Raw genomic sequence first — 71447 nt, forward strand, 5'->3', positions numbered from 1 at the left:
TTGCAAGATGAAACTAGGATGGACAATAGAATAATAAAATGTATATATATCTGATGGTGTAGAGTATGTAGATTGTTATGATGAACATGTAAAAAAAAAACGAAAGCCACGTACGTTGCCAAGCACAAGAGCAGATAGACAGTCTATAGAAGAGAGGATAGGTAATAAATGATGTGGTTTGGATTGGTTTGCAAGTTAGAAAGAAAAAAACAAATGAAATAGAGAAAAAATACCTCTTTGTCTCATGTGTAGTTGTCTCTTTAAATGGGATTTATTGAATCTCTCACAAACAAAATACAGTCTTTGGAGTTTAGGTTTGGAATGAGATTGAGAGTGAAAGTGCAATGAGATGGGACTAGTGCGGGTATTTCTAGGAGCCTCATCACTTTTGGTAACTCGGAATCTTAGGATTTTGTCCTTCTCTCTCACAAATTTGCTAACTGTTTTCTTGACCATTTTACCCAAAGTCCTCCTATCACTCTCTCTTTCTCTCTCTCAAACCATTCTCAAGTTTCAGTGCTCTCTCTCTTCATGTTGTTTCCACTGTCCCTCTCCTTTATTGCTCTCTGACGTACTCTCATCTCCTATGCTGTCTTCCTATGGAGTAAAACACATGTAATATATACTCTATTTTCTAGTCATTTAAACACATTTCAATTAGTGGGCAGACCCAAGCGACCCATTTCATCGGCCCAAATCCAGACACCACAAGTTTGTACAACCCTATTGATTACCAAGACAAAAATCAACAATGTTTACCACTTTGTCGCGAGTAGAAGAGAAAATTGAAAACTTTTGAGGACGTGAGTACTCGTTAGTCTTCAAGTTAAAAGACTAGAGAGTTAAACATGTCATCGCTTCTTCTATTTCACTTCTTTTATCGTATTTTCTATCAAACGCTTACTCCACAGCTTACGTAAAAGAAAACTCTTGGAATAAATTCCACAAGTTGAAGAAAAGGAGTTTATATCTAAGAATCTCTAGCCGATATTAGCAAACAAGTGATCAGATTCAGCGCAAAAGCAATATTAAGTCATTGGTGGTGGAAATATGATATTATTGGAGTCTAAATGTTTACATACCAACAACAAAATTCAACCCAGAAAAAGAATCCATTTAGGCTACAAAACTAAAGCATAATATTTATTCAGCTAAACAACCTATTGTTACGTTCACAAGTAACTAATATTCCAAGTTACTAGCAAAATGACTTCAACTTCAAGCAACTACTGAATAAACACAAAACCTTGCAACAAGTTTAAACCTCAATAGAACAGAACTAATATTCCGATGCCAATACGATAATTCAATTAAAAACGACAGGCAAGAAAGAAAAAAACAGAACACCTAATCACTCTTCACCAGGCTTCTTGAAGACATAAGTGGTTCCACACTTGCCACAGTAATGCCTATCGAAATGACTCGCCATGAAAGTTCCCGGACCACAACTGACCGAAGGACACTCTTTCCTCAGCCTCTGAACCTTGCCTGACCCATCGACCTTGTAAAACTGCAGAACCGCGAGCTTCACTTTCTTGTGCTTGTGCTTGATCTTCTTGGGCTTCGTGTACGTCTTCTTCTTCCTCTTCTTCGCTCCTCCTCTCAGCCGGAGCACCAAGTGAAGCGTCGACTCCTTCTGGATGTTGTAGTCCGCGAGCGTCCTCCCGTCTTCCAGCTGCTTCCCGGCAAAGATCAGACGCTGCTGGTCCGGTGGGATCCCTTCCTTGTCCTGAATCTTGGCCTTCACATTGTCGATCGTGTCGGATGATTCAACCTCTAGTGTTATCGTCTTCCCCGTTAGGGTTTTCACAAAGATCTGCATTTTTCGTCTGAGAACGACGCTGTAGAGCTTGGCAAGAGGTTTTTATACCAAGGATACTAGGGTTACGAGCCCATGGGTTTGCACTATTCTTGGGCTTTAGGCCCACACTTAGTTGTAAAGCCCGTAATTTTCAAAATGCTGTCGTTCCGAAAGATTTAGATTGTCCTTCCGGGTTTATTTTTGTTTGTTAAATTCAGATTATCATAGTTTATCTGTCATAATGTTATTTTAACGTAATTAATATACTACTTTGTTATAAAAGTAATGGAAAAGTCTATCTTTATTCATAACATTGAGGTTCCTTATATAGCAGATTACACCGTCATAGATAAATGGAAAGATAACAAATCATAATCTCTTGGTTATGAGCCATCCACAATCTGGTTCATAACCCTTTCCCTTGGATGCCATAACCATTTAGAGCTTGTAATGTGCTTTAATGTTGCCTCATTAAAACCTTACCAGAAAAACTCAATTGAGACAAAACCATGGTGAAGTAAAAAGAGTACAACACACATTACTCCTCCTGATTTAAACATTACTGAAGGTCCCTTGGACCTCTCCAATTTTCTGCAATCCGTAGGTAATGAAGATCTTGGGCAGAATATGCTTCGTCCTCGAACATGATAGTTGGTTATTCTTTACCATCGGCCATGCCACAATCTGATCGAACATATTGAGTCATCGACCTCAAATACACACACACGAAATCTTGGATGATGTTGTTGTGATATGTGTGTACCACCATATGTAAAACATAACCTGTCTGAAAACAAATCAACAAAACCAAATAACCATTCTTTGGGCTGGTTAGTATAAAATAAACCAAAATCAAAGGCTTCTTCATCGTCCTTCTTATGGACCAATCAGGTCAGTGTCTAAAACAAGACTTATGCATCGTCCATCTCAGGACTAAATGGACTTTTTTATCGTCCACCTTTGGACTGAATGGATCAGTGTCCAAAATAAGTGATCTCACGCCCATGTACTAGATAATGGGTGAGATTGGTCCATATTAAATCTCTTGAGTACCCTTTTCTGTATATACTATTTGATGCACAAGGATTTCATTGTTAATGTACTCAAGCCGTAATCCCAAACAAAACTTTGTTTTCCAAGATCTTTCATCTCAAACTCTTTCTTGAGATATTCAACTGTTTGGAAAATTGTATCCAGAGGTTCCTAGGATATTCAGATCATATACTTTGATGATTATCAATATTGTTCTCGAGAACTTGCTGTACTTTCAGCTTAATACCCTCTAGTACTTTCATTATCTAGTGGACCATATAAATATGCAGTCACTACATCAATTTGCTGCAAGTCTAATTTTCTCTCTTATATAGCCAGACTTATGAGAAATCTAAAAGTAGTTCCATCCACCACATGGGAGTATGTCTCCTCATAATCTATTACTGGTCTTTGTGAGAATCCTTCTGCAACATCAGCTTTATATCTCACGATTTCTATTCCTCACAAGACCCATTTATATCCACTGGTTTTAACATCATATGGCGTCTTAATCATATGGCCAAATACGCATTTCTTCTTTAAACTATTTAACCCCACGTTTCTATTCAATCCAATGTGTTCTACGAGTGCGCACTCTTATATTGACGTGGGTTCATGATCCTCGCTTATATTCATAAATTCAAGTGCTACCTTGTATGCAAATAAATCATCTTATGTCGACATTCCTTATTGGTTCCATTATGTTCTAGACATGATATAATCGATTGAGATTCATTATTATCAGGACCTTTAATACTTTGCAGCTTGGCGTCCCAAGCTACATTGTTTGGTACCTGTACCTTAGAGCCGGCCGGCCTTATCTCCATGTCTGGGATGGTTTCCTTAGTAACCTCGGATTTGGATTTTGATTATCATTCTATGCACCTTTCTTTTGTTTCCGAGGATTCTTATCTTTTGGAACCTATTGGTCTACCACATTTCATACGTTGTCTAGACTCTGTAGCAACTTGACTGTGTCTCTTCTTGGAAATCAAATTCGTTGGTGCTTTACAAACTGGTTTATATATGACTTAGTCATTCTTTTTCGGGTCAGCAAATGTGTCTGGCATTTGATTAGCTAGCTTTGTAAATGTATAATCTTTGGATGTCTATTTCACATTTTTTAGTCCGAGGATCTTGCCAAGACATTGATGGTTGATTCCATTCTATTTTTTTTACCATTCTTTTACCAGCTTTATTATTTTTTTCTCCTCCTGGTCTTAAAATAATCCGTGTACCTGGCCTCAAATATAATCACTCATAGTTGGCTCAAAGTACTTTTTTATTGTGGGAGAATCATATCCAACATATATCCTCATCCTCCTTTTGAGGTCTCATCTTAGTTCTCTGTGGTGGAGCAATTAGTACATAGACAACACATCCAAATGTCTTATGATGGGGTATGTCTGGCTCTTGACCCGTTAATAATTGTGATAGGGGATATCTATGCTCACTAAATGGTCTGATGCGTATTAACTTAGGTGCATGTAAATTTCGTGTGGCCCAAGCTATGAATGGGAGTTTTGACCTCATAAGTTATGGTCTATCAATCAGCTATTTGCGTTTTAAAAGATTTCGGCCAAACCGTTCTTGGTATGGACATGTATCACAGAATTGTCCACACTTACCCCCATGGACATACCATAATCATTTAAATGCTTGAGACATGTATTCACCAGTATTATCTAGACATATAGTCTTTATTAATGAAAAAGGGGCTCGTAGCCGTTTTACTGGTGATGGCCTAATGAGTTTCCCTTGTGTACATGCTACACACGTGAGATTCTTTGGGATAACTCTTCTTATCTTTTAATGTGTGCCTTTTGAATATCAATTTTCGCATCATGTTTGGACCAGGATGGCCAATCCGGCCGTGCCATAAAGTGTATATTTTCGCAGGCTTTTAGCCTCTATCATACTGATCTATGCATAGTCTAGGCCAGTAGAGAATGCATGTATAGTCTTTAGGACTTATTATGGCCTTGGGCGATTTTATACATATATCTGAAGGAACTCTTTGTTTCCTTCGCCCATTGTTTCAATATGGAAACCATTCATTCTTATATCTTTAAAACTCAATAGACTACTCTTGCTCTTAGAGCTAGGTAAATATAAGGCAACACTGATTTCTAGATGCATACCCTTACGCAATAATATATTAGTCTAGCCATAGTCTTCTTTCAGACTGGCGATACCTGCTTTAGTACTTATATTGGCGTTTTTCAGTGTACTCATATAGAAAAATCATTCATTCATTTAATCTAAGCACACTATGTAATAAAAATAAATTCAAGAAGATAAAAATCAGAGAAAACAAACAAGCAAAGTAATCACACAAGTTTGATGTCGAAATCAGATTATCAACTTGATTCTTTTAGGCAATCATAAGTCTCATATTCCATAAGATCATCTTGATCATGTTCAAAATTATTTTCACCATCTTTATAGAGCAAGTGGGTTTCAAGATTCTTCCCTTTCAGACTCTCTTTGATAGAGGTCACAAAAATGTTTGGGAGTCCTTCATATCTTAGCCCAATGGTTCCCCATTCCACATCTATGGCAAACTGATTTGGTCGAGCTTTGTGGCTCAAAGGATATACCACGGCCACTGCCTTGACCATGGCTCAAATTGGGTTGATACCCACGGCCTCTGCCATAGTGATTCCCATGGCCAAATGTGTTATAGTGGTCATGGCCACGTCCTTTCCACCCTCCACGACCATGACCGTGATCTATCATTCTGGACGTGGTTACCTCTTTTTTTTTTCTTCTGCGGTCTTATTGGTATCAGGTAATGGGGTTAATCCAGGAGGTCTCAATTCACTGTTTCTCATCAGTAATCCATTATTTTTTGCCCAGCTAGCAATAGACTCATCCACGGACTTATAGTTCTGGATTATGGGATTCCTCCAATCAAATAGGGCATTTGGTAATAACACCGTTCTTTGGTGATCATATCTCAATTTTTAACTCTGTCCAAAGGTCTAGAGGATTCTCTATAGTCAGATACTGATCTTTGAGACTCTTAATAAGATGATGACTAATAATTAATATTGCCATGTATCAATCTTTCTCATTGGCATTATTGCCTTTTATGATACATTCACCAAGTCTTTTTGACTTTAGGATAATATTTGTATCCAATGCCCACCGTAAATAATTATCTCCAGAGAGATTTAGGGCAGTAAAATCCAGGTTGATTTTCGACATCTCAAATCATATATCACTCAATATTTAGGTATAATTTTCACGCGGCCTTACTCTTAAAAACAATCAATTCAGATTTCAATCTTGTGAGGACAAGGAGACTATCAATCTTAAAGACATTTAATCAATCAGTCAATTTCTAGCAAGTCTCAGCAATACTATTTATATGTGCTCATAATATTATGGTTTATCAAGACTAGCAAAAACGGATTCAATTAATCATGCAATTAGGATTTAACAATCTATGGAATTTAGCAAGACTAGTAAAAAGATTTATTAATCACCCAATCAGTTTCAAGGCTGATTTTAGCAATACTAGAATATAGATTTCAAACATGAATTTCAATGAATCAGTTTCAAGGCTGATTTTAGCAATACTAGAATATAGATTTCAAGCATGCATTTCAATGAATCAGTTTCAAGGCTGATTGGTATTTAGCATAAACCATGTGTAAATAATTTATCTAGTATCCGAATTTATCAAACCTCAAAAACATATAACCAGATCAATCAATTTAATCGAACTTAGCATACAATCTTAAACCTCAAAACATTAGATTTTATCATGAATCTATCAACCTAGCATACAAATTCTCAATTCTCAAAGACATCCAAATCAGATCAATATAACCTATCATACGGATTATTTAGGGTTTCTATTTAAAACAGATCAGATTACAAAACTATCAATCCTAGCAGATGATATTAAACCTCAAGAATCATGCAATCAGATCATTCGAATTTTAAACAAGTAAACCTCAATCAATCTATTAACCTATCAGATTATATAAGCAAAGCAAGGTAGCAACCTATCGGATTCAATCAATGTTTTAACAGGCTGGTCGGTTTAAACAATTTTAAATCAGATGAACAATTAACTAAGCAGGATGAGAAAATAAATCTATCAATTTAACGGTCAAACAATTCTAGCAACATAGCATCAGATTCAATCAGATTTAAAACCTCAATGATCAAAACCGAAAACAGTTTCGATTTCAAAATATTCGATTAGGGTTTTAATATGTGATTTGATAATTATAGTATAATTAATTATGATACTTATATTATTTAGGGTTTATAGATATAAGGTTAGGGTTTATCGGATTTTAACTTGTAAAAACCGATTTGGGGTTTTAATCATGTAGGAACATGATTTAGGGTTTGGGGTATCGAACTTTTAGAGCTTCGATTTACTCAATTAGGATTTTTGATCTATTACCCTATGGTTTTGATTCATAAAGATTAGGGTTTTAGGGTTTCATTCTTTATCAATCAATCCATGTTTGATTATGGGTTCTTAGGTTTTGAATTACCTTTTACCTTAGATGATTGTTGAATCGGACCACCAAAGGAGTTGAGCCGCGAGCTGGACACGAACGGGACGCGAGCTGGACACAAACGGGACGCGAGCTGGACACAAACGGGACGCAAGCTGGAATGGATCGAGTCGCTTCTATCGGGTCGCGAACGTCCTTTGTTGCTTGATCGGGAACGCCTTGATCGTCGGACGCGAGCTGTCTGATGCTGTTGCGAACGAGGAAGAGATCGCGTGCTGGAGCTGCTCTCGGGTCGCAAACATCTGAGTTAGGATCAGGAACGCTTTGGGCTGAAGCTGGTCGGGAACGCGAGCTGGAACAGATGCGGGAACAAGAGACGCGATCGGGGTTTAGGGTTCGTCGGATCGCCGGCTAGGGTTAGGGTTTTAGGGTTTTTCGATTTGGGTATTACCTTAGGGATTTAGAGTTTCGTGTTGATAACATATTATAAAAGTAATGGAAAAGTCTATCTTTATTCATAACATAGAGGTTCCTTATATAAGAGATTACGCCGTCGTAGATAAATGGAAAGATTACAAATCATAATCTCTTGGTTATGAGTCATCCACACAGGTTCATAACAACTTTTATGATAAAGATATATGAGAGTTATTAGTCAATGTATATTAACTATCACATTTATACATTAGCTTAAATGCACTGGTTAAAGACGTACGATACAAGCGTAAGTAATACTTACATAGAACGCGACTTTGCCGGAAAGATTAGTACAACCAAACTGTTTTTGTATGAGAACATATATGAATAGAAAAATAACAGTCATTGAAATAACTAAACTAATAAAAATGGAGTTTCATTATGTGTGTATATAAATACACTCTTTCTAATATGTTTCCTCTTCTTCTTCACCTCAATCCAAATGATAGATTCTATTATTCTTCTGAGGCATTTTAATGTTGAAGTTATAAATAAGCTTGGAGGTAACAAAAAAAAAACTAATGTTCACTTGTAGAGAGAAAGAAGATTGAATCGGAGTTCTATTTCTTACTTTCAATTTCACTTTTACTGTCAAATTTAGAATTTACCTAAAAACTTTGTTATGGTGCAATTTATGGAAGGTAATTTGTTATAAACATCTTCATCATTTACAACTAACTAATCAAGCTTATAATGTTTAAACTATAATTATATTATATGTTTACTCATTAGGGACCTAATTATGTGCATCATGTGAAATTTAAGCATTTGTTGGAAATGAGAGATTCATAAATGATGTATGTGGGAGTAGAAAGGCTGACGTATGTTTGGAGTATATCTACGCGATAATCCAACTGGTGTGTTTAAGTTTATGTATAAATGGGATATTAACAAACTTTGACGAATATTTTTTTTATCGTAATTTGTTATTAACTTTTTTTGTTAATTATGTTTAAGATTATAACAAAAAGTTAAGTATTTTTAGGGGTTAAGTATATATATAGGCTGATAATACTGTACATGTAACTGAAACTCAACTCAGTTTCACAGAAAATTTCTATATATGTTAAAACAAATCTTTATATTCCCCCCCTAAATAGAACAACAAAACAATAACCATTATCTTACCTAACTAACAAGCATACCAAAATAGATATCTTCCAGTGGAAGTTCACTCAAATCATTTCTTCAAAAACTTACTAAATATAACAAAACATTTTGCATGCGCATATATAAACTCACCTCATTCTTCAAAAATCTATCACCTGGTGTTCAATCACAAACACCACAACGTATAAATATACACACACAATATATATATATATATATATATATATATTAAACACGATGCCAATCAATCTCAATATTACCGTCAGGACGATCTTCCTCCTCCTCGCCGCCTCATGCCAAAGCGCGGCAGGGTTGAGGCCTTCTCTCAGTGAACCCTGCATGGTGACAGATTTTCCGGCATTATGCAGAGGCACCATTAATGGTCAAACGAATGTAAACGCAGCCACGGATGTGGCAATAAGAGAGCTAATGAAGCGGACGAGGCATGCCAGAGATATCGCCAAGAAAGAGCTGAAAGTGCTTGACGGAGGAGTCGCGACTTGTTTGTCCAACTTCAATAGCGCGTTTGATAATTTGGACAAGGCAATTAAGAACGTTAAGGAAAATGATGGTTTTAGCCTCAACATTAACCTTAGCGCTGCGTTAACTGGCTACGATACACTACAAGAAAACACAGTTTTAGCAAGGAAATTTAACGAGGAAAACTATTCCTCGTGAAATTACGATGACTTAACGATGAAATTGCGAGGAAATAAAGTTTCGTCGTAATGGCCTTGTAAAATACCGAGTAAAGCTTTTCCTCGTAAAATCGTCGTAAGTTAACGTGGTTTTTCCGAGAAAAATGTGTTTCGTCGCAAATTCGTCGTAATTTTAGCATGATTTTTACGAGGAAATAACTTACGAGGAAAGAACGAGAAATCCACCAACTTAACACGTTTTTTTTGCCACCAACCTAATTTTTCGTCGTAAATTCCTAGCAAAATTCAACTACCAGATTCGAAAATTTTCTATATATATGGAGGTTTGAACATAATTTTAAGCACACCAACAAGAAAAAAAAAGTGAAAAAAATGTCGGGCTTGGGAAATATTTTCGAGTTGCGGAGGTGGATGTATATGCATAGAGATGCTAACGGGAGAGTGACGAAAGAATATCTTGCTGGGTTGGAGCGTTTTATGCATCAAGCAGATTCTACACCGCTCGCCCAAGAAAGCGGTAAAATATTCTGTCCTTGTAGGAAATGTAACAATTCAAAGTTGGCAAATCGTGAAAATGTTTGGAAGCATTTAGTAAATAGAGGTTTCACGCCAAATTATTATATCTGGTTTCAACATGGAGAAGGTTATAGTTATGATCAGAATGAAGCTAGTAGTAGTAATAACAACTTTCAAGAAGAACCGGTTGATCATCAATTGCATAATGCACATAGTTACCATCAGGAGGATCAGCCGATGGTAGATTATGATAGGGTTCATGATATGGTAACTGATGCATTCGTAGCTCATGATGATGAAGATGAAGAACCTAACATAGATTCAAAAAAGTTTTATGAAATGTTAGATGCGGCAAATCAACCACTTTACAGTGGTTGTAGAGAAGGTCTCTCTAAATTGTCATTGGCTGCTAGAATGATGAATATTAAAACTGATCACAATCTACCTGAAAGTTGCATGAACGAATGGGCAGATTTATTTAAAGAGTATTTGCCGGAAGACAATGAGTCTGCTGATTCTTATTATGAGATTCAGAAACTGGTTTATAGTCTTGGGTTGCCTTCGGAGATGATAGATGTTTGCATCGACAACTGCATGATCTACTGGGGAGATGATGAGAAGTTGGAAGAATGTCGATTCTGCAAGAAACCACGATTCAAGCCGCAAGGAAGGGGACGTAATAGGGTACCGTACCAAAGGATGTGGTACCTACCAATTACAGATAGATTGAAAAGATTGTACCAATCGGAGCAGACTGCTGGAAAGATGAGGTGGCATGCCGAGCATACTCAGACGGATGGTGAGATGACTCATCCATCAGATGCAAGAGCCTGGAAACATTTTAACAAAGTACATCCGAATTTCGCTAGCAATAGCCGGAATGTGTACCTCGGATTATGCACAGATGGATTTAGTCCATTTGGAATGTCAGGGAGACAATATTCATTGTGGCCTGTCTTTCTTACGCCATACAACCTGCCACCGGAGATGTGCATGCAACGGGAGTTTTTATTCTTGACCATATTAATACCCGGTCCGAAGCATCCAAAAAGGTCACTTGATGTTTTCCTACAACCACTGATAAAAGAGTTGAAGGATTTGTGGTCAACAGGGGTGAGGACGTATGACTGCTCAACGAAGAAGAATTTTACGATGCGAGCTATGCTTTTGTGGACCATAAGTGACTTTCCTGCCTATGGGATGTTGTCTGGATGGACTACACATGGGAGATTAGCTTGTCCATATTGTAATGGAACGACAGATGCATTTCAACTGAAGAATGGTAGAAAGACAAGTTGGTTCGATTGTCACCGTCGATTTCTTCCAGTTGGCCATCCGTACCGAAGAAACAAGAATTTGTTTAGGCACAAAAAGGTTGTGAGAGACACTCCTCCTCCATATCTAACTGGAGAACAAATTGAAGCGCAAATCGACTACTACGGAGCTAACGAAACAGTTCGCTGGGGTGGTAATTGGCATGTCCCTCGTAATATGCCTGATTCTTACGGTGTTCATCACAACTGGCACAAGAAGAGTATATTTTGGGAGTTACCATATTGGAAGGATCTCCTTCTGCGCCACAACCTTGATGTGATGCATATAGAGAAGAATTTCTTTGAGAACATCATGAATACAATATTGAATGTCCCAGGGAAGACAAAAGACAACATAAAATCGAGGTTGGACTTGCCGGATATTTGCTCAAGAAGTGAGTTACATATAAAAAGCAATGGCCAAGTTCCCGTTCCAATTTTTAGATTGTCTTCAGAAAAAAAGTCGGTTTTGTTCAATTGGGTGGCATCAGAAGTGAAGTTCCCTGATGGGTATGTTTCAAATCTTTCAAGATGTGTTGAAAAGGGTCAAAAGTTCTCCGGGATGAAGAGTCATGATTGTCATGTCTTTATGCAACGACTTCTGCCATTTGCATTTGCGGAGCTACTTCCAACAAACGTACATGAAGCACTTGCAGGTAGTTTACAATAGGACAATAATATTAAATTGGTTTAGTTTACAATAATAGTATTTGACTAACAATGTGTTTAATTGTTTTTGGAATAGGCATTGGAGCATTTTTCAGGGATTTGAGCACACGCACTCTTAAAGAAGAAGTCGTAGAACAGCTTCAGGAGAACATTCCTATCTTATTGTGCAACTTGGAGAAGATATTTCCTCCAGGCTTTTTTGACGTGATGGAGCATCTAGCTATCCACCTCCCATATGAGGCATTGCTTCGTGGACCGGTACATTACGGATGGATGTATCAGTACGAGCGAGCCATGAAATATTTGAAGGGAAAAGCAAAGAACCTCGCCAAAGTTGAAGGTTCTATAATTGCTGGAAGTTTGACAGAAGAAGTTTCTCACTTCACATCGTACTACTTTGCGTCAAAAGTACGTACACGAAGAAGAGCTCCAAGAAGATATGATGATGGTGGCGTTGCGCCCACATATGCAGTTGTTGGTGTTCCAGAAATCTTTAGCCAGATTGGACGACTTGGTGGGAAATCAAAACAGGTTTGGTGGTCGAGTGAAGAAGACGCTCATAGTGCACACACCTATATTCTACTCAATTGCGAGGATCCATTGATGCGTTATTTTGAAAGGTAACTTAAATTGAGTATACATTATATAATTGAGAGAGATTAATTCATGTAAAATGTGAATTTACAGCATGTTTGTTTCACAAGTCGAAGAAACATTTCCTGGTATATCCACAAGTGACGTAGACAAAAGAAAAGATCAACACTTTGTTAAGTGGTTGAAGAATCAGGTATTAATCAAATACTTTTAAAATTTTCATACATGAATGATTTGTATTTCAACGTTCTTTTTATTTTTAAATAGGTTGATTATGACGACGATGCAGATTATCCTAAGTGGTTACACGAAGTAATTCAATCTCCACTTGTAAAGGTCACCACATCACAGATGTATTTCACACGAGGCTATACTTTTCACACATATGAGTATGGTAAACAGCGGGCAACCAGTAACTATGGAATTTGTGTGAAAGGAGAAACAGATTTCTACGGAATCTTGACGGAGATTATTGAAGTCGAATTCCCAGGGATATTGAAGCTAAAATGCGTCCTCTTCAAGTGTGAATGGTTCGACCCCGTCGTCAATAGAGGTGTTCGGTTGAACAAATTCGGTGTAGTAGATGTCAACGGTGGCCGGAGGTACAACAAATTCGAGCCCTTCATCTTAGCTTCACAAGCAGACCAAGTTAGCTTCCTTCCATACCCACGGATGAGAGAGTCGGGTATAAATTGGTTAGCCGTGATCAAAGTTACACCTCGAGGACGAATCATCGTAGGAGAAGAACCACCATTGCAAGAAGAACAAATAAATGAAGTTCATGAACCTGAACAAGAAATTGATGACATCCTTCTCATTGATCCGCATAATCACGAGTATGAAGATCTTACCGAAGATCCCACGGAGGAAGCTGTTGAAGACGAGTTTCATGTAAATGATGATGTTTCAAGTGATGACGAGAATGTCGATGAATCCGATTAATGTATTTCATATTTGTATGAGTTTGATTTATTATATATAATTAAAGATAATGGGAGTTTATTTATAAATAAGATATCGACATTAATTATAAGTAAAGGAATTGTGTTTTTATAATTTTCGGTTTGGATTAGAATGAATTGCTTGAGGTTAAAGGATAGAAGTGTTTGATATATGAAGTAGAAGATAAAGAAGATGTGGTTTGGGATTTGGGGTTTCGTTTTAGGGGTTTAGAGACAGTCGTCGTACTTTCCACGTTATCTCACGGGAATTTTACGACGATTTATAATACATTACCTCGCATATTCCACGGTAACAGTAAACGTCGTAAGAGCCTCGTTAACTTACGTGGACTAAGAGACGATTTATAATTAAAAAAGCGGACCTCGCTTATTCCACGTAAGACTAAAACGTCGTAAGAGCCTCGTTAACTTACGTGGAATGAGCGAGGTTAGCTTTTTTATTTTACTTTTCGTCGTTAATTCGTCGGTAAATATAAACCCTAAACTAAAATGAAACCCAAATCCCTAAACCCCAAATGTGCAAACCCTAAAACTCCCCATCCTACTTCATATAAACTAAAAAAAAATTAATTTTCAATTTTATATAAACTTAAAAAAAAAAGAGAAGAAAGATATTGGAAACACATATGACGAGATACGTAAGTGTAGCCCACATAAATCTACATCATTTGTATTCAAATATCTTCTTCTCTTTTTTTTATGTTTTTAAACCTTTCATATATGATTTGTAGAGTGTGTTTGATTTGTTGTGTGATATGTCAAATTCAAAATTTGTAAAATTGTTTTCCAACGTATTAAACCTTTCAAATTCAAAAAAATATATATATTGAAGTTAAAGGGTTAGAAATATATGAAGTATAAGATAAGAAATATAAGGAAGATATGGTTTGAGGTTTGGAGATAAGAAAGATAGGGTTTGAGGTTTGGGGTTTAAAATTTTAGGGGTTAGCAAAAAAAGCCTCGCTATTTGCACGTAAAATCGATGATAAAAACAAAAATCGTCGCAAGAACGACGTTAAATAAAACACGGGCCTCTGTATATCCTCGTTAATTTGCTTGGGCCTTGCGACGAAACAAAAGACGGGCCCACGTAAAATCGATGATAAAACAAAAATCGTCGCAAGAACGACGTTAAATAAAAGACGGGCTCTGTATATCCTCGTTAATTTGCTTGGGCCTTGCGACAAAACGAAAGACGGGCCTCTGTCTTTCCTCGTTATTTTGCGACGAATTATCGACGAACACTAATCCTATATATAGGCGAAACCGCAGTCCTCTTCATTTCCTCTCTAATTCCTCTCTACAGCCTCTCCATTTCCTCTCAACATGGTAACTCTCTTTCCTCTCTAAGTAGTTTAGGGAATTTAGATTAGGTGGTTAGTTTAGGGAATTTAGTTTACGAAATTAGTTTACAAAATTTAGGTTTCCTCATTTTATTAATTACGTAGTTAATACTGTTCATAATTTTTTATTTACTCTTGACTTTAATTTAGAAATTTAAATTTTGCAGACTATTCGTAGGCACCAGCGTAGTGCTCACTACTCGCAGATGTTCGGTCCACCGGGTAGTCGGTTAGACCCGTCTTCACTTCCCGGTTCTTCTTCAGCTCCTGGTTCTTCGGGTCAGCAGGAGACCGTCCCCGAGACTCAATCTTCTCAGAGAGTCTCGCCTTCTTCTACGGCATCGCCATCAGTTCCTCATGTGCCTCCTCCGGTAGCTCCTCCTCCGATGCCAGCTCCTCATGTGCCTCCTCAGATGCCCGCCCATCAGGTTCATGCTGATTTGATGGTGCCAGCGAGTTGTCCTTACTCTCAGTACACTGTTGAGGACATTCTCGGTTTGCCAGGCAGAGAAGGCTTACCGATCATAGACCCCGACCGACCTGAAGGAACTCTTTGGTATGTATGTTACATTTATTTTTTAAAATTCATTTGTGACTTTAATAAATATTTAAAACTTTGAATTTGTTTTTTTTTTCCAGGTTTGGGGTTGATAACTGCCTTGCAACAGAAGTAACCGAGACGATTAAAGGTTACTTCTCCATGGCACATCCCAACTGGAAATCCACTCCGATCTACATCAGAAGGACGTGGTTCAAGATTTACGCTGTAAGTTTTTACAATTTATTCCTGATTTATATTTTTTTAAATTTTATTTTTCTAAACTAATTATTAATGTTTTTTTTTGCAGCAAAAATTTAATTGGTCCATGGGGGTCACTGAGAAGGTGCGGAAAGAGTTTATCGACAAGGCGAAGAAACGTTTGTTGGACACGGTCTCCAACTGGAAGGGTGACTGGATCGTGAAGGGCTATGAGCGGGGCAAACCCTCAACCATCACCACGGACGTGTGGGATGGCCTCATCCGTTACTGGAGGGATCCTGATGCCATGAGAGTCGCCCAGTCTTGCTCCGCCTCCCGTAACTCGGTAGATGAGCATGGCCACAGGGCGATGCAACATAGTACGGGCCAAAAACCACACGCCCGCGTCCGTTTGGAAATGGTACGTAATTTAAATATTTAACTTTTTGATTTTTAATATATATATATATATATATATAATAAAAACTTTCTTAACTATTTTTAGGCCAAGGAGTTGGGACGTTTACCGACTCTTATGGAACTTTTCGATCGGACCCACAAAAACAAGGCGGGCGCATTTGTAGATGAGAGGTCTGAGAAGATCTACAATGATGTGGCAGCTCGTATTGACGAGCGTGAGACCCAGCTGGCGCAGGAGTCCGCCGACGGATTACCCGTCGTCTTATCCACAATAGAAGTGGATAGAATTTACGAGGAGGTAAATTTTATATAAATTTTTTATTAATTCCATTTTACTTTAAAATTTAAATTTTAATATATATTTTATTGTTTTTTAAGGTCGCTCCTAAGAAAAAGGGACGTGTGTTGGGGATTGGTTCCGTCAACGATGTTCCGAGAGCGACTTCCTCTTATGGCCAGAGACGGGATGATGAAGTCTCTCAGCTGCGCGACGTGTTGGAGACGACACAACATCAGCTGTCGTCGACACAAAACGAGTTGGCCTCGACAAAATCGTCGTTCACAGCTCGTATGACTGGTCTCGAGAACTTCTTGGACGTCATAGCGGCCACAAATCCGGAATGGGAGGCCATGTTCAGGACCATGAGACAACAAAACCCCATTCCAGGCGAGACATCCGTGCAAGTCAACGAGGAAGATCTCTCGAGAAGGAGCGAGGAATTCTACGACGCGGCAATGCAGCATTAGTTTTTTTTTTGTTATTGTATTTTAAAATTCAAAACTTATTTATATATTATATAATTTCATTTTAATTCGGCCAAAAAAATTTTTTCTATTCGATTTAATTTCAATTAAAATTTTATTAATAAATTAAATAAATATAATTTTTATTTATAAATTCAGTAAATAGAAAACAAAGTAATTTCGTCGCTAATTCCCGATGTATTAACGAGGAAAATTAATGACGAAATATCGAGGAACAATTATCGAGGATTTTATGTGGATTTAGTTACGATTCTATTACGACGAATTGTTTTCGTGTTTCTTACGTTTTTATTACGACGAATTTATTTAGAGGTTTTTGCGTGTCTTTTACGACGAATCATTTACGAGTTTCTTACGAGGAAGCACAACGACCGCGTTACGTGGAAACCCCACGTGGTCTTTACGATGAAAACTTAATTCTTCTTTACGAGGAAAATATAACCTCGCTAATTAACGAGGAAATGGCGACGAATCTTCTCTTACGACAATCATATAACGACGAAACGCCTTTTATCGCCATTTCCTCGTAAGCCTTCTTTTCCGAGGAAATAACGACGATTTTGGCCGTCGTTAAATTTGTGTTTTCTTGTAGTGATACTTGCAGCGAGGCAATGAAGGGAAGTAAGGAAATTAACGTTGTTTATAAATCAGCTGGTGTTTTGTACAAAATGGCTGATAATTGCTTGGCGCTTTCTACCCTCGTTAAGCTTTAATTTGTAAAGGATAAATGTGGATTCCGGGTAAAGAAAAAACATCTTGATTATATGGGTCTATTTTTTTGTTCTAAGTCTTCTACAATTTGGACTAATTTCCTAGTAAAAAATGAAAGGAAAAAACAGAGGAAGAAGATCTTTTGTGTGTATGTAGATGGAAAATGTTTGGACATCAGGTTCTAACTCAAACATATATGTCATCATGACATCAGTAAGAATATAGCAGTGTGATATAAAATGATGGTACCATACCGCTGAATGGTTATAAGTTGTACCACGGTACCAATCAATACCTTGCGTAAAATATTAACTCTCAAAACTGCAGTGTTGAATCAATTGTTGAAGACAGCTTAAGCTAGGACTGTTATTTTGACGCGGACCAAGCGGGCTGAACCGAACTGATCCGATTTTTTTTGTTTTTAATTTAAGTTCGGTTACGAGTTCGATAACATTATGTGTGAACCGAACTGTCCAAACCGAACTAATCAAACGAACCGAATGCACGTGTCTAGCTTACACATTTGAGAGTATTAGCGTTAGGCTAAATATCCGTAAATTTAAATTTGATCCGTTATTTGCTTCGATTTAGTCCAAAAATCCAGATATCTATAATTCTCTGAAACAAAATAAATATTAATATGCAATATATATAAAAAGAGACAAATTACAAATACTTATATTTTAGGAAATATATATTCACTCCTATCCGTTATATGCATATATATATATACATGTATTAAAAGATATAAATTATATAATTATTTTATTTTTATGTTAGTTTTAAAGTTTTGAATTAAATTAATTATTTAGTTACTAGTGTTTTAAAATAAACAAATTTTATTTCTAGTAAGATATTAATATTTTTTTCTATTTAAAAAATTTAAATTTTATTTGTATAGATTAAATCAGATACTCAATCAAAAATATAAATTATCAGGACACCTAATATCTGAATAATTTCAGATCAAATCTGATCGAAAAATTGATAATCCGAAAGAAACAGAATGAGTAGAATAACTCTAAAAATTTGGATATTATTATTAGCTCCCTGCCCACCCTAGAGTGTACTGAGGAGTCAAGAAGATGAAACAGTGGAAACAAACAAACCTGCGTGTAAAAGAGGATGAAACAATAAACGAAGGAGACGTTGCTCTCCTATTGGTCTTGACCTAAAAGTAGTACAAGTCGACACATGATAAATATGTCCAATCTTCCACCTGGAATCTCCGCCACATTCTCTTCTAGTTTATCTGTCTCCATATATATATTCTTCTTTCCGCGAAGGGTCGTCGTAGTATCAAAATGAGACACGGATAGATAAATGGTCAATAGACTTTTGTCTGAAAAATCTTGTTCGTCCATTTCAGTGGCTCTGCTGCTTCATTTGCTAAGATGCCACATTATTAGATCGACGAATGGTCCAAGTTTATGTCAGACACACAATTGTAGTCTGCTACACAACACAATATTTTAAGTCTTTTTTTTTATCTAAAGTCGCACACATTTTAAGAGTTTGAATACAATAGCAATAGCTCTCCCCACTCTTCCTTGCTTTGGCTCTCGAATGTGACTAACTATACAGAGAGCATTTAAAATAAATGGCTTTAGAGTACGATTCTTTGAATGAAAACGCGAAGAAGTTGTTAATCTTTTACCAACCGCTTGTGTTACACAATGATCACAGTGTGTTACACACGAGTTCGAGAGAAAGAATAAGATAGACGTTTCAGGCTTATAAAATTTTCTGAAAATACTTTTTGTATTATTGAGATTCGGTGTTGTGTTTACAACAAATGATTGATCTTTATATAGAGATCGAATCAGTACAAGTATAAGAGACACAACTCTTTATACTAAAGGACACAACATGAAGAGTTACAACTCTTTGTGTAATAACATAAATAACTAACTTATGTAAATGTATTAAGGAGAGATTAGATTATGTAGTTTAACACTCCTCCTTAATCATATCTCGACTTGACTCCAAGCTGCTTCCTTAGATCTTCAAATCTTGAACCGCCCAATGCCTTTGTGAGAATGTCTGCGAGTTGATCATCCCCTTTGCAATACTTCAGTTCAATGATTCCTTTCTGCTCAGCTTCCCTCACGAAATGGTATTTGATCTCTATGTGCTTCGTCCTTCTGTGTTGCACTGGATTCTTCCCAATTGCTATTGCTGATTTGTTGTCACATAAGATCGGAATGCCTCTTTCAAACTTCTGACCAAAGTCTTCAAATAGTCTTTGTAACCACACTGCTTGATTTGCTGCTGCACACACGGCTATGTACTCCGCTTCAGCTGTTGATTGCGCCACTGTTTGTTGCTTGCTTGACTGCCAACAAAACATGGCTGATCCAAGAGTAAACACATAACCTGAAGTGCTTTTCTTGTCTTCTTTAGAACCACCCCAATCGCTGTCTGTGTAGCCTAGAAGTCTTGGTTCTTTCACGCTTGTGAAGTACACTCCAAAGTTTGATGTTCCTTTGACATATCTTAACACCCTCTTGGCTTCTTGGTAGTGCTTCATGCGGGGTGATGACATGTATCTTGAGAGATAGGCGCTTGCATACATCACATCAGGTCTTGATGCACACAAGTACAAAAGCCCTCCAACGATGCTTCTATACTTAGTCGGATCTCCATACTCCTTGTCATCCTCAACTCCTTTTCCTTGTGGTGTAAGTGGGTTGCTTACACTCTTGTTGTCTCGCATCCCAAACTTGTCTACAAGTTTGTTTGCATACTTTTCTTGTGAAAGAAATATGCCTCCATTGTCTTGAATTACTTCCATTCCAAGAAAGTAGTTCAATAATCCAAGATCCACCATCTCGAATTCTTTCTTCATGTTCTCCTTGAATGTGTTGATGCTCTGGATGTTGCTTCCTGTGATGATTATATCATCCACATATAGACTCACGATCAACACATCTCCTCCTTGCTTCATGATGTATAAAGCCGCATCATTCATACTCCTCTCAAAACCGTTTTGAAGAAAGTATGAATCTATTCTTCCATACCATGCCCTTGGGGCTTGCTTTAAACCATATAAAGCTTTGTGTAGCCTTAACACCTTGTGTTCTTTCCCGTGTGTCACATACCCAGGCGGTTGTGTGACATACACTTCTTCCTTGAGGTCGCCATTGAGAAAGGCTGACTTCACATCCATCTGATACAATCGCCACTTCATCTGAGCCGCATATGCAAGTATGGCTCGTATTGTATCATGTCTTGAGACAGGAGCAAACGTCTCAAGGTAGTCAACACCATACTCTTGAGAGAACCCTCTTGCAACTAGCCGCGCCTTGTGCTTGATGTGATTGCCGTTTGCATCGGTCTTGATCTTGTAGATCCACTTCACACTTATCACATTCTTCTTCTTTGGCTTGTCCACTAGTTCCCACGTCTTGTTCTTCTCAATCATGGCTATCTCCTCATTCATCGCTTCTCTCCATTCCTTGGTACCACACGCTTCATCATAAGTGTATGGTTCTTCATTTGCATGAAGACAAGCTTCTATTGCTTGAGCCGCTTCATCAAGCTCTACTCTCGTGCCCTTTCCATGATATCGACCATGGACTTGAACTTCTTTGGTGCCTCAGAAGTTTCTTCATCTCCACTACTAGTATCATGATTATCATTTTGAAAGAGAATAGGACTGAAAGTACCTCCAAATTGTTCCTCGGGACTAGATGCACCTTCGGTTTGTTCCTCAGGGCTGAATGCACCTTCGGTTTGTCCTTCAGGCGAGTGAGAGTCTTCCATAGACAACTCCAATGTCTTCCTCACCTCTTGTTGCCTTTTCCAATCCCACTTCTTGCTTTCTTCAAACTCGACATCTCTTGATACTTCAATCTTCTCATTCTCCAGGATGAGAACTCTATAGCCTTTGGATTGGTTGCTATATCCAACAAAGACTCCACGCTTTGCCTTGACGTCTAGCTTCCTCCTCTTTTGATCCGGGACATGTATGTAGCATATGCTACCAAACATTCTCATGTGTGACACATCTGGCTTGTGTCCACACCACTTCTCTATAGGAGTGACATCTTCTTCTATTGCCTTTGATGGCAGACGGTTTTGAAGATATGAGGCAGTGTATACCGCTTCTGCCCATAACTTGAGCGGTAAGTCTTGCTCTGCCAACATCGATCTAGCCATCTCCACTAAAGTCCTATTCATGCGCTCTGCTGCACCATTTTGTTGTGGTGAATAAGGCAAGGTGACTTGCCTATTGATTCCTTCTTCTTCACAGAACCGGTTGAATTCTCGTGAAGTGAACTCACCACCTCCATCTGATCTCAGCGTCTTGATGGTACAATCCGATTGCTTCTCCACCATTGCTTTGAACTTCTTGAACAGTGAGAAAGTCTCTGATTTTTGCTTCATGAAGTATACCCAACACATGTGAGTATGATCATCCAAGAATAGCAAAAAGTATCGGCTTCCATCAACAGACTGATGCTGCATCGGCCCACATACATCCGTATGTACAATCTCAAGCTTCTCTCTTGTCTTAGTTTGAGATTCCTTTGGGAAGCTTTTGCGTGATTGCTTTCCAAGTCTACACGCCTCACATGCTTCCTTCTTGACTTTAAACTTTGGTAATCCTTTTACCAAGTCTTTGTCTTGCATTTGTTGCAACCTTTTGTCGCCTACATGACCAAGTCTCTTGTGCCATGTCTCCATCTTTCCTTGCTCACTAGCGCTCATGGCTTCTTCTACCTGAGCCGAACTCATCCTGATTCGATAGCTTTTGTGAGTCATTGGGATATCCATTATCCTCCTTCCTTTTGCATCATCTATGATGCATCTCTTCTCTTGGAAACTCACCCGGTATCCACTTGAAACAATTTGTGGAACACTCAACAAATTTTTCGCCAAACCCGGAACCAAGAATACATTTCTGATGGTCTTCTTGCCACCTTTAGTCATGACGGTAATGTCTCCTTTACCGGCTGTCATGACTGTGCTTCCATTTCCAATCTTTATTGGAACCTTGATACTCCTATCAAGTGTTGAGAAGTAACTCTCCTCCTTTGTCATATGATTAGTTGCTCCACTGTCTACTAACCAGACATCTTCCATCACTGTTGTTGCTGCTTCGCTCGCACTGAACAACATGTGATCTTCATTTGAGTCTTCTTCGAGACTCACATGTGCCTTCTCTTTCTTCTTTGAGTAGCACTGATTTGCAAAGTGGCCTAACTTGCCACAATTGTAACACTCCTTGTTACTTCTGTGATCCTTCTTTGAATCATCCTTCTTCTGTTTCCTCAGACACTCGCTCTCATTGTGGTTGTTCCTCTTGCAGAAACCACACCACTTCTTGCCTCCCTGGCGCTTTGAGTTGTCTTGTGTAACACCAGAATTTTTGTGTTTAACACGAGCATCGAATGCTCCTTCACTGGTGCTTTCTTCTCTTGCAGCCAGCCTTGCTTCATGAGCCTTCAAGATCCCGATCAATTCTGTTATCTTTGTTGATGTCAAATCGCTTGTTTGCTCCAACACACTGACTATGCTATCGAACTTGGCTGGGAGAGAGATGAGTATCTTCTGTATAAGTTGAACATCCGACTTTTGTTCACCATGATAAGTTAGTTGATTTGCCAATTCAACTATCTTATCTGTGAAGACCTTAATGTCTTCATTCTCATACATCTTCAGATTCTCATACTCCCTTCGCAATGTTTGAAGTTTAATCAAACGAACTTGAGGAGAGCCTTCATACTCTTCCTTCAATGCATCCCACGCCTCTTTGGATGTTGATGCTGCTGCAATCCGTGAGAAGATATGATCCGATACAGCAGTTTGCAAGATTTGCAAAGCCAATGTATCGTTCATCATCGCTTCTTCTCTAAGCGATCTTGCCCTTGCTGTTTCAGGGGTTTCATCCACTTGTGCTGGTGGGGCTGCTACGCCTTCTTCAACCACATACCATAACTTCCTGGTCTTGAGAATGGTTACCATCTTAATGCTCCAGAAGTCGTATTTCTCTCCATCAAATATGGGAATTACTTGATTCTTCATCGTTTCGAGTGATTCTGAAATCGTATGACAAAATCCTCTAGCCTCCTTTTCTCCACGCCAAGTGTTCCTCTTACTAGTGCTTTGTTCTTTGTCCTCTCAAACGTAAAGCTCTGATACCATGTTAATCTTTTACCAACCGCTTGTGTTACACAATGATCACAGTGTGTTACACACGAGTTCGAGAGAAAGAATAAGATAGACGTTTCAGGCTTATAAAATTTTCTGAAAATACTTTTTGTATTATTGAGATTCGGTGTTGTGTTTACAACAGATGATTGATCTTTATATAGAGATCGAATCAGTACAAGTATAAGAGACACAACTCTTTATACTAAAGGACACAACATGAAGAGTTACAACTCTTTGTGTAATAACATAAATAACTAACTTATGTAAATGTATTAAGGAGAGATTAGATTATATAGTTTAACAGAAGTGTCAGTATGCCGTAAGAGGTGAGCTTTATCTCCGAGCTTCTGAGCCTCAGAAAGAAGGCAAAAAGGTAATACACACTTTTGGCTCATGATAAGTTGAGAAAATCTGTGATTCTTACTTGGTTTAGGACTTGATATGTATTTGCAATTATTATATGTCGATAACAGATTATTTTCACAAACGTTGGGAACCCTCATGCTTTAGGACAGAAGCCGCTGACATTTCCTCGCCAGGTATATATATATATATATAATTCTCAGGCTATTAGACTTCAATATACGTTGAGCCTAGATACTAAAAGTAACAATCACTTGCAGGTGGTTGCGCTATGTCAAGCTCCGTTTCTACTAGATGACCCAAATGTTGGAATGCTATTTCCAGCTGATGCTATTGAAAGAGCTAAGCATTATCTTTCCTTGACTTCTGACGGATTAGGTATTATTATGTTCGTTCACTAAAAGCACTAATCAGATGCTTCTTGATTTATTAAGTTACTTCCTGTTCTTGTGTGTGTGTGTTATCAGGTGCTTACAGTGACTCAAGAGGCCTTCCCGGTGTTAGGAAAGAGGTTGCTGAGTTCATTCAACGGCGTGATGGCTATCCAAGGTGACTGCTTTCATTACTGTTTTATCTACAAATGAGATATTTTAGTTTTAAAAGCAAAGCCAGCTAAGGCCTTTGTGCTTCTTATTTGTCATATCACAGTGATCCAGAACTCATATTTCTCACTGATGGATAGGGATGTTAAGGGTTAGGGCTAAACCTTCTTTTGTTTATTATAAACCCAACTTTATTTTAACCCAGCCCTATTTTAACCCTATTATAATCAAGGGTTAGGGCTGGTACCAGGGTTAGCTCATTTAATTGAAAAAAATATTTCATTTATTTTTGTTCTTAAATTTTAAAGATAAAACTAGAAAAATTAAGATATGATATGATTCTTTCCGCCAATTTGTTGAGCATCAAATCAAAAGTTTTCCTCCCAAAATCGCAAAATCGAGTTTTTGCTCCACAACTAAGAATAAAGTTTTTCCGTCAAAAAACAAAAATTGTGTTTTTTCCGCCAAACCTTAATTTGAGTTTTTCCACCAAAACCACAAAATCAAGTTTTCCCGCCAAAACCGCAAAATCGAGTTTTCTCGCAAAAACCGTAAAATCGAGTTTTCCTGTCAAAACCGGCAAATCGAGTTTTCCCGCCAAAACTGTAAAATCGCGTTTTCCCGCCGAAACAGCAAAATCAACTTTTCCGCCGAAACCGCAAAATCTAGTTTTTCCCCTCAAAACCGCAAAATCGGGTTTTCCCGCCAAAACCCCAAAATCGAGTTTTCCCGCCAAAACCGAAAAAACGAGTTTTCCCGCCGAAACCGGCAAATCGAGTTTTCCCGCCAAAACTACAAAATCGCGTTTTCCCGCCGAAACATCAAAAACGAGTTTTCCGCCGAAACCGGCAAATCGGGTTTTCCCGCCAAAACCGCAAAATCGAGTTTTTCCGCCAAAACCGCAAAATCGATTTTGATTTTTTGGCGGGAAAACTCGATTTTGAAGTTTTGACGAAAAACTCGATTTTGCGTTTTTGGAGAGAAAACTCGATTTTGTTGTTTTTGTTGAAAACTCGATTTTGTGGTTTCGACGGAAAATTTCGTTGTTTAGTTTTAGGCGAGAAAACTCGACTCTAAGTTTTTTTTGGTGAAAAACATTATTAAATATTATATAATAGTTGTGTGAATCAAAATAAAAGTGTTAGAATTTAAACCCTGGTCCTATTAGGGCCAACCCTGTTTAAACCCTATTTAAAAAATGAGGGTTAGGGTTACAAATGAGTTTGGAGGGTTAGGGCTAACCCTGTTAGGTTGAGCCCATATTAACATCCCTACTGATGGAGCTAGCAAAGGTGTGATGCAAATCTTGAACTGTGTTATACGTGGTGCAGAAGACGGGGTAATGCTCTGTCCCAACAGGTCCTAGTATCTGCTATGGTTCTACTCCTGACATTTCTGTTTTTGCAGATTCTAGTTCCGGTTCCACAGTATCCACTCTACTCAGCTACCATATCACTCTTAGGTGGGTTCTCTTGTTCCTTACTATCTTGATGAGTCTGAAAACTGGGGGCATGATGTTAACAACCTTAGACAATCCGTTTCTCAGGCTCGTTCTCAAGGGATATCAGTAAGCTCTCTTTCTTTCCATCTTCTTCTTGTAATTATCTATGCAGTTATATGTCTTTGTTCTTACTGATTTGTCTTGAATGAGGGATATAGGTAAGGGCAATGGTGATCATTAACCCTGGGAACCCAACTGGCCAGTGTCTAAGTGAAGCTAACTTAAGAGAGATATTGCGGTTCTGTTATAGCAAGAAGTTGGTTCTTCTGGGAGATGAGGTTTATCAGCAGAACATATACCAGGATGAGCGTCCTTTTATCAGCTCCAAGAAGGTCAGTTTTTGCTTGCATGTTACTGAAACTTGTGTCTGATTTGTAGTCAGTGTTTTAACATGAACATTCTTACAAAACACAAAAGGTTTTGATGGATATGGGTTCGCCGTTCAGCAAGGAAGTCCAGCTTGTGTCTTTCCACACTGTCTCTAAAGGTTATTGGGGTGAATGTGGACAGCGAGGTGGATACTTTGAGATGACCAACTTCCCTCCCAGGGTTTTTCTTTATATCTCTGCTTTAACCTTTGTTATGTTATGTGTCAAACATAACATGATTTCTTGATAATGCAGGTTGTTGAAGAGATATACAAGGTTGCATCAATAGCCCTGAGTCCTAATGTCTCTGCACAGATCTTTGTAAGTTAAAAAGTCTTATTGTAATGTTGATTTACTAATCCTGGGTATGTTCTGAGAGTGATATGAAATGTTGCAGATGGGTTTGATGGTTAGTCCTCCAAAGCCTGGAGACATTTCATATGACCAGTTCACCCGTGAAAGGTATTATACATCAAGCACACATGATTGAATCATTTATAATCCCATTTTGTACATTTTTCTAGCACGGGGATTCTTGAATCTTTGAGAAGAAGAGCAAAGATCATGACTGATGGATTCAACAGCTGCAAGAACGTTGTCTGCAATTTCAAAGAAGGTAAGGAAACAAAAAAAAACGAAGGGAAAATCGCATTTTAAACATCGAGAGTGTCACTTTCTAGCACTTTAAACACTGAAGCTTTTTGACAAACACTTTAAACTTTCAAAGTGACATTTTTATCATAATAAACCTCCAACAACGTTTTTCTGTTCATAGGCGACCGATACAGTTCATTTTACAGGTTAAAATGATATGTGTCGGTTTCTTTTTTTCTTAAAAATAAAAAATAAAAATAAAATACGTAAAATACAGAAAAATACAGAAAAATTCGAATGAAATTTGAAAAATTTATAAAAAATTCCAAACAAAATAAAAAAAAACATAAAAGTTAAAATTTCAAACTTAAAAATAAAATAAAATATTAAAAATTCTAAAATTAAGATCTAAAATTAAAATATCAAATTTAAAAACGAAAATAAAATTTTAAAAATTCTAAAAATTCTAAAATAAGATCTAAAAATTTTTAAAAAACAAATTTGAATTTTTTTTATTTATTTGTATTTATATATTTAGAGCATAAGAATCTTTTGCATCTTCAATGAAACATTTTGGTCAATTTCTTTCTTAGAAAATATTTTTGGGACAAAATTCAAAATAATCTATTTGAGAGAATTATTAGCTCTGCGTGTGGCCACCATCAATTAACATGGAGTGAAATTGGCGGACCCCCGAGATGCTTTTTGCGAAGTGTACTTAGGCGCTAGTCAGGCTATATAAGGTGTCTGGATATCCGGATTATCAAAAAAAAGTTTTTGATGGTACCAAGTTTTGATATATTGTTTTTGATGGTGGCAAGTTTTGATATCATCATAAGTGACAGTCACTTTCATTGGATGGAATTTTAAAATAAATATAATTTTTTTGGTTAAATATTTACAATTTTAATTTTTAAGTTTGAAGTTTTAATTTTAGATCTTATTTTAGAATTTTTAGAATTTTAAAATTTTATTTCTTATGTGTCAAACATAACATGATTTCTTGATAATGCAGGTTGTTGAAGAGATATACAAGGTTGCATCAATAGCCCTGAGTCCTAATGTCTCTGCACAGATCTTTGTAAGTTAAAAAGTCTTATTGTAATGTTGATTTACTAATCCTGGGTATGTTCTGAGAGTGATATGAAATGTTGCAGATGGGTTTGATGGTTAGTCCTCCAAAGCCTGGAGACATTTCATATGACCAGTTCACCCGTGAAAGGTATTATACATCAAGCACACATGATTGAATCATTTATAATCCCATTTTGTACATTTTTCTAGCAAGGGGATTCTTGAATCTTTGAGAAGAAGAGCAAAGATCATGACTGATGGATTCAACAGCTGCAAGAACGTTGTCTGCAATTTCACAGAAGGTAAGGAAACAAAAAAAAACGAAGGGAAAATCGCATTTTAAACATCGAGAGTGTCACTTTCTAGCACTTTAAACACTGAAGCTTTTTGACAAACACTTTAAACTTTCAAAGTGACATTTTTATCATAATAAACCTCCAACAACGTTTTTCTGTTCATAGGCGACCGATACAGTTCATTTTACAGGTTAAAATGATATGTGTCGGTTTTTTTTTTCTTAAAAATAAAAAATAAAAATAAAATACGTAAAATACAGAAAAATACAGAAAAATTCGAATGAAATTTGAAAAATTTATAAAAAATTCCAAACAAAATTAAAAAAACATAAAAGTTAAAATTTCAAACTTAAAAATAAAATAAAATATTAAAAATTCTAAAATTAAGATCTAAAATTAAAATGTCAAATTTAAAAACGAAAATAAAATTTTAAAAATTCTAAAAATTCTAAAATAAAATCTAAAATATTTTTAAAAAACAAATTTGAATTTTTTTTATTTATTTGTATTTATATATTTAGAGCATAAGAATCTTTTGCATCTTCAATGAAACATTTTGGTCAATTTCTTTCTTAGAAAATATTTTTGGGACAAAATTCAAAATAATCTATTTGAGAGAATTATTAGCTCTGCGTGTGGCCACCATCAATTAACATGGAGTGAAATTGGCGGACCCCCGAGATGCTTTTTGCGAAGTGTACTTAGGCGCTAGTCAGGCTATATAAGGTGTCTGGATATCCGGATTATCAAAAAAAAGTTTTTGATGGTACCAAGTTTTGATATATTGTTTTTGATGGTGGCAAGTTTTGATATCATCATAAGTGACAGTCACTTTCATTGGATGGAATTTTAAAATAAATATAATTTTTTTGGTTAAATATTTACAATTTTAATTTTTAAGTTTGAAGTTTTAATTTTAGATCTTATTTTAGAATTTTTAGAATTTTAAAATTTTATTTCTTTTTTTAATTTGAAATTTTAATTTTAGATCTTATTTTTGAATTTTTAATATTTTATTTTATTTTTAAGTTTGAAATTTTAATTTTTATGTTTTGAAATTTTTAGATTTTTAAAAAATTTTGTTTTGAATTTTTTACAAATTTTTTCCAATTTCATTCAAAATTTTCTATATTTTTTTATTTTTTATTTAAAAAAAAAACTGACACGTCATCATTTTGACCTGTAAAATGAACAGTACCGGTTGTCTATGAACTGAAAAATGTCTTTGGAGGTTTATTATGATAAAAATGTCACTTTGAAAGTTTAAAATGCTAGTAAAAAAATTTCAGTGTTTAAAATGATAGAAAGTGATATTCTCAGTGTTTAAAATGCGATTTTCCCAAAAAACTAAGCCTAAATATTAGGACATTATCAGTTCAAAAAAAAAAAAAAAAAATTAGGACATTACTTCTTGTTGTTGTTGATTCTTGTGTGTGTAGGTGCAATGTATTCGTTTCCTCAGATACAGTTACCACCTGGAGCTCTACAAGCTGCGAAGCAAGCAGGAAAAGTGCCTGACGTTTTCTACTGTCTCAAGCTCTTAGAAGCCACAGGAATCTCCACAGTGCCTGGCTCTGGATTTGGACAGAGAGAAGGGTAAGAAGTAAGAACAACAAACAACTAAAGAATTGGTTTAGCGTTTTTTGCTCTTTTGATGATCTCTTGCTATTTAATAACTCGTTCTTTTTTTTTGACAGTGTGTTCCATCTGAGGACAACAATCTTACCTGCGGAAGAAGAGATGCCAGAGATCATGGACAGTTTCAAGAAGTTCAACGACGAGTTCATGACTCGGTATGATAATAACTATGGTTACTCGAGAATGTGATTACTTCTATCTTCTTCTTGTTATGAAGATGAACAACTATTGTGTTCTGCTACACCCTTTAATGCTAAATCGATGTAGTACACTTCTCTTTCTCAACTCTCCCTGTCACTTGCTTCCATATTCGAATTGGAAACATATAAGATCTTTTTTCTCAATGGAATTAAGTTAAGGCCGGATCCGGTTAAGCCATTGGGTTTTGTTCTGTGATATAGAACTAATTTTATAATAATCACAGCTGTTCTGCTCTTGATTATCTATAAGAACAACTGGGAGAGAGAGAAAAAGAGAGGTGAGAAGCATTTCTTGTTTCTCGGTGGTCTCATGGATTTGAGGCTAAGCGATTGTCATGAATGTGTTCAGGTCGAGGAGATCAAATGCGATCCTATTCAAATCGAGAGAACAATCAGGAACTAGTCAAGATATTGTTGATTCATAATTGAAAATGTGGATGAAACAGACTACACCAATTCATTCTTTAACAAAAACAGAGGTTCTCATCTTCACTAGGGAAACTTTGTTATACTACCGGATGTGACATTACGAAATATTTGAGCTTGAGGTTTACGCATTATGATACACATTATCCACTTGAAGAGCAAACTAAAACACATATTCGATACTTCTTGGAGATTAAGTAGCAAACAACGAGCTAACATGGAATCTTGAATGACTCAAATGACAGCAAAAGTGTAGAAGACTAAGGAAGAACAATAACAAGAAATGCGACTACCATGGGAATGGAATCTTGAAGTGGCAACAAGAGTGTATAAGACTAGGGAGGAACAAGAGAGAGAGAGAGCAATGAGACTAACATGGAATCTCAAATGAATCATATGAAACAAGCAAAGAGAGTCTCAAACTAATCATATTAGAGCAAGAGTACAGGCAAGGAACAAGACTAACATGCAAATGAAATCAATGGAAAAGACATAGCTTTCATAACACAATGCAATCCCTAGGATCAGATCAATAACTCAACGAAACAAGTGACGATTCAATACCAATACCACATTTAAACTCAAAACAACGATCATATAATCCATTAATATTAATTAAAAGATATCTCATTCCAAAATATCCAAAAAGCAAGCTCAACATCTCAGAAGATAACAATTCAAAAACACAAAAACGAAACTCAAACAACTAACACTTAGGCAGTAAGCACAACGGCACCACCAGCCTCCTTAATCTTCTTCTCAGCAGTCTTCGAAATAAGCTTCGCCTTCACCACAAAAGGCCTGTTCTCAGGCAAATGACCTTTCCCCAGAACCTTGAAGAACCCGTGCTGCGTCACATCGATCATCGGCACCTTATCCTTGCCCGCCTTGGCCTTCACGTCCTCGGGGACGAGCGACCAGAGCTTGTCGAGGTTGACGATGGGGCAGTAGAACTTGTTGCGGAGCTTGTGGAAGTACCTCATACCCACCTTCCCGAAGTAACCTGGATGGTACTTGTCGAAGAGGATACGGTGGTGGTGCATACCTCCCGCGTTACCGCGACCTCCGGGATGCTTGCGGTGCTTCCCGATACGCCCGTGACCGGCGCTGACGTGGCCTCTCTTCTTCCTGTTCTTCTTCAACGCCGTCGCCATTTCTTCAGATCTAGCTAGCGATTTTCTGCGGAGTTTAGTGAGAGGCTTTTATATAAGGTGCTGAAAGAGCTAGGGTTTTTTTTTTTTTTTTGTAAAGGAAGGTTTTATGTTAATGGGCTTTTTAATGTGTTCAATTTATTGGGCCTTATGGACTGTATAGGGCTAATGATAGCATTAGACTTATCACTTATGTATCTCTTGATGGAATCAAAGTGTGATGTGATGTTTTAACATTTTTTTTTTTTTGTAACTTATCAAGATGTCTCCTCTGTCCCAATGTTTTAACATTATTGGGTTTCCTTCAACTAAGGTTTAATCACCAAACCTAGATCTTAGAAAGTGACATGAAATAAACATGCCTTGGTTACATGGATGGTAAGGGTTGAATTTGTAGGAGTAGATCGGTGAATGTAGAAGTGGTAGTTTTTTTAATAGATTAGATTTCCTCAATTTACATAAATGCATGATCTTATAAGGGCAAATCTCCAAAATAGCACATTTTTAAGTTTATATCGCAAAAATAACACTCAAAAACTAAAATCACCAAAATAGCACCTTTCTAAGTTTATTATTTGAAAATTTTAATTTTTTTATTTTTCAAAATTTGAAATCTTATCCCCAAAACCTCATTTCTCAACTCTAAACCCTAAACTCTAAACCCTAAACCCTAAATCCTAAATCCTAAATCTTAAACCCCACCCTTTAACTCTAAACCATAAGTTTGTGACTTTTGATAAAACATTAAGTGTTATTTTTGTGACTTTTGACTGAGTGTTAGTTTGGGAACAAAAACTTAATTTAGTGCTATTTTTGTCTTTTTCTCATTTCTTAATCTTCTTCTTTTGGGGCAAAATAAATAATTATTTTTATTGCAGACGTACGTGAAACACGTTGCATCATAAAGTCCTAACCAAATAACTTCTCCGATTCGCGTCTTCTACTTCCAATCTTGTCTCTTCAACACATCCTCAACAGTACTTCAACAGTCTCTCTTTCTGTTTTTTTTTCTTCGCTTCTGCTCTGAAAATCATCTTTACCTGAATATTCGTATACGATCCGGCGATGAGTTCGGAGGAAGCTGTCGTTGGTAAGCTCCGATCAATTTGTACATTTCATCATCGATTGATTTTGGGATCTAGGGTTTTAGATGTATTGACGCGGTTTACAAACAGAATGTGACCGGATCCACCTTCTCCGGTTTAAGAATCTTGATCTAGATTATGATTTGCTTTCAAGAGTTTGGGTAAAGAAAGTAATGATTATTTTTTTGGGGGTAAAGTGCCAAGGAACTTTAGACTGTTGGAAGAGCTGGAAAGAGGTGAGAAAGGTATCGGAGATGGTACCGTCAGCTATGGTATGGACGACGCTGATGATATCTATATGCAATCTTGGACCGGCACCATCCTCGGCCCTCACAATGTAATCTATCTCTCTTACCTTGTTTGGTTGATTAAGATGCAAATTTGAATACCGTTTGGAGAGAATTGCTAGATACCTATTAGTTGTTCTTGTGGCGTTTATTGCAAATGATCCAAAACCTTTCAGATGCTTTTACCTCCAAATGCTCTGTAGCTACATTTCTTGATTAGAGTGGGCAACAATAAAAAATAAACAAGTTTATTTGGGTTCTGCTTTGGGTTTTGACAAGATTGATAATGTTTGTTTATCAGACTGCATACGAAGGGAAAATCTTCCAGCTGAAGCTCTTCTGTGGAAAGGAATACCCAGAGAGTCCACCTACTGTGAGATTCCAGACACGGATCAACATGGCCTGCGTTAACCCCGAAACTGGAGTCGTAAGCTCTTCATGTGTGAATGAATATTGCTGGTGTTATATCAGCTTATTGTTATAACAAAGAAATGTGTGATCACAGGTTGAACCGAGTCTCTTCCCTATGCTCACTAACTGGCGGCGAGAATACACAATGGAGGACATTCTGGTTAAGCTCAAAAAAGAAATGATGACTTCCCATAACCGCAAGTTAGCTCAACCCCCTGAAGGTAATTTCTGTAACACGCTTTAATCTTTGATAGACCATCTTTGACTCGAGTGTGTTTGCTTATGATAAGTCTTAGGACCTCCTCTAATCAAAGTCATGTTTCTCCAGGTACAGAGGAAGCTAGGGCTGATCCTAAGGGACCAGCTAAATGTTGTGTGATGTGAAAAGAGAGGTTGGGAAGCACTCAGCAATTTGTATTATTATAAGGGACATTAATGTATATAACATCAGTTGAAGAAGCTTTTCCCTACAACTTAATGTTATACTCTTGTTTCAGATTATATATATATATATATATATATATATGTGTCCACCAAAAACAGGTGATTCTGATCTTAATAAATTTTATACCTCTTCTTTCTCTTCTTAGTTCGTAAACTTGTGGAGGAGTTTTGTTCAGTGAACTGGTGTAATGAAGAGTATCCTCAATCCTGCGCCTATTTGTTAGTAATGAAAATTGGACAGTGTCCTACTTGGATTATAATGTAATCAAGAACAAATAAATATATAATAAAACAACTAGATTAGGATTGATGAGCAAGAATAATTCAAATTTGACAGTTACCGTGTATGAGAATAGAATTTTAAAGTGAAAAACAAATGTTGTAAGAATCTTACACTTTCTCTCATCCTTGTGCATCAATGAGAAGTCGCGTTTACGCATATCAATACATGTAGAGGACGCATTTGTACAAAGATACACACTAAAGTAAAACATGTCCTGATCAAATCTTTGTTATAAATAAAAACTAAGAAGATCTTCTTTCTTTTTCTTTTAAAACCTAACAAGAAAGCTTGTGTTAAACTTGTTTCCTTACTAACTTGTCCGATTTTCTCATTAGGCCATGGCTCCTTCCGCTGCCTCTTCAAACACTAAAGGTTACTTCCATCCTATTTCCCATGTTGAGAGTTTTTGTTTTCTTTAGTTAGTAATTCAAAAGAGAGAGCAGTAAATAGAATTAATATATTTTGGGGGTTATGCTATGTAGAAGGAGAATCTGGTGAGGAAGGATATACTGCATTGGAGAAACATGTAGCCTTCTTCGACAGGAACGGAGACGGCGTCATTTATCCTTGGGAAACCTACCAAGGTATAAGTTAATAAAACATATCGAGTAATCAAATGTTTAAATATGAATGAGATCTCCATGTGTAGCTTACCTTAGTCAATGATTATTATAAAATCCTAATTTGATTGGTTTGACGTAAAAGGATTTAGAGCGATAGGGGTAGGGCGTCTCCCGTCAGCTATTGCTGGTCTCTTTATCAACATGGGACTTAGCCAGAAAACTCGCCCGGTAATAGCATTCCTCTTTCTTTTTCTTTACTCTTGGTTTTGAAAGGCTATCAAGAATACTATAAAAACATTGGCTTTGACCCTAATATTTTACTAAGTAATTTGACATAAGTTCTTTGATTGTTAAAAGAAAATTTATTAAATTCTTCAAAATCTTATATATAGTCACTGGCTATAAACACTGCAACTTTAGGCACTGACTCAAAACATATATCGACATAATGCGTTCGATGTTGTTTTGTAAATTGTTTTTGATTAGTTTTGAGGTTTGATTATGCAAACAATATGTGTTAAACTATTCGGATATATCTAGTATTGAAGCCATTGATGGGAATTTTAAATAGGGGAAGGGATTCTCGCTGTTGTTTCCAATAGAAGTGAAGAATAGTCACTTTTGCATCCATGGTAGTGTCACTGAAGTATACGACAAGAACGGAAGGTTTGGTTAATTTCTTCCTCAATTATCACAAACCCTAGATGCTTTCGTGTGTACGTATTTATTAAACTTGATTACAAAACATACAACTTTGCTGCAAGTGAGTATATCACTTCCTTGTGAGTTTTACAGATTTGTGGAATCGAAATTCGAGGAGATATTCAAGAAGCATGCTCGCTCACATCGAAATGCTCTCACTTACAAGGAACTTCTTCAATTGCTTAAGTCTAACAGAGACCCTGGAGACTTTGGAGGATGGTTTGTTTTTTTATATTTTATTTTACGGAATTATATATTTTATTAACAAATTATATACCATTCGTATGCATCTATCAAAAATATCCCACATCAAGAACTGAAAGAGCGTAAATGAGAGAAATGTATAATCTTGCATTCATGATGTATATTTTTGAGTGTGAATTAGACTCACTACCCCATGACATTTTTGTTTCTGATATATTTTAGCTCTAGAGAAACTTAAACATGTTTTAAGAGCTTTTGAAAATATAAATTTTAAATACACAGGATTGCAGCATACGGAGAATGGAAATTATTATATGAATTATGCAAAGATGAAGATGGTTTATTGACGAGAGAGGCAGTAAAAGGCGCCTTCGATGGCAGCATTTTCAGAAAATTGGAGAAAGAACGATTATCTTCTTCTCATAAGAAGAAAGAAAAAAGAAGACGTTAAATATTCCCAAAGCCCATTCATCCATCATCTTCAACGTTACAAATTAATAGATACACTTATGTGACTAGTGTGTATCTTATATGAAAATGGTTTGTTGTTGTGATGCATTCTTTACATAAACATATATGATATTTTTGTGTAATATTCCGATAATACCATTAGAAAATATAGTTATGACATGCATATTCATATTCAGACAACAGGATTAGTCTCCGTGAAAACAAGCTATTCTTTAGTCTCTAGGAGTGGAAGTAAATACAAACAAAACGTTATCATTTGATAATATATACATACAATACACATAAAATTAGTTGCCACCACTGACAAAACTTACCAGAATAAGTTGTTGATGAAATCAGTTTATGTGCTTCTTTCTATCGCTCTACCAGCTTTTGCCTCCACCACAAACCCAACATATTAACTGAGTTTCTTTTCTAAGAGGTGTTGGTCTTTGCGGTATTCTGATGAGCAGCAGCATATATCGACGAATTGGGATCAGTTCTGAGGTGAGAGAGAAGGTGTTGTACATCTGGTCGGAGAGAATCTGCTGCTCTTCCGATTAAGGCCAATATGTCTGGTCTCGGCTTGCTGCTACTTTGAACTGCTCCACCTTGTCCCTCGTAGTGAACAACATGGTGTCTGCAACCATTTGAACACAGAGATCAAAATAAACAAGCGACATTAAAGTCTAACCCAACTAATCACTTGAATAATCATATGAATCCATGTTCAGGTATTGAATAAGCTCACAGGAAATCGATAAGATCTGCAATCTGGGATGCTTCAACAGGGACCTGTGTCTGCGAATTTTTCCCGAAAACATCAACCATTGTGCTCAAGAGAAGGGCTAGCGTCTGTTGAGAAACAGAAAAGAATACCAAAGTCAAAATTAGACACGAAAGTAACACAAAGTCTGAGGTTTGTGATGAACAACATCTGGAGCAGGAAGGTCATTCCAATTATGTTATGCTTGAGAGAGACTGTATTATATCCAAACCCTACCAAAAACCAACTAACCAAATTTTGAACCGAACTAATCGAAATAGCCGAACTAGAAATTTAACAAAATTAAACCAAAATCTAAACGAAATCAAAAACTTTGGTAGCATTTTTAAAAACCAAACTAACCGAATACTAAACCAAACTTTCTTTCGGGTTAATTTGATTTATGTTGAACCGAACTACCCAAACCAAATAACCCGAACTAACCGAAAACCGAACAAAATAACACAAACTAACCGAACCCGCAGGCCTAGACTGTATTATTAACATTCTTAGAACAATAGTAAAATGACGCCATCCTTTCGTAATAGCTGCTCAGAGCCAGAAGCTAACGAATATTCAAATTTTAACCACCCATTGATATAACATTTAATCTGAACAGAACGTTACATAGTAACTCGAAATAAGACCAGTTCGTATGGGTAGGAGCCATAAGAGTTACCTTGTTAAAGAGCGCATGTGTGTTTGCAATCCTCGGTAGAAGTGGTCCCATTATACGGAATACAACTCTGAGCATTGCCACAGACGTCACAGGCCGGAGGTTCTTGATGATGAGATGGGTGCCATCAAGCCATTCTTGTGGGAGATTGCTGAAGAAAGCATGAAGCAAGGCCACTATATTCCCTGGAACAAGACAAAACGATACACATGTAAAAAACAAACATTCACCTGTGGATTCAGAAGCTATATATAGTGAGTACCTATGGCGGTTGAGGTGTTGTCCTGAGCAGCCCATGTAGGATCCATCAAAGCATACCCAACAGCAGAGTCTAGCTCACCTTGTGATCTCTTCCCATCAGTAAGCCACCATGTTTCCCTTATCACACGCGAAGCCTCCATGTAAAGCTGCGTGTGAAAATCTGGAGGGAGCTGAGCCAGCAGAAGCCCACAACCTTGAATCAACAGACACGACAGTTGCTGACATGTATAACCGCTTCTAGAGACAAAGCTCGCTGTGTTCATACAAGTGGACCTGCTTGCGCTCATCGAGTCCGTGCTCCCTCCCGAGGGAGACGTAGGGAGCACCGAGCCTTGCCCCACTCCGTTTGCAGCACCGTGGAAGCCGTTGCCAGATTGAATAAGTGTGGACTGTATGTTGACGATTATCTGAACAAGAGAAGAGACAATCTGAGCAGCGGAGACAGGAAGGGAGAGGATCTCAATCACGGCTGTTTCAAGAACGAGTTGAGTGTATGTCCCAGGGTCCTGGATCTGGTAGAATGCTTTCTGTCCCTCGGAGGCGTTTGCTGGTCCGGGCTGAGATGCTCCTGGAGTTTTCCCATGAAGAGATCTCGCTGAGGAGCTGTTTAACATGTCTGCCATTGAGCCAGACCTTGAGCTACAGTTGCTGCTGCTGCTGCTGCTAAGCGGAGGTATAACGTTGTTTACGAGATTCAGAAGAAGAGTGGCGAAGTAATCAAGAGGTGGGCATGTAGGGGAACTCGGGTTGCTGATGTACTGAGGGAATGATTCAGAGAATGGAATCTTACTGAGACCAAGGACTCTGAGGATCTTCACAACAAGTTGCCCGGGAAGATGGCCATAGAAATAAGCGAGGATATCGCGTACAAACGTGAATCTGAGAGGATGATAAGCCAGAAAATGAGAGTAGGCAGTCAGAATTTTATCAGCTGTATCCATTGCATTGTTCTCGATGAGCCTGTACACCACTAGAGGGATAACTGGAAGCAAACGTGCCGCAATGTCATCAAAGAACGTTGGATACCTGTGTTTAACACAATTAGAAAAGGTAAAACATTCCCAAAATTAACAGAATGTAACACAAAAATAAGAAAAAAAGCATTAAACATATTTCAACACAAAAAACCAGGTCAGACGCAAGTTTTCTAAGATCCCATTCATGGTTTTGATTCTGGAAGTCACTTAAATCTCTGTGCACCAATAAAAGGTCACATTCGTGATGAATGATTTCCTAAAGAGAAAGGAAAATGGAGTTTTGTCTACAGTATAATACGGGTCTAAGGGATTGTAAACTATTCATTCACATAATCAATACACAAATCCTGAACGGGCATTTGCCTTAATTCGCCTTTGTTCACAACAGATGCCAACAAAACCAGTCAACAGATGCGAACAAGTCATGTAATAAAGTGAGCTTTTGTTAAAATAAGTGAGTGTGACACGTTACCTGTCTTTCCAAGAAAGATGGTTACCAAGGGCCTTCTGGAGTTCATTGCGTTTGAACACCTGCGTGAAAAGCCAGTGTTCAGGAGGCCCACGGTTTGCGCAGTACATGTTAATCCTCTGCATCAGCTCTGGCCTTTCAAGTATAATTTTCTGTAAAATAAATAAAAAAACAAAATCCTTAGAAATTTAATATGATCCTACGCTTATTTCAGGTACAAGCATGAGAACATACTGCAATTATCAAGGCGTGCGGATCATCATCACGGTCAATGAGCGCCAGAATAAAAATGTCAAGAGGAAGCATTTCATGTGTCCAGAAGAAAAACGCAAGATTTGCATCATGCTTGTCTAGAATCTCCTGAAGATATATATCAAGGTGCAATGTAAGAAAATGGATCAAGTAATTAAAAAAAGTGAGCTAAATCAATTTAGGAACCTTTATATTGTGTCCTCGCTGAAGGTCTACATGAACTTTGTGAAGCAAAACATCTACCAAAGTGTATATGTTAGCAGTGACTTCTTCAGGTGAAACCTCCCTCAGAACCCGTGCCTGGTAATAAGGAAAAGTCACACAACTATCAATTAGCAATCTGTTCACAACTTTGAAGAGACAAATAAGAAATAGCTCCACGGTAACTAGGCGTTTCGTAGAAGATTAACTACTAGACGGATAACAAATTATTGATTTATTTTTTCTGTATATTTTACATTTACACTAATATTATTTCTTAATTTAACTCATTTAGAATAATTAGAATATGAGATCGATTTTACCAATTTAGATCGATTTAAACAAATTTTAAACAATTTAAAGCGGTTTTAAACCGATTTGAGTTGCATAAATCGGATTTTTTAAAACAATATTTCGGCTATGACCCATTTGCAGCCTAGACCAATTTTTAGGACATTGGAAGAGACTAAGCAAAGCAAAAAACAAACCAGATTAGCGCTGTTGACGTTATCAGGGTGGCCTTGCATCAGCATACAAGCACCAGCGCATAGATACTGACGGTGCTGAGGAAAACTGTGGCTGAGGTACGTCATAACATAAGAAGGTTCAGCAGACGGTGAAAGAAGCTGAGTGCACTGGTTTATCACAGTCGTTTCCGCCTGTTGCCACGCCTGAATCGACAACCCTCTCTTGTCTACACGCCCATTCAAAGCGTCACGGAGAAGGGACGGGAAATGGCGCAGCGTCTTCTCTGACCAAGTATGCTGGCTCGTCGCGAGTATCTGTTCCAACATGGTTTGCAGATAAACCAAGTGATCAGCATCAGCGATTCCGCGTGTTTTGATAGTGATGGCTAGTGTCATGATGGTTATGCGGTTCAACGTCTCAGTGAACTCAGTTGGACCCTGGTGGTGATAGTAACATAACAAAAGTTATTAACACTCCGGATCATCATGGCACAAGGGAGAGTTAATTAATAACACTTACTTTGCCCTCACGTTTAACAGAGAAGAAGTCTCTGAGTGATAAAATGAGATTCATGCATAAGTTTTCGGCAAGTCTGAATATACGGTGGTCGCCACGTTTTGCTTTCAGTGCAGAGATTATTTTGGTGACATCATACATTAAGGTTTTGCTTTTTCCTTGGTATCTGCAAAAAAAGGTGCATCAGTAACTTTGTTTTTTAGTCTAAGTTAAAGAACCTTTTTGCTCATTTCTACCTGTATAGAGGAAGCAAACGGTAGTTCAGAATCTCAAGAACAAGCAAAGTCACCCCAGGTTTGCTTAGCAGAGAAGCATTTCTCTGTGCCAATTGCTGCAGAAAGTTAACCAATATCATGAATCATGAATCGGTTAATAATCAATCAGAAGGTGAAAGAAGGAGCCAAACTAGCATACAGTGAAATGCGAACGGAACATAGAGTGAGGGGAAATGAGAAGCAATCTTGTGTACGTCTCAACCATTGCAATGCTGGGAACAACCTGCAGGCAGATCATTGCATCACTTAACATGTATAATAATCCTTGTGTGAGACAAAAGTAGTAAACAAACCTGGCTAACAAACAAAGCTTCTTCCAGTTGAAGAGCCAACTTCAAGCACAGGTTCATTGAAAAGCCAGATAACAATGACATCGGTAACGGAGTCACTTCCTGCATCATCATTACTCTTTCGTTTGGTTGTAATCCAGGTAACTCAGCCATTCCAGATGAAGACAACCAGTTTATAACTGTTTCACACGCAGGTTGCGCCATGGTGTAGGAAACAACCCAAAACATGCCGATGGACCTATCATCCAAATTCATATAATCCATCATGCGCTCTCCTGAAAACAAGAAACAGAATGAGAAGGGAGTTTTCTCTAAGCGTCTGACTTGGTAAGGAGTTGTCAGAAACTTACCTTTGCTTCTCCACCACTCATCAATCTGTTTCCCCTTCAAGAGTTGGTCATTGTTTAGGTAGGCTCTCGTTGTTGCGCTTAGTGACCAAATCCGTAGATTCTGACAACTGCTCACGAAGTCAAGCAACACGCTCTGAGGGTTATTGGGATCAGTTCTGTCTTCCCTGTGAAATGATAAGATCTTCCTAGTTGTCTCCACCTGATAGAGAAGAAGTTAAGCTCAAAGCAAAAGGAAGTAGTCCAAGGAATTGAATTGAATAGCAGCTGCAAGGACCTTTTTAAGATCGGAGTTCAAAGCAGTCATGACAAGCTCAACGCGTATTATTTGTGCAAGCAACCACGTCACGTGATTCGTTCGAAGAATATGGTTATCGGCACCGTTAAGTCGTAAGACCAACTTGTCAATAAAATCAACAAAATCAGTACACCCACTTTTGATTAGAAAGAAGAATATATCTGAGAAAACAAGCCACTCCTGCCAGCAATTTGCATCTGCACAGAGAGAGAAGCAAACAGATACCAAGTTAATACAAAGTTAACAACAAAGACATGAGAGATAGGGATTAAGACAAAAAAGCATTGCCTGAGTTGGTCAGCTTGAGAAGCTCAACAATCCTGTCAATGATAGCTTCACAAATCATGTCAGAAGTGAAAACAGCACCAGGGATAGGCCCTGCTTGCGCAGAAGGTCTATAACCTGGAGCCACAACAAGGACACGCTTCCACCAGTCAGGCGACGGCGTAGTGCGAATAGCATGCCTAATGCAACGCACCGCTCTCTCCCAGTCCAAGCTTCCTTGTGGAATAGACATGGCCAGATCCTCTCCACACAAAGGCTCCCCAAGCACACTCGGATACGTAATCGGCGAGTAGCGAAGATGCGCCACAGCTTCAGCAGAAACATTGGCAGGCGTCTGAGACGATATACGATGAGTACCGAACGTCGGGCAGTGGAGATGCTGGTCCAACATGAGCATGTGCATAGCCATCGTATCCCTCCTCCGGTGTATCTCCATGACAAGAGTGAACAAGGCTTCATCACCATCAGGTATGTTCTCTATAAACTGCAGACCGCTGCGCAGCAGCTCGTAAAACGGAATCCGTGATTGACCCTCGTCCACCAACAGCCATATAACTTCCAAACAGCTCCTCAACCACTCAGATAAACTCTTCTCGGCTCCCATCTCTCTCATGTCCCAGCTCACAAGCCAGCTCATCATGTGCTGGAAGATCTCGGCGTGGGTTACCGGTTTGAGGTTGAACTCAACGCCGATCAAGATGATCTTGCAACTGATCTGACGCAGGCTGTTAATCGCTGCGGCTCTTACGCGTTGACTGCTTCTCATAGCAGTGTCTTTTGCCAAAGGAGTTAGAGAAGCTTGTTCATTCACTGGAGAGCCAATAACTACAGGAGCTAGAGACTGCGAAGAAGTAGCTGAAGAAGAAGCAGCTTGGTTTAGTGAGGACTCAGCGGCGGAGACGGAGGCGAGGAGGGAAGGTAAGAAGGTATCCCAGTTAACGAAACCGATTCTGAACAATGCACGCAAGGCAAAGAGAAGGAACTCAGCTCTAGGTGCGTGGTTGCTACACTGCAACACCATAGTTACGGAAACTGACTCTGTGATTGCCCTTAACTGATCAGGATCCTGAATAAGAGTCCCATGTAAGGTAAAAGCTAACAAGAGAGGAGATAAAAAAGATGAAAGCTTTTTACATTGAATTGGGTCTGGAGCTGCTGGAAGTCCACAATGAACTGCTCGTTTCCAGGTGGGAAGTCTCTACTGGGAGCATGAACACGCTTCTGGGACTTGTTCCTATTCAACAACAAAAAAAAAAAAGGATGGATTTTTATTAGTTAAATCGATGTGAATGAAGTAGGTGAGGATTCGTTGAAACCTACGGAGGAGGATCTCGTGCAGACTCATCAGGCTTTTGCCGGCTTCCTCTCTGTCAAAAAAAGGTGAGATTTTTCAGGGAGATGGAGAAAGAGAGAGATTGATGATATATACCCCTAAGTAGAGATTGAAGAGGTCGATGATCTTGGCACGCGCAGGATGGAACTGGTACGATCGAGAAGATGAAGGAGCAGTGACTGTGCGCTGCTGCGATTGATCCATTGTAAAGCTCTGTTGTCACTTGAGATCTTTCTTTCTTTGTGTTACTTTGATTAAGGTTTTGGGTTTAAAAGCTAAGGTCTTTCTTTTTATTTCAAAGAGAAGAGAACACAAGCTTGTTTTGTTTCCAATCTGACTCGTTATTACCAAACTCTGTTTGTCCTACACAGACAGGCTTACGTCAGCATTTTGTTTATATTCTTTTGGCGAAAACGATACGTCAAGTTCATTTGTAAATTACACAAATATGAGTCGCAAAACATATTCTCGATTTGTATTGAAGATTTTGTCTTGGGAGATTAACACAATGAACTCGAAATAAATAGTGTGTGAATACAGGACAGAGGGATCGAAAGGGAAGGACTAACTGAAGATGTTCATTTTTTAAAGATTGGATGAACGTTTTCATTGGTGATCTAAGGGTTCCACAGCAGTCTTGAATAGGAGAACATACACTTTGTCGATCTGGAAATATATGAACCCTCCAATGGAATGAGTTACGTATGAGCCAAAGCTGGTCCCAACAATGCAGTGCCACGCAGGGCCATATGCTGAATCGAAGTCCTGAAACATGATGGAAACTTTGTTTCGTGAGTAGAGAGCAAAAATAAAGTTTATAGACCTGGTTGGAAGTTTAAATTCGATGCAACATTCCGTTGGGCAAATAGACAAAAAAGCTCAAGTTAGGAGATAAGCAACATATCAAGGTCGATTTTGAGAGAAGAAATCAACTATCAGAACAAGAAGATAAAACAAGTCAATCATGTGCCAATCACTCTACTAAGTGCTTATAAGTGAAAACGTATTTGTTTAGTCAGCCACTTTGTGAAACCAATGTAAAGCCTCTCTTCTTACATTTTGGATCATTAAAAGTTTGCTACTTTGGATCATTTGTGAGCCCTAAAACAAATCTTTGCACTTGTGAGAAGCAATACGGTATTGCCAATACCTCCACCTCTAGTCAACTATGAGGAACTTCACAAATTCTTAGCAATAGAAGTGCTTCATTTTGATCAATAAGATAAAACCAAAACCTCACCATCAAGGCCCTCTAAGTAAAAACACTATCCCTAGATATTAAGTAGGAGCACAAGCCCTGAGTTATGTACAATAATTATATGGAAAAGCTGCATAAATGAACAATTATGTATATGTGGTAGACTAGTAAATAATAATACCAGATAATACAACCGAGTACTTTGTAGAAAGAAGTTTCCATTTAGCAAGTCTCATTTCCTAAAGCAAACTGCTTCAGATTTATCATCAGGTAGCATCTACCTACACAAAAGGAAGTTTCCAAACTACCCAGTATAACAAATGGTGCATCCTAGGTCTCAGAAGTCATGGCCTAAGTCAGCTCAAAAAAACCATCTCAGTAAATAAGCAACAAGAAACATCCACTTTCAAGACATACCCCCAAGAGATTCATACTAATATCACCCCAATACAAAAAACTACCAAGTCAAGTAGACTACTAACAAAAAGCTAGGTCAAGTAGACTACTAACTCAACCCAAAAACCATTTAAGAGAAAGTCCGATCTCCAGATTTGTCACACAAGCACAAATCTTCACATCAACGAGAACACAATAACAAAGCTTGCAAAACGAGTGCTACTTGAAGCATAGCCCTAAGACCCACTACTTGACTCTGTATCAAAACTCACTCCGCAGAACTAGACTCCGTCGCTAATGCGATAAAGACACGATTTTTAAGCGTTAGACAGAGAAAAGATGCAACCTTTTTAAGGGCAAGAGCGAGTCTTTTGTTGTCGGCTTTACCAGGCGTGGCATTCAATATCTCACGGGACAAACTGAAGGCCCTGTTCTGCACGGGCAAAGGCATATCGGAAGCTCTAACACGAACATTGAACTCTTCTTTCAGGTCCTGCTGCTCTTTAGCCTTCTTCTTCTGCTGTATCAAACTGTTCAAGAACTTGCTTCTTCTCTCTAGTTCCATCTCAACTCCTTCCATGTTTCTCTCTCTCGCTCGCATCACTCAGCTATAGGAACTCGTTTTTTGTTTTTTTCCTCCTTTGAATCGGAGGAAAACCAAGGTAGACTCAGTTAGGGCTGGTTAGGTTGGAGCGAGCACCATCTGTTTGAGGCAATGTCTTTGAGTGGAGTCGTGTAGGACAGACAAAATAGCCTTCTTGTTTTAGCGGAAAGCAGCTGACCTTGACCAAAGATAAATTCCTAATTATAACACACCTTTAATTAGTGTTTTTATTTTATAAAGTACACCTTTCGTTGGTCATAATTATAAATCATAATTACTTGGGAATTTGGCTATAAAGGTAATTTATCTTAGACAATTAGTTTTTTGGTATTTTGGAAAATGATTACTCTTGCACTTTCTAAAAATTCATATCAATTTAATACGAAGCCAAAAGGCAAAAAAAAAATACAAAATATGATATTTGTTACGAAAGACAAGAAAGAGATGAGCCGCTTTAGTTGAAAATATAAAAGATGTAGGGCCCGCTGTACTATTTGCACAGTAAATTTCTTTCAATATATATACGAACGTTTGCGTTCGTTTGTAAACACACCATCCTTCTCCTTCAATAACACATCCTCTGTTCTTATCAGTATTATCTCTTTCGTACGGGTATAAAATTTTGCTTTATTTAAATTCCTGCGATATAATAAAATTCCAGTTCTTTTTATAACACGTTATCAGCACGATCACTCTGCGATTCGGTAAAATTTATTTGTATCATTTATACCCTGTTATAATGGCCGGAATGCCGCCTATATTATTTACTATTAATTTAATTTATTTATTGGTCGGCCGAGCCGCCTTATATTCTGTTTATTGTTTATTAGTCGGTCGAGCCGCCTTATATCCTGTTTATTATTTATTGGTCGGCCGAGCCGCCTTATATTCTGTTTGTTATTAATTGGTCGGCCGAGCCGCCGTATAATTTATTTATTACTCTGCATTGATCGGCTGAGCCGTCGCATGATTTGTTGTCATAACATAAATATTTCATTGCCATAATTTTTACTTTTATGAAATTTTATAGATTTGATTGACTGTTTAATACGATATTTTCAGACTGATTTTTAGTGCACTCGATTTAACCCCAACGGTCACAAAGAATTTTTTTCAAAAATTTCCCCTTTCTCCAACGGCCATGAACAGTAATTTTCATCTATAAATACAACTCATTTTCACTCCATTTCATCATCCAAAACATTTCATCTTCTCTCAAAAATTTCAAATCGCTCTCCTCCGATTTATCATTTCAAGAAAGATGATTCGCGCACTTTTGTTTTTATGTGCCATTTTTATTTGTGTTTCTATTTATGGTTTATTCGTTGGAGAATTTACTCCGAGTGAATTTAAGATGAATATCGGTTTAATTTTCTTTACATCGCTTCTCCTTGTAATTGCTTGCATGATTAATGTAAACGGTTTTTAAATTATGAAGTTCTAATAAAATATTTTATTTTGTGTTTTAGAAATACAAATGGCAAACATCGAGAAACTCCAGTTCCCGGCTCTGAAAGTAACCGGCGAAAATTATGTCAGATGGGTCACAAATGTGAAACCTTATCTTGTAATAAAAAAGATAACTGAAGCGATAGAAGTCGGTAACAAATCGCCACCCGAGCATATAGCCGAAGCGATAATCTTCCTGAAGAAGCATTTAGATGAGAATCTAACTCACGACTATGGAGACGTTGAGGACCCAGCCGTACTATGGCAAGCCTTGAAAGATAGGTTCGATAATCAAAAGGAAATCAATCTCCCTCACGCTCTTGAAGAGTGGAAAACCCTGAGGTTTCAGGATTTCCAAAGGGTTAGAGATTACAATTCCACTATCTTGAGGATAGTTGCACAATTAAAATATTGTGGTAACCCTGTCACCGAAGCAGAAATGCTTGACAAGACATACAATACTTTCCACAAAGAACACAACGTCTTATCCCGAATTTACAGAAAATGTGGGTACACCAAATTTTCTGAATTGATGGTAACACTCATGTTGGCTGAAAAGAACGATGAGTTACTAATCAAAAACCATAATTCCCGACCTACGGGAGCCAAGGCATTTCCCGAAGTGAATGCTACGGCGGTAGAATATTCGGGAAGGAGAAACCAGACCAACCGAGGTCGTGGTCGGCGTTTCAACAACAAACGTGGAAAGCCTTACTATCCTAAAAGTATTAGATCTAACAAATGGGTTAGATCTGAACAACCTCCTAAAGGCAAAGAAACCGAAGAGGATACCACAAAGAAAAGTGAGACTGTATGTTACAGATGTGGATGTAAAGGACATTGGTCCCGTACCTGTCGTACTCCCCCACATTTGTGCAAGTTATATCAAGAGTCCATAAAAGGAAAGGTTAAAGAGGTGAACCTCACAGAAAATGTTGAAGGGACCTCATACCTTGAATCCTCCGACTTCGCTAATGAGCTGGACTAGATTACTCCTGAAGAGAATCGAAATGCCTATGATAAGAGTATTGAATAGTTTTCAGTATTACCATGTATAATTATTATATTTCATGTTTTAAACAAATAATGATGTTTTTAACGTCATCTTATTGTATAATTATTATGTGTTTCCTTATATGAATGAATTTTATGTTTTTCTTTTATTAATATTTATGACAATTTCAGAAATGGATCAGAATACTAATGAAGCAAAATCCAAGAAACGGATTCGTGAAATATGCATACCAGATAGTGGAACAACGCACACTATTCTGAGACAAAAGAGATATTTCTCTGATATAAAACCGACAAGAATTGTCGTCAATACAATATCAGGTCCTGCAGACGTGATTGAAGGAACTGGTAAAGCAAACTTTACTTTACCGAATGGAACAAAATTTTCCATAAATAATGCTCTATATTCTCCAAGTTCTAAAAGGAATTTGTTGAGTTTTAAAGACATATATCTTCACGGATATGATACTCAGTCTGCAACTGAGGATGGAAAGAAATACATGTATGTAACTTCTGAGAAATGTGGCAGAAAACACATATTGGAAAAGTTTCCAGAGCTTCCTTCGGGGTTACATCATACTTATATCGATGAGATCGAATCAAATCTTGTAGTAGAACGGAACCCAGAAGAGTTCACGTTATGGCATGATCGCCTTGGCCACCCAGGAACTACAATGATGCGTAAAATCATAGAAAGTTCACATGGTCATCCACTGAAAATCCAGGAGATTTCTCAAGGGAATAAAATGACATGTGTTGCATGTTCTCTAGGAAAATTGATCGTAAGGCCATCGCCAACCAAAATCGATAAAGAATCACCAAAGTTCCTTGAAAGAATTCAAGGCGATATATGTGGACCTATACACCCACCTTGTGGACCATTCCACTATTTTATGGTATTAATTGACGCATCCAGTAGATGGTCACACGTTTGTCTATTATCATCTCGAAATGTGGCATTTGCGAGATTTCTAACTCAGATAATCAAACTGCGAGCACAGTTTCCTGATTATACTATTAAAAGAGTTAGACTAGACAACGCTGGTGAATTCACATCCCAAGCATTCAATGACTATTGTATGGTAATGGGAATTGAAGTTGAACATTCGGTTGCTCATGTTCATACGCAAAATGGTTTGGCTGAATCTTTAATTAAGCGTCTGCAATTGATTGCAAGACCATTGATCATGAGATCAAAACTTCCAACCTCTGTATGGGGACATGCCATTTTGCATGCAGAAGCACTCATTCGGATCAGACCGAGTGCATACCATAAGTATTCCCCACTACAGTTAGCGTTTGGTCGAGAACCAAACATTTCCCACTTTAGAATCTTTGGTTGTGCGGTATATGTGCCTGTAGCACCACCACAACGTACAAAGATGGGACCACAAAGAAGATTGGGAATATATGTTGGTTTTGATTCCCCATCAATTATAAGATACCTAGAACCACAGACTGGTGACGTCTTTACAGCACGTTTTGCTGATTGTCATTTTGACGAAAATGTATTCCCAGTTCTAGGGGGAGAAAACAAAAATGTTGGAAGTGATATAAAATGGAGTGTACCATCATTGTTATATCTTGATCCTCCCACTAAAGAGTCAGAACTAGAAGTTCGACGAATTATGCATTTACAGAGTATAGCTAACCAGCTACCTGATGCATTTGTAGATACCAAGACGGTAACTAAATCTCATATACCAGCTGCAAATGCTCCTGCTCGTATCAAAATGCCAAATGAACAAGAAAAGGAGGATGACACACGAGAGCCAAAAACACGCCTGAAGCGTGGTAGACCTGTTGGTTCTAAGGATAAGAATCCTAGGAAACAGAAGAAAGCTGAAATATATGATGCACCCAAAATAGCAGAAAATATTTTGGAAGAAATAAATGATAAGGATTCTGATGAATCAGAGCATCATGAATCAGAGCATCATGAATCGAAAGATAATCATGAGATTTCTATTAATTACATCCATAATAAAAGGATATGGAATAGAAATGAACAAAATGACCTTGATGATGCTTTCTCATATATTGTGTCAAGTGAAATAAATGAAGAAATCGATGATCCAGAACCAAAATCTGTCTATGAATGTCAAAAGAGACATGATTGGGAACAATGGAAAAATGCAATACAAGCTGAACTTGATTCGCTTAATAAACGAAAAGTATTTGGATCTATTGTGCTCACACCTGCAGATGTGAGACCAGTTGGGTACAAATGGGTTTTCGTTCGAAAGCGAAATGAGAAAAATGAGATTACGAGATACAAAGCTCGTCTAGTGGCTCAAGGTTTTTCTCAAAGACCTGGAATCGATTATGAAGAAACGTATTCTCCAGTTATGGATGCCATCACATTTAGATTCCTGATGAGTCTAGCAGCTGATAAAAATCTAGAGATGCGTCTCATGGATGTTGTTACAGCTTATCTATATGGATCATTAGATACTGATATCTACATGAAAGTTCCTGATGGATTTAAAATGCCAGAAGCATTAAGTTCCAAACCTAAAGAGTTATGTGCAATAAAATTGCAAAGATCATTATATGGGTTAAAGCAATCTGGACGTATGTGGTATAATCGTCTCAGTGATCATTTAACAAAAGAAGGATATGTGAATGATCCTATATGCCCATGTGTTTTCATCAAGAAAACAATATCCGGATTTGTAATAATCGCGGTATATGTTGATGATCTTAACATTATCGGAACTCAAAAGGAAATACAAAAGGCATCAGACTATCTCAAAGGAGAATTTGAGATGAAAGATCTTGGACAGACACAGTATTGTCTTGGCCTACAAATAGAACATTCACAAAATGGTATATTTGTGCATCAATCCACATACACTAAAAGAGTGTTGAAACGATTTAACATGGATAAATCAACTCCTCTTAGCACCCCGATGGTCGTTAGGTCACTTAATATTGAAAGTGATCCATTTCGACCACCTGAGGAAAAAGAAGAGATACTTGGTCCGGAAGTACCATATCTAAGTGCAATTGGAGCGCTGATGTACCTTGCAAATTGTACACGGCCTGATATATCATTTGCTGTGAATCTTTTGGCAAGATTCAGCTCATCTCCAACTCGAAGACATTGGAATGGGATTAAACATGTTTTTCGTTACCTCCAAGGGACCATTGATTTAGGCTTGTTTTATCCTAAAAGTTCAAAAGGTCAAATGGTTGGTTTTGCAGATGCAGGATATCTTTCAGATCCACACAAAGCCCGATCGCAAACAGGATACGTTTTTACGATCGGAGGCACTGCTATATCTTGGCGTTCTCAGAAACAAACGCTCGTGGCTACTTCTTCAAATCATGCTGAGATCATTGCACTCCATGAAGCAAGTAGAGAATGTGTATGGCTAGATCAATAAGCCGACACATCTGTTCAAGCAGTGGAATTGACGAAAATATAGAGCCAACTATTTTATATGAAGATAATGCAGCATGTGTTGCTCAAACAAAGGACGGATATATCAAAAGCGATAGAACGAAGCATATTCATCCGAAGTTCTTCTCATACACTCAAGAGCTCGTGAAGAAGAAAGAGATTGAAGTAAGATATGTCCAATCATGCGACAATGCAGCTGACCTCTTCACAAAATCACTTCCGACTTCGATATTCAGAAAACATGTTCGTAACATTGGAATGCGTCATCAGAAGGATCTATGACTGCTCATTCGAGGGGGAGCTTACGTAGTTGTACTCTTTTTACCTTACTATGGTTTTTCCCATTGGGTTTTCCTAGAAAGGTTTTTAACGAGGCAACAAAGACGTTAAGCGAGAGCGGATAGTGACACCGGCCCCCAAGGGGGAGTGTTACGAAAGACAAGAAAAGATGAGCCGCTTTCGTTGAAAATATAAAAGATGTGGGGCCCGCTGCACTATTTGCACAGTAAATTTCCTTCTATATATACGAACGTTTGCGTTCGTTTGTAAACACACCATCCTTCTCCTTCAATAACACATCCTCTCTTCTTATCAGTATTATCTCTTTCGTACGGGTATAAAATTTTGCTTTATTTAAATTCCTGCGATATAATAAAATTCCAGTTTTTTTTATAACAATATTTACATTACATACATGAGCACTTACAAAAAAACATGTGTGATGAAATTGTCGTGGAAAGAGTAATTTAAATATGAGCTAAAAGTGTGAGTAAACATGAGAATCCACCAATAATCAAAAAAAATGTTCATCATTATGATCAACAATCCGTTTTAAAAAAAGAGAAAAAGACAAAAATAGCACTAAATCAAGTTTTTGTTCCCAAACTAGTACTCAAGATCAAAAGTCACAAAAATAGCACTTAATGTTTTATCAAAAGTCACAAACTTAGGGTTTAGAGTTAAAGGGTGGGGTTTAGGATTTAGGGTTTAGGGTTTAGGGTTTAGAGTTTAGGGTTTAGGGTTTAGATTTTAGGGTTTAGGGTTTAGGGTTTATGGTTTAGGGTTTAGGATTTAGAATTTAGGGTTTAGGGTTTAGAGTTGAGAAATGAGGTTTTGGGGATAAGATTTCAAATTTTGAAAAATAAAAAAATTAAAATTTTCAAAGGATAAACTTAGAAAAGTGCTATTTTAGTCATTTTAGTTTTTGAGTGCTATTTTGTGATATAAACTTAGAAATGTGCTATTTCGAAGATTTGCCCTTAAAAAAACCCATTAGCTAGTTAAAAAAAAGAAAAATATCCAATAGCTAGAACATTTGGTGTCTAAAAATTGTCGGTTTTTGTTTCTATGTATCTTGCTAATCATGTGATCGAGTTTGCATTTTCATTTCACAACACAAAAGCAATATACACACTATTCTAGTCCGGCCCATTATTCTTTTCCCGAACCCATCAAAATATTTCAGAGGGTATTTACGTCGAACCATAAGAACATAGAACATTATTAACGGGTTCGGTGAAATTCTTATAGGAATATAAAAACTCGTCTCTTAACTTTTAACTAAAAAAAAACGTGCTCTTAAATTATAAGTCCACCCTAAGAACTCTCCGTTATTCATGTTTTAATTTCGCTTTACGGCACCAAAGGGAGAGCTGTGTTGCCTGTTTGTGGTACTTTATCTATATAAATATACACACTTGAGAGATCACAAATTCCAAACAACCCATAACCCAAAAAAGAGGCACTTGCATGTCACAAGAATCCAACACACAAGAACAGAAGAAACCATGAAGAAACCTTCCCTTCATACATCACTTATCTTCTTCTTCTTCTTAGCAACTCTCCTCCCAATAATCCTCACTGTCCACTCCCAACCCTCTTCATTACCATCAGACGACTCAGATTTCATCCGTACGAGCTGCAACACAACCTTATACCCCGTCCTCTGCGTCTCCTCTCTCTCAAACTTCTCAAGCTCCGTCAACAACGATCCAGCTCTCTTGGCTCGCGCCGCAATCTCCGTCACTCTCTCCAAAGCTCTCGAATTAGGCTCATACCTCTCGAACGTCACCGCTCTTCTCAAGAGCCAGGTGGAAAATGGGGGCCACCCAGCCGCAGCCGTCGTTTTCCATGACTGCTTCGAGAATCTCAAAGACGCGGTCGATGAAATGAGAGGCTCGATGAAACAGATGAGGGACTTGGTCTCCACTGGCTCGCTTGAGTCGTTCAGGTTCCAGATGAGTAACGTGCAGACTTGGCTTAGTGCGGCTTTAACCGATGAAGAGACTTGTACAGACGGGTTTAAAGACGTTCAAGATGAGCCGAGGAAAGATGAGGTGTGCGCTCGGGTCGATGATGTCAAGAAGTTGACTAGTAATGCTTTGGCTCTAGTTAACCGATGCGTTGATAAGGCGATGCATTGATCTTTGTTCACCAAATATTTTTCTTCTTTTGATCACTTGAAAAAATAAATCATTGTTTTTATATGTTGTTGTCACGCGTGCATGATATATATGTATAACAAGATAAGTCTGTTTGTTATTGGCTGAAATGAAACTGGAGGGATATATATATATATATATATATATATATATATACGTACAAGTTGTTAACGCTTTTCGTTTGTGGAAACTACTAAAATAAAGTAGTGTGTGGAAAGAATTAGTAGTCTATTTTTTTCTCTGTCTTTTTACAACGTATAAATCGTTTAAAAACCTAAAAGCTACAAAATCGTATGAGCTGAAAAATACTTTTAGCTTTTTGATTGAGAAAAAAAACAAAAATAAGTTGACTTTATTTGAAATTGAAATTTAATGGTAGTTAAAATAACTTTGATGTCCAGATGGTTTGGTGTTGAGTTGTGAAAAATACAAGAAAAGGGTTTTAGAAGAATCTGGGCAAAGAAATTTTTTGACAATGCTAGAAAACAAAAATTAAAACGTCTTGAAATTAAAACACAATTGATTGGTTTTAAACGCAAACCAGCAGTGCCAGCAGTTACAACCTAAACTACACACTACAAATTTTGGACATTATTGTAGGAATGAATAAATCACATTATTAATATATAATAATGGCTGATGATGTTATGTTATTAAAAAAAATCAAAGTATATCATGGTTAATGTATGCATGCGCTGTAATTCCACAATTACATGGACGTGATATGTTAATGCCCGACAATCTCTAGAGCTTAGTTAATTCAATATGCGTTGCAACTTGTATAAGTGCATACACATGCATACAATAAATCTTCTCCCCCATTTTCGAATATATTATTTATATCAGTATACATATATCTACTTATCTGCATATGTGTATCTATGTGTGTATGCCACTATCTCACTCAAATTACATTAAGAAGTGATTTATACTCTCTCAAATAAGAGGTCGAGTTGTAGTACTTATAGATCGAATCCACAGAGAGTTAGGACACACAATAGATCTAAACAGTTTATGATTATAAGCTAGGCTAATAGTTTATTAATACAATAAATATAGTAAATTGCAGTGGTGAGCAAGGCAGTTGCTCGGCTGATTGATTGAGGTTTGATAGAAGGATGGTTGCTAGACTTAGAGTTTCATTCAGGTTATTAGAACTCTAATCTATAGATGCTAAGGATTTATTCTAAAACTCGATATCTAATGCAAAAGACAACCAGTTCTCACTGTGAGTCTAATCTATTGACTAAGTTCCATGTTTCAGCATCCGCATGTCAACACGGATCGAGCGTCGATCGATGCTATGGTATGAGCGCCGATCGATGCTTCGGTATGAGCGTCGATCGATGCTATGGTATAAGCATCGATCGACGCTGCCTTAGCCAAGCGTTATCGATCTGATCGAATATGTTCAACTAAATTCCTATACCAACTTTCGTATGCGCCTAGGTATCTAATCCACCAGGATTTGGGTTCCGTTAATTGATTGCACTCTCGTGCCTCTCAATTGTCCTATGATTCTTGGTTCAAGCAATTAGTCACACTCTCGTGGTTTTCCAACTACTCTAGATCCTAGTATTACAAGCTATCTTGATGTAGAGATCTTTAGATATCCTAACAATCATTTAATTCATAAATTCATTCAAAACCCTAGAAATTTCTAAACCTAGCAGGTGGATCTACTCATGCATGATGTTTGTCACATAAATCATAGATGAATAGATGAATAACATAAAATATAAATAAAACCAAAACAATGGAGTTCCAAGAGGACTCTGAAGGAGTTCCTCCCTTCTCTCCTATCCTAGAACTATGAATAAAATAAAGCTTAGCCGTCAACAATGGCTTAGAAAACACATAAATAGGGTTTCAGGTCGTCCAAGGGTATTATGGTAATTTGGGGTTGCTTCTGGGCTTCAGTCGGTCATAAAATATGCCCAGCCCATATTTTGGCATCACTGTCGACCGACATCAATGCTGTTACATTGATCGACAGTCCTTCATTTCCTCGACAGTTTCATCTCACGAGGCAGACTGACGACTCTTCAGTAAATCGGGCATAACGTCTGCTACATGATGCTGATTGACCTCAACCTGGTGGCATTGGAAAGCTAACTCAAAGCTCTATCTGTTGTCAAAAGATGGGCTCAATCTAACAGTGGTAAGGTCTCCATCCATAGCTAGACATCTGACGCGTATGTCCAGCTCTGCACTCAAAAAGCTCCAAAAGACACCAAAATCACCACTTTCCTCCAAATCGTCCCTGAACCTTTAAATACTCTAAATAGAATCAATATAGTATTAAATATATATTAAAATACTTATAGACCATGACTAAAAGTGGGTAAAATTCATGGTCTATCAACTCCCTCAGACTTACCCTTTTGCTTGTCCTCAAGCAAAACAGACGGGCAGTCTCTTTGAAAGAGGTTTGAAAATAGCATGGACTTACAAGATTTAAAAACTTAGAATCATCACCTCTACAATATTGCAATCCACATCTAAGAAGTCCTAATCACAAAAGCACATTATACCATATCCTAGCTTAGCAACTAAATTCACCTAGCCAACAACTTAGCAAATTCTGTCTGACATTCCCCTCTACCAACCTCATTTCTTAACATAAATAAAAGTGCAGACTTTACTTTGGGAGTATCAATCATAAGATGCAAGGATTTTCAAACAAGTAAATGGATCTGCAGGTAAAAGTTAGTTCCTATCTTTTCTCTCTACTAATTTCTCTCTTTAGTCAAAGTCTGCGTTCATTGCAGGATCATTGACCAAGATTGGACAGACTTCCATGAATCAAGCCTTAATGGTGGTTGCCACCAAGTCATGTTCACTTCTTTTTGACCTATATCCAAGAATTCATGTGAATCGAATCTTGATGATTGCCGCCACCAAGTCCCGTTCGAATTCTTTTTGTTGGAATCCTTATGAAGCAAGTCTTAATGGTTGTAGCCACCAATTTCTGTTCGGATTCCACCTAACTAACACCTATTATATATATATATATTTTTTTTTTCTTTTTCTTTCTTTCTTTTTTTCGTTTTTAAAATAAAATAAAATAAAATAAATATCTCTACCTATAAATCTAAGGTCAAAATAGAGAGAGAAAAAGTGATAAATCTACACAAGGCTTTAGCTTCTAGACTTGTTTGAAGAATCTGATCCCATGTATACCAAGCTCCAAGACAAGCAGTTGTGTGAGGTTTAGTGTTGGAGGTAAGCTTTGGTTCCTTCAAACAATCTCAACAAGTGTTAATAGTTGACATGTTGATCCACTTTAGTATCTTTAGTATTATCTGCAATCAGTAAGTCTAGAATGGTGCTAAAGAGTGGTTAGATAACAAGCAAAAATCTAATAAGTTCATTATCCCCTTCTTGACTCAATAATTTTTTTTTTATTTTTTGAAAACATTTGATAAGACTCACAATAAACTAAGTATCAGTAAACCTCCTCCCAGACTTAAATTACACTGTCCCCAGTGTATATCTAGTCGGAGTTATGGTGATAAATAAATCATAAGTACTCAATTTAACAAGTTAGAACGATATACCTGACCGGATTAAGTGTCGATCGATGGAAAGGAGTTACCATCGGTAGCTACAGGTAATGTACTGTCGATTGATATCGACATGCTCTCATCGGTCAATATGCTACAATCGTCTACTCGGATCCCTTTTTTTTTATATATTCTAAATAGCTAACTAAACACACAATATTAGTAAACCTCCCCCAGACTTAAACAATAATATCTCCAGTGTTATACAGTCTAAGATCAGAGGGGAAATAAATCATAAGGACAATATTTAACAAGGAAAACGGTATACCTGACTTTGATGTGAGTGTCAACCAATATAGTTAAGTGACTATCAATACTCTTGAAGCTCTATCGATCGACACAGTTAAGGCTCGGTGCTCCCTCCCGAGGGAGACGTAGGGAGCACCGAGCCTTGCCCCACTCCGTTTGCAGCACCGTGGAAGCCGTTGCCAAATTGAATAAGCGTGGACTGTATGTTGACGATTATCTGAACAAGAGAAGAGACAATCTGAGCAGCGGAGACAGGAAGGGAGAGGATCTCAATCACGGCCGTTTCAAGAACGAGTTGAGTGTATGTCCCAGGGTCCTGGATCTGGTAGAATGCTTTCTGTCCCTCGGAGGCGTTTGCTGGTCCGGGCTGAGATGCTCCTGGAGTTTTCCCATGAAGAGATCTCGCTGAGGAGCTGTTTAACATGTCTGCCATTGAGCCAGACCTTGAGCTACAGTTGCTGCTGCTGCTGCTACTGCTAAGCGGAGGTATAACGTTATTTACGAGATTCAGAAGAAGAGTGGCGAAATAATCAAGAGGTGGGCATGTAGGGGAACTTGGGTTGCTGATGTACTGAGGGAATGATTCAGAGAATGGAATCTTACTGAGACCAAGGACTCTGAGGATCTTCACAACAAGTTGCCCGGGAAGATGGCCATAGAAATAAGCAAGGATATCGCGTACAAACGTGAATCTGAGAGGATGATAAGCCAGAAAATGAGAGTAGGCAGTCAGAATTTTATCAGCTGTATCCATTGCATTGTTCTTGATGAGCCTGTACACCACTAGAGGGATAACAGGAAGCAAACGTGCCGCAAAGTCATCAAAGAACGTTGGATATCTGTGTTTAACACAATTAGAAAAGGTAAAACATTCCCAAAATTAACAGAATGTAACACAAAAATAAGAAAAAAAAGCATAAAACATATTTCAACACAAAAAACCAGGTCAGACACAAGTTTTCTAAGATCTCATTCATGGTTTTGATTCTGGAAGTCACTTAAATCTCTGTGCACCAATAAAAGGTCACATTCGTGATGAATGATTTCCTAAAGAGAAAGGAAAATCAGGTTTTGACTACAGTAAAATACGGGTCTAAGGGATTGTAAACTATTCATTCACATAATCAATAGACAAATCCTAAACGGGCATTTGCCTTAATTCGCCTTTGTTCACAACAGATGCCAACAAAATGATATGCCAACAAGAGTTTATATCTCGAAGAGGCAGAGGCGTATCAACGAGGGAATGGCTCACGGGAGTGCTGAGCTGGCAAGTTAGTTGGTTAGTTAACAAATGTAAACGAGTCTCAGTATATAAGGGGCTCGTTAGTTGTTTCTGTTGGTCATTCAGTTAGAATCAGTTGTGGCTTGAGATCTCAGATTGTGGGATTCAAGAATAGGCTTAGACTCTGGGTATAGAGACTAAGAGAGGGTGGTTGGGAGGTTCTTACTCATAATACATACAAGTTCTTATCACAAAACCAGTCAACAGATGCGAACAAGTCATGTAATAAAGTGAGCTTTTGTTAAAATAAGTGAGTGTGAAGTGGTCTAGACACGTTACCTCATTCTGTCTGACATTCCCCTCTACCAACCTCATTTCTTAACATAAATAAAAGTGCAGACTTTACTTTGGGAGTATCAATCACAAGATGCAAGGATTTTCAAACAAGTAAATGGATCTGCAGGTAAAAGTTAGTTCCTATCTTTTCTCTCTACTAATTTCTCTCTTTAGTCAAAGTCTGCTTTCATTGCAGGATCATTGACCAAGATTGGACAGACTTCCATGAATCAAGCCTTAATGGTGGTTGCCATCAAGTCCTGTTCACTTCTTTTTGACCTATATCCAAGAATTCATGTGAATCGAATCTTGATGATTGCCGCCACCAAGTCCCGTTCGAATTCTTTTTGTTGGAATCCTTATGAAGCAAGTCTTAATGGTTGTAGCCACCAATTTCTGTTCGGATTCCACCTAACTAACACCTATTATATATATATATATATATTTTTTTTTTTTTCTTTTTTTTCTTTCTTTTTTTCGTTTTTAAAATAAAATAAAATAAAATAAATATCTCTACCTATAAATCTAAGGTCAAAATAGAGAGAGAAAAAGTGATAAATCTACACAAGGCTTTAGCTTCTAGACTTGTTTGAAGAATCCGATCCCATGTATACCAAGCTCCAAGACAAGCAGTTGTGTCAGGTTTAGTGTTGGAGGTCAGCTTTGGTTCCTTCAAACAATCTCAACAAGTGTGAATAGTTGATAAGTTGATCCACTTTAGTATCTTTAGTATTATCTGCAATCAGTAAGTCTAAAATGGTGCTAAAGAGTGGTTAGATAACAAGCAAAAATCTAATAAGTTCATTATCCCCTTCTTGACTCAATAAAATTTTTTTATTTTTTGAAAACATTTGATAAGACTCACAATAAACTAAGTATCAGTAAACCTCCTCCCAGACTTAAATTACACTGTGCCCAGTGTATATCTAGTCGGAGTTATGGTGATAAATAAATCATAAGTACTCAATTTAACAAGTTAGAACGATATACCTGACCGGATTAAGTGTCGATCAATGGAAAGGAGTTACCATCGGTAGCTACAGGTAATGTACTGTCGATTGATATCGACATGCTCTCATCGGTCAATATGCTACAATCGTCTACTCGGATCCCTTTTTTTTTTATATATTCTAAATAGCTAACTAAACACACAATATTAGTAAACCTCCCCCAGACTTAAACAATAATATCTCCAGTGTTATACAGTCTAAGATCAGAGGGGAAATAAATCATAAGGACAATATTTAACAAGGAAAACGGTATACCTGACTTTGATGTGAGTGTCAACCAATATAGTTAAGTGACTATCAATACTCTTGAAGCTCTATCGATCGACACACTTAAGTGGCGATTGATCGATGCTAGTAATGCTCTGTCGATCGATGATGCGCAGCCATCGTCGATCGATGATGCGCAGCCATCATCGATCCTTTGCAAACTCGTCTTCCTCGGTTTTTTTTTCCTGCAATAAATAAAACTTTGATCAGTAACAATCTGAGCTAAACTGAAAGAAATTACCTAATAGTGGGTTGCCTCTCACTCAGCGCTTTGTTATAGTCATTTAGCTTGACTTTGGAGATCTGATTTAGTCCAGATGAGAATGAGAACATGCTCCAAACAAGTCTCAATGTCTACTCTCTGAAGGTTTATCATTCTTGTGTGAAAGCCTCCTCCATAGACTCTACTCCTTTGTCTATCATCTCAACAATAAGGAGTGCTCGAAGCTTTGCAAATGGCTGTGAGAAGCATCTGCTGTGAACTCTGGATTTCCTGACACCATCTGAGAAGCGAGGGATCAATGATACCTGAGGACCGTCCTTGATCCTTTTTATCTTCTTCCAATTCCTCCTCTTCTTTCCCTCAGACTTGTCTAATCGCGTGGTGGTATCTATATTCCTAAGATTTCCACATACATCGAACTCCTTCTGCTCTGATACGCGCCCACTGTCGATCGACGATGAAGTGGTAGTGTCGATCGATAGTGAAGTGGTAGTGTCGATCGATGGTATCTGGTCGGTGTCGATCAATGCTGCTTCTGCTGGGCCCTTATCGACTTCATCCCTAAATCGCAACCCTCTCTGAGAAGCTTCTACGTGCTGATGATCATCCAAAACCTCAATGTAAGAACTGAACTGCATACGTCTATCAGGTGGAATAGGAGATTCAGCTTCAAATACAACGCATGGAACCACAATCTTCACAGGATCATGTATCATCTTCACTCTTTTGTGAAACCCAGCAGCTTCTTCTGTCCAGATAGGTGGTCTCTGATGTTTAGGGACAACAAGGTGTGAGACCTTAGACATGTACATTCTTTCCTCAATCGGTTCCTCCTCAACTATATATCCTGAAGGCTCATCCAACCCTGGGTGTCGGTCGATATCAGGTGGATGTCGATCGATGCAATCGGGTGGGTATCGATCGATGTCAGGTGGATGCTGTTGATCGATGCTAGCCTCAGGTGAAGATTCCAGATCCTTTTTTGAAGTGTACTGATGGTCATCAAGCTTCTTCTCCAAGTTGTGATCCAGATTCTCAGGTTGTGCCTCATCCTCTAGCTCCAAGAAATCTTCTATAGTGATCTCTCTGTCTACATCTGGGACAAGATCACACCCTGATACACCAGTGCTCTTCTGTGTCGAGCCGTCGATCAATGTTGAGGTCTTGTCGTCGGTCGACGTTGAAGTCGTACCGTCTGTCGATGTTGGAGTCGTGCCATCGGTAGATGTTGAGGTCGTACTGTCTGGCGACGTTGAATTCGTGTCGTCGGTAGACGTTGAGGTCATACAGTTTGGCGATGTTGAAGTCGTGCCGTCGATAGATGTTGAAGTCGTGTCTTCAGTACCAACTTCCTCTACTTTGCTCAGCTCTCCAGACGCATGTTGTTCATCACTTTTTCCATAATGTCGTCGAGCAGCTGTATTGGAATCATATACTCCTCATCTAACGATGCCAATAACCTGTCCCATTTATCATTTTTCTCCTTTTCTTGAGTTGCTTCAGCATCATCAAGAAATTTATAAAGGAAGGTTCTTTCAGTGTCATCCTAGCTGGTTAGAGATCATGGCTGCAGTTGACTGAACCATCTGAATGCATCCCCAGAGATAGAATAGGGGAAGATCATGCAGAGCATGTGGTATTCAGACACTTCATTCTGCTCACTCCTTGACACGAGATCCTCAAGCTCTTCGATGTGGTTTCTAGGATCTTGGTGAGGAAGACCCTGGAAGGGGTCTTGACCAACCCAATCATACCACTCTCGGCTCAGGTCAAAGTCATTCATGTCACCAACAACAATCACATCAGGGATAACAGCACCATGAGAATTAATCAACTATCTTGTGATGTTGCGAGTGCAACCTTCTTCGTCTCTTAACATCCCATTCTCATCGAACATAAGAATGAGCACATCCACCTTCTCTGCCTCCAAACAAGTGGTGTTGGACGGTGGATGAACAGTGTCGGTCGACGGTGGATGAACAGTGTCGATCGACGGTTGATGAGCAGTGTCGATCGACGGTTGATGAGCAGTGTCGATCGACGGTTGATGAGTAGTGTCGATCGACGTCGGGTGAACAATGTCGACCGACGTCAGGTGATCAGTGTCGATCGACATCAGGTGAACAGTGTCGATCAACATTAGGTGAACAGTGTCGATCGACATCGGGTAAACAGTGTCGATCGACGCTTGGATTTCTACGCTGCCAATCGCTGCTTGGAGGGTGTCGACTGCCCTCTTAGACTTATGGATCACGCGTTCCAAATCCAGTGGCTCTACTAGTAAGAGCCGTATCCCCTTATTGCTTTTGGTACTCATATGGATGTACCTGAAACAAAAGAAAATTTTTTATCAATTTTTTGAACAGTAGTAAAACCTAGACTAAATCTAACTAGACAAGATCTAATGGCGATCAAAGCTCCCCGGCAACAGCGCCAAATTTGATCTCACTCAAATTTCCCTAAGGAGTGATTTATACTCTCTCAAATAAGAGGTCGAGTTGTAGCACTTAGGGATCGAATCCACAGAGAGCTAGGGCACACAATAGATCTAAACAGTTTATGATTAAGTTGGGCTAATAGTTTATTAATGCAGTAAATATAGTAAATTTCAGTGGTGAGCAAGGCAGTTGCTCGGCTGATTGATTGAGGTTTGATGGAAAGATGGTTGCTAGACTTAGGGTTTCATTCAGGTTATTAGAACTCTAATCTATAGATGCTAGGGATTGATTCTAGAACTCGATATCTAATGCAAAATACAACCAGCTCTCACTGTGAGTCTAATCTATTGACTAAGTTCCATGTTTCAACATTCGCATGTCAACACGGATCGAGCGTCGATCGATGCTATGGTATGAGCGTCGATCGATGTTTCGGTATGAGCGTCGATCGATGCTATGGTATAAGCATCGATCGACGCTACCTTAGGCAAGCGTTATCGATCTGATCGAATATGTTCAATTAAATTCCTAGACCAACTCTCGTATGCGCCTAGGTATCTAATCTAGCAGGATTCGGGTTCCGTTAATTGATTGCACTCTCGTGCCTCTCAATTGTCCTATGATTCTAGGTTCAAGCAATTAGTCACATTCTCGTGGTTTTCCAACTACTCTAGATCCTAGTATTACAAGCTATCCTGATGTAGAGATCTTTAGATATCCTAACAATCATATAATTTAGAAATTCATTCAAAACCCTAGAAATTCCTAAACCTAGCAGGTGGATCTACTCATGCATGATGTTTGTCACAAGAATCATAGATGAATAGATGAATAACATAAAATATAAATAAAACTAAAACAATGGAGTTCCAAGAGGACTCTGAAGGAGTTCCTCCCTTCTCTCCTATCCTAGAACTATGAATAAAATAAAGCTTAGCCGTCAACAATGGCTTAGAAAACACATAAATAGGGTTTAAGGTCGTCCAAGGGTATTATGGTAATTTGGGATTGCTTCTGGGCTTCAGTCAGTCATAAAATATGTTCAGCTCATATTTTTGGCATCACTGTCGACCGACACCAATGCTGTTACATTGATCGATAGTCCTTCATCTCCTCGATAGCTTCCTCTCACGAGTTAGACTGACGACTCTTCAGTAAATCGGGCATAACTTCTGCTTCAGGATGCTGATTGACATCAAACCGGTGGAATTGGAAAGATAACTCAAAGCTATATCTTGTGTCAAAAGATAGGATCAATCTAACTGTGGTAAGGTCTTCATCCATAGCTAGACATCTGACGCGTCTGTGCAGCTCTGCACTCAAAAAGCTCCAAATGACACCAAAATCACCACTTTTCTCCAAATCGTCTCTGAACCTGTAAATACTCTAAATAAAATTTATATAGTAGTAAATATATATTAAAACACTTATAGACCATGACTAAAAGTGGGTAAAATCCATGGTCTATCATCCACTACCGACTACCGTCCATGTATATCTAATGCAATTTTTTTCAATTAAAGTGCGGGAATAGAAGTGATAAAATATAATGTTTGGTTCACCAAACGTAGATTCATAAACATGTGATTATTCACAATATTGATACACCAACCGTAAGTGCTTATTTGATCAATAATTCGATAGTGCATGATTATGAGAAGGTCTTCATCAACACAGTATCAACCAAGATCTTCGTCAACACAGTACCAAAGTTTATGAGATTCAAACTCAAAACCGATAGATAATGGTAAACCGTATTTTAGCACATGCGGGCTACGGTTACAAGTCTAGTTAGTAGTGACTAAAACAAGGAATCTTATAAATCAGTCTTTTGTAATCGTTTAGATGACTGCGTTTAGATAGATGCGTTTCGTATTGTACATAATAATTTTGAGAGTTTAAGCTTAATCCATATCTCCAAGAGTAGAAATGACCATGCGGATTCATCACTAGCACAAAGAACTACAACCAAAACGTATTTTTCTCATATAAACAAGACATGAACGGATAGAGTTGTTTCTCAGAATAATCTTTTTTCTGATCAAAACTTAGTCTAATCATATAGGCAGACTATAAAAAAAGATGACTATGCATCCAACACAGTTATATTCAAATAAGAAAAGTGTAAACAAATTGAACCATTAGATTTTGATTAATTAGTTTTGTACATTCATTTTCTTCTAGTCACATTAAACATTGCATTTAGCTCAGTTCTTTGATTAATTGGTTTTTCTTTACAGTGTAGTATAAATACAAACCAAAAATCTATGGTCCAATATTTAAAAGGAAAATCCCTATAGAGAAACAAATTTATTCATAAATTTATAATTGGGTTGGAAGTATATGTTCAAGATATAAGAACCCGTGACCCCTTTGAAGTTGACCACAATCCCATGTCTTTGTCGTCATAGCACACGAAGGATCATGGTAGAAACTCTGTCACACTTGCCGAGCCTCACGCTTTTTCCAGTTCATAAGATAATGATATATGTTTTTTTTTATCAAAGATAATGATATATGGTTAATATATTATTGTACAACCACAGAAGTTAACATCCCTAACTGAGCAAATTCTATAAGTCACTAAAAAGCATTTTTGTTCGGTAGAATATGCCATCAAATTCTTTTAATATATATCACCAATGCAATTATAATAGGTAATGCAATTTCAAAGATTCTGATCAGTGATAACCACAAAACCAAATACAAGTTAGTTATAAGAATTTTCTTTACAATTCTGTGCTATATAATGTGTTAGTAATGAGTATGAAATATTGGTTGAAGGGTTCTGCAAGAAAATAGATTTCTTTAGCTAGATTATACATGGTTGTAAAAAGGCAAGTGTCGTTGTCGTAATATTTATCAAAGAGGGGAAAGAAAAGAGGAGAAAAAGAAGAAAACCACAAGAAGAAAATAAGTAACAGAACTGAGAAAGAAATGATTCACGAGATGCACTGAAACAACAACCCTTTGGTTTCTTGTCGTAATCCCAAGGGTCCATCTCTGTTTGATATACCTGTAATGTGTTGATATTGTTTGACACTTGTTTATCTTCTGAGCATCTCCAACCCATATTTATAATAGAGATCTCTAAAATAGATGAAAGAATAGAGATAGTGTTTTTGCTCAAATGTATTTCTCTATAATAGATGAATGCTATATTTACCTCTATAAATAGATGAATACTATTTTTTCCCCTAAATATAGAGAAAAAAATAGCATTCCTCTATTTATGGAGGCAAATATAGAATTTTTATATTATAGAAAAACACATTGGAGCAAAAACATCATCTCTATTTTTTTTTCTATTTTAGAGATCTCTATTATAGAGATGGGTTGGAGATGGTCTAAGTCGAGAAACTTATACAAATATTATATTCAATCGCCAGTCATATATAGTATGTGTAATCCATTAATTCATGATGTATGTAAGATGATGATGTTAAGAAACATCAATTATGTAAAATTCTCTTTCAAATTTGAGTATGTAAATCACACATTTTTTTTGTCAACATGTAAATCACAATCGAATTTGAGTTTTTTTCCCAGTACTAGAAAAGATGGACATGCGTTGCACGGGTTCAAAGATAATATAATTGTTGATTATATAACGATGGGAACAGTTAAGACATGACAAATATTATTTAAAAGCATTCTACATAATGTGAAGGGTTCACCACTACTGGCTACAGTTGAGACAACATTCTTGGTACACAATAGTTCCTATACCTTTTTGTTACCACAATTCGTAAATATGCTAAGACTAATTAGATAGACTACAAGGTTGGAGAAATCGCAGGATCATTGAAGGACTTTTAAAGTCAAATTATAAATCGAGCCTACGTAGCCATAACTCAAATGTTCTTCCTTTTTGTTTTGATTAAATATCAAATTTATTGATCAAACTAGCACATTTACAAGTAGTAGGAGTATGTGATCTAAACTACTGGAATAAATTAAAGAATGATTAGTCTCTTTCTAACTAAATTTAAGTGACTTCAAACCATCTTCTCATCAGTCCCTTCAATGGATGATGACAGTCTAGCGAAGAGATGATATACGGTTCCTACCTAGCTTGTCAATACTTCGAGAGATCTTGGCCGTTGTGACCCATACAACTCCATGCCTTCTTGAATTCCGCTCTCTCCAGATAGAATAGAGAACCGTCTGAAACACCATATTTTGTAGCACAGAGTCCAGCCGATTCCGAGCAGGCTGCAGTAAAAACACTACGGTATCTGTCCAATCTAGCGCTGCCAAGCAGCTTTCCTGCTGTTTGTGTCCAGACAGTAAACTAGTAGGGGCATGCAAAAAATAGGTGATCCCTTGTTTCATTCCTCTCTCCACACAGCATACAACATTGCTCTATTCCCCAAATCCTCATTCGATCTCCTGTAGAGAGACGATCTCTAAATGCAAGCCATACCATGAAAGCATGGTGAGGTACAGCCTGCGGGAACCAAGTAATCGTCCTCCAATTGACCACACATTTTATCTCTCAAGTAATTCCAGGTCTTAGCTGAAGAGAAAGATGCCTTAAACTCATCCTGATCAGCACGCCAGAGGACTACATCCTCCTCCGAATCTTGACAAGGTACAATAGTCGCAGCCACTGTTGCATAGATTTCAGGGAAACGTCTCTGTCCCCTGCTCCGAATCTTCCAACCATTCTCGCCGACCACATCCGAGACTGTGGCAGACCTAGGAACCCCCAAATAACCAATACCCGTCTCACCCGTTTTATCCAAGAGTTTTCCTGTACCCAGCCAATTGTCTAACCAAAAGAAAGTTGATCTCCCATTATGTACTTCATGTTGTATACAATCATAAGCCATGGGACGTAGCTTCGATAAAATGTTCTTCCTTGCATTGTTATCACAAGTTTTGGCGGTTGTGATGTGTTGTTATCCTTCAGAGAGGTCCCATTATCATAGGTGTTATTAAGATCAATAAGAAGAAAAATCTTGGACTTATGGCAGTTTCTTGTGGTGGCTGATTGTTGCTAAAGTTCTCTTCTTCGTGTGGAAGACATTTTTCGTATTGGTTCTCATGGCCAAAAACCAATACGAGAGGTATCTTCCTGACAAAGAAGAAAAGCCCACCACACAAAACGTCACAAAAGTGCAAGACTCCACTTCTGTTTGATCTTAATAAAATTACAATAACAGGACCTTGCTGGAGGATAACAACACATCACGACCGCCAAAACCTTATGATAACCTTGATGGTGCTCTCCGTGCTGCAAGGATCTCTTGATGTCCCTCTTCTTGAAGTTTACAGCTACTGTGAGACTCCCAAACACGTGTGGGAGACCCTCTTAAAGACGTTTGGAAATGTCTCCAACATCAGCTGTGTGTTTGAGCTGAAGAGAGCCATTAACTCCATGAAGCAAGATGGAGGAGAGCTCACCAAACACATGGGAAAGTTTGGATCATTATGGTCTGAACTTGAAAGTCTAAGACCTAACACCACTGATCAAGCAGCTCTTATGGAAAGAAGAGAACAAGATCAAGTGTTTGGGTTGTTGATGACATTGGATCCTTGCTACAAGGATGTCATCAAACACATCTTGAGATCGCCTAACCTACCATCCATGGAGGAACTATGCCCGCAACTTCAGAAGGAGGAGGGATCTCTTGGCCTGTTTGGAGGCAAGGGTGAGCTCACTATGGCTCATCAAGCTGAAGGAATGCAAGCAAACAAGGCTGCATACAGAGGCTCAGGAAGGAAGTATGAAAAGTATGAGGGAAGTTGTGAGCATTGCAAGAGGACCGGTCACAAGAAGAGTGAGTGTTGGATCCTACATCCTCACCTCAGGCCACGCGGGTTCAACAGGGATAAGGAAGCAAATGCTCATCTTTCTGCTGAAGAAAATGGTGATGGTTCATCTGGAGCTAGCTCAGGCGCTAAGGTGGGTGAAAGTGAAGGTAGAGCCTTGGCATCTCATCAACTAATTGGAAAGGGTATGGATCATGAGGTATTCAAGAGAGCTGACCTTGAAGCCTTCTTCAAAGCTCTTAAGGAGTCTGGTAACACTCTCGGAAACACCCTTGGATACTCATATGCTGCTCATACATTGCCTAGTACTGCTGATAAGTTACGAGACATTTTTAAAAGCTCTTACACTGCTGCTAGTAATCCTAGTAATACTGATAAGTTACTAGACATATTTAAAAACGCTTACACTGCTACTAGTGAGCCGAGTATAACCAGTAAGATGTTAGGATTACTAGGAAACCTGATAAAACAAAATGAACCACCAAGGACTGAGATTACTAGAAACATGCATAAACCTTTGATCATTGATTCTGGTGCATCTCATCATATGATTAGTGATAATAACCTGATTAAAGACATAGAACCGGCTCATGGACATGTTATGATTGCTAATGGAGATAGAATTCCTATTAGAGGAATTGGTAAACTGAAATTGTTTAATAAGGACTCTAAAGCATTTTTTCATGCCTGAGTTTACTTCTAATCTTTTATCTGTCAATAGATGCACCACTGATCTTCAATGCAATGTTATCTTTTGTCCTGATGATGTTAAGTTTTAGGATATTAAGAGCAGTAAGTTGATTGGGCAAGGAGCAACCAAAGGAGACCTTTATATGCTTGAAGATCTCAGTCCCATCTCTAGTTCTTGCTTCTCATTTAGTTATGTTTCTTCCTTAAGTAAAGATGCATTGTGGCATGCTAGACTTGGACATCCACATGTTAGGGCTTTAAGCATTATGTTACCAGGTGTCATGTTTAAAAATAATGATTGTGAGGCATGTATTTTGGGCAAACATTGTAGGACTGTGTTTCAATGATCATCCACTATTTATAAGAATTGCTTTGACTTGATTCACTCTGATGTTTGGACTGCACCTTGTTTATCTAGGGATGATTATAAGTATTATGTCACATTCATTGATGAAAAATCCAAATACACCTGGTTAATACTCATTAAAACAAAAGATAGGGTTCTTGATGCATTTAAAAATTTTCAAAGTTATGTTACTAACCATTATCATGCCAAGATTATGATTTTCAGGTCAGATAATGGTGGGAAATATATAGGCCACACATTCAAAGATCACCTAGCTCAACATGGGATTCTACATTAGACTAGCTGTCCTTACACTCCACAACAGAATGGAGTTGCTGAAAGGAAGAACAGACACCTCATGGAAGTGGCCCGTTCAATAATGTTCCACAAGAGTGTCCCTAAGAGATTTTGGAGTGATGCTGTAATGACTGCTTGCTATATGATCAATAGGATACCAACCAGAATCCTAGAGGATCAGTCTCCATTTGAGGTACTCAACAAGAGTCGACCAGTTCTGGATCACTTGAGGACATTTGGGTGTGTGTGCTATGGATTGGTGCCAGGAGAGATGAGAAACAAACTTGAAGCAAAGAGCACCAAGGCTATGCTTATTGGATATACCGCATCTCAAAAGGGATACAAATGCTTTGATCCCACTGCTAGAAGAGTCTTGGTGTCTAGGGATGTGAAGTTCATGGAAGATAAAGGGTATTATGAAGAGAAGAATTGGGAGGAGCTTGAAGAGCTTTCTCAACCATCAGATAGAGCTGCTAGTTTGAGAAACATACTAGAAGAACTCGGAATTGTCGTGTCCCAGGATCAGAGCAAGCGTGAAGAGCCTACTCAAGTGGCCGCTGAAGAACCATCCCACTTTGAACATGAGGGGGGAAGTGAATCTGAAGTTGAAGGGTTAAAAGATCAAGGCTCAGAAGAAGCTGGAGGTCTAGAAGATCAAGGCTCAGATTCTCCTGTCCAAAGTTGAGATGAATCAGTAAGAGAAGTTCAGAATGAAGGCCAGGAAGCTGGAGAAAAAATCCAGATACAAGAAGAAGTTGTTGAGG

At 37.9% G+C, this 71447-nt stretch overlaps 8 protein-coding genes and 1 pseudogene across 9 annotated transcripts in view; 4 read left to right on the forward strand and 5 right to left on the reverse strand.

Moving 5' to 3' along the window:
• The window catches only part of LOC106370219 (axial regulator YABBY 4), a 3659-nt gene extending 2624 nt beyond the window's left edge, over positions 1-1035 (reverse strand). For both annotated transcript variants that reach the window (XM_022702663.2, XM_013810269.3), the window contains exon 1: positions 1-1035. This exon is cut by the window's left edge and continues 790 nt beyond it. The gene's annotated coding sequence lies outside the window, so the exon portion shown is untranslated.
• Positions 1036-1247: 212 nt separating this feature from the next.
• On the reverse strand, positions 1248-1857 carry LOC106371257 (ubiquitin-40S ribosomal protein S27a-1). Its single transcript, XM_013811297.3, has one exon. The coding sequence runs from the start codon at positions 1820-1822 to the stop codon at positions 1352-1354; it is 471 nt and encodes a 156-aa protein (XP_013666751.2). The 5' UTR covers positions 1823-1857; the 3' UTR covers positions 1248-1351.
• Positions 1858-23649: 21792 nt separating this feature from the next.
• LOC106371256 lies at positions 23650-30508 on the forward strand (annotated as a pseudogene).
• Positions 30509-31330: 822 nt separating this feature from the next.
• Positions 31331-31967, reverse strand: LOC106371255 (60S ribosomal protein L27a-2-like). The gene has a single exon (XM_013811296.3). The coding sequence runs from the start codon at positions 31908-31910 to the stop codon at positions 31470-31472; it is 441 nt and encodes a 146-aa protein (XP_013666750.1). The 5' UTR covers positions 31911-31967; the 3' UTR covers positions 31331-31469.
• A 798-nt stretch (positions 31968-32765) lies between these two features.
• Positions 32766-34266, forward strand: LOC106370217 (ubiquitin-conjugating enzyme E2 variant 1A). Its single transcript, XM_048762698.1, has 5 exons — positions 32766-32997; positions 33190-33329; positions 33581-33706; positions 33785-33911; positions 34019-34266. The coding sequence occupies exons 1-5, from the start codon at positions 32973-32975 to the stop codon at positions 34072-34074; spliced, it is 474 nt and encodes a 157-aa protein (XP_048618655.1). The 5' UTR covers positions 32766-32972; the 3' UTR covers positions 34075-34266.
• Positions 34267-34664: 398 nt separating this feature from the next.
• LOC106370216 (probable peroxygenase 7) lies at positions 34665-36361 on the forward strand. The gene is made up of 6 exons (XM_013810267.3): positions 34665-34789; positions 34900-35001; positions 35123-35208; positions 35552-35646; positions 35776-35901; positions 36169-36361. The coding sequence occupies exons 1-6, from the start codon at positions 34756-34758 to the stop codon at positions 36335-36337; spliced, it is 612 nt and encodes a 203-aa protein (XP_013665721.1). The 5' UTR covers positions 34665-34755; the 3' UTR covers positions 36338-36361.
• A 105-nt stretch (positions 36362-36466) lies between these two features.
• Positions 36467-44084, reverse strand: LOC106371254 (mediator of RNA polymerase II transcription subunit 23). The gene is made up of 18 exons (XM_048762697.1): positions 43847-44084; positions 43738-43784; positions 43552-43651; positions 42421-43483; positions 42112-42329; positions 41838-42036; positions 41491-41762; positions 41337-41420; positions 41159-41253; positions 40926-41088; positions 40427-40843; positions 39924-40037; positions 39720-39845; positions 39489-39637; positions 38041-39065; positions 37782-37963; positions 37088-37191; positions 36467-36976 (listed from the first exon to the last, which is right to left on the reverse strand). The coding sequence occupies exons 1-18, from the start codon at positions 43952-43954 to the stop codon at positions 36772-36774; spliced, it is 4671 nt and encodes a 1556-aa protein (XP_048618654.1). The 5' UTR covers positions 43955-44084; the 3' UTR covers positions 36467-36771.
• Positions 44085-44199: 115 nt separating this feature from the next.
• Positions 44200-46129, reverse strand: LOC106371253 (dynein light chain 1, cytoplasmic). Its single transcript, XM_048762699.1, has 2 exons — positions 45691-46129; positions 44200-44515 (listed from the first exon to the last, which is right to left on the reverse strand). The coding sequence occupies exons 1-2, from the start codon at positions 45943-45945 to the stop codon at positions 44357-44359; spliced, it is 414 nt and encodes a 137-aa protein (XP_048618656.1). The 5' UTR covers positions 45946-46129; the 3' UTR covers positions 44200-44356.
• A 7202-nt stretch (positions 46130-53331) lies between these two features.
• LOC106371252 (21 kDa protein-like) lies at positions 53332-54358 on the forward strand. The gene has a single exon (XM_048762700.1). It carries the CDS (start codon positions 53605-53607, stop codon positions 54238-54240), a length of 636 nt encoding a protein of 211 aa, XP_048618657.1. The 5' UTR covers positions 53332-53604; the 3' UTR covers positions 54241-54358.
• Positions 54359-71447: the final 17089 nt, after the last annotated feature.

This window comes from Brassica napus, chromosome C7 (genome assembly GCF_020379485.1).
Source record: "Brassica napus cultivar Da-Ae chromosome C7, Da-Ae, whole genome shotgun sequence".
Classification (NCBI taxonomy): Eukaryota; Viridiplantae; Streptophyta; class Magnoliopsida; order Brassicales; family Brassicaceae; genus Brassica; species Brassica napus.

Coding starts and splice junctions, on each gene's coding strand:
- LOC106371252 (XM_048762700.1), top strand. CDS start 53,605: ATGAAGAAACCTTCCCTTCATACATCACTTATCTTCTTCTTCTTCTTA.
- LOC106370216 (XM_013810267.3), top strand. CDS start 34,756: ATGGCTCCTTCCGCTGCCTCTTCAAACACTAAAG. Junction 35,209..35,551: donor TTAGCCAGAAAACTCGCCCG/GTAATAGCATTC, acceptor AATTTTAAATAG/GGGAAGGGATTCTCGCTGTT. Junction 35,902..36,168: donor CCTGGAGACTTTGGAGGATG/GTTTGTTTTTTT, acceptor TTAAATACACAG/GATTGCAGCATACGGAGAAT.
- LOC106371255 (XM_013811296.3), bottom strand. CDS start 31,910: ATGGCGACGGCGTTGAAGAAGAACAGGAAGAAGAGAGGCCACGTCAGC.
- LOC106371253 (XM_048762699.1), bottom strand. CDS start 45,945: ATGCGAGCGAGAGAGAGAAACATGGAAGGAGTTGAGATGGAACTAGAG. Junction 44,516..45,690: donor TCGCTCTTGCCCTTAAAAAG/GTTGCATCTTTT, acceptor ATCATGTTTCAG/GACTTCGATTCAGCATATGG.
- LOC106370217 (XM_048762698.1), top strand. CDS start 32,973: ATGAGTTCGGAGGAAGCTGTCGTTG. Junction 33,330..33,580: donor CCATCCTCGGCCCTCACAAT/GTAATCTATCTC, acceptor TTTGTTTATCAG/ACTGCATACGAAGGGAAAAT. Junction 33,912..34,018: donor GTTAGCTCAACCCCCTGAAG/GTAATTTCTGTA, acceptor ATGTTTCTCCAG/GTACAGAGGAAGCTAGGGCT.
- LOC106371257 (XM_013811297.3), bottom strand. CDS start 1,822: ATGCAGATCTTTGTGAAAACCCTAACGGGGAAGACGATAACACTAGAG.
- LOC106371254 (XM_048762697.1), bottom strand. CDS start 43,954: ATGGATCAATCGCAGCAGCGCACAGTCACTGCTCCTTCATCTTCTCGA. Junction 39,846..39,923: donor AGCGAGGACACAATATAAAG/GTTCCTAAATTG, acceptor ATATATCTTCAG/GAGATTCTAGACAAGCATGA. Junction 37,192..37,781: donor CACATGCGCTCTTTAACAAG/GTAACTCTTATG, acceptor GTTTCTCAACAG/ACGCTAGCCCTTCTCTTGAG.